Source organism: Mus caroli, unplaced genomic scaffold (assembly GCF_978045245.1).
Source record: "Mus caroli unplaced genomic scaffold, Mus_caroli_1 scaffold_14, whole genome shotgun sequence".
NCBI lineage: Eukaryota > Metazoa > Chordata > Mammalia > Rodentia > Muridae > Mus > Mus caroli.
The window spans coordinates 21,973,448-22,045,536 of record NW_028227269.1 but is presented as its reverse complement, the minus strand read 5'-3'; the positions used below and the strand labels follow the sequence as shown (position 1 = coordinate 22,045,536).

At 44.4% G+C, this 72,089-nt stretch overlaps 1 protein-coding gene and 1 pseudogene across 2 annotated transcripts; both read left to right on the top strand.

The window, feature by feature from the left end:
* The first annotated feature begins 16,875 nt into the window (after positions 1 to 16,875).
* LOC147001203 (uncharacterized) lies at positions 16,876 to 40,265 on the top strand. Its single transcript, XM_085830253.1, is given in 5 exon segments — positions 16,876 to 17,286; positions 36,093 to 36,219; positions 36,422 to 36,482; positions 37,779 to 39,153; positions 39,155 to 40,265. Coding segments are annotated over 5 exon segments (1,767 nt in total). The 5' UTR covers positions 16,876 to 17,160; the 3' UTR covers positions 39,233 to 40,265.
* Positions 40,266 to 58,803: 18,538 nt separating this feature from the next.
* Positions 58,804 to 61,674, top strand: LOC147001202 (hippocalcin-like protein 1; annotated as a pseudogene). Its single transcript, XR_015045200.1, has 3 exons — positions 58,804 to 59,176; positions 60,559 to 60,664; positions 61,577 to 61,674. The product of XR_015045200.1 is annotated as a hippocalcin-like protein 1 (transcript).
* The last annotated feature ends 10,415 nt before the right edge of the window (positions 61,675 to 72,089 follow it).

Genomic DNA, 72,089 nt, shown 5'->3' with positions numbered 1-72,089 from the left:
TTCTCCCAGGTTTGCGTTCCCCCTCTCACCCATGAATAACTGAGTCACGAGGGACAGGATAAGTGGCGCCCGAAGTGAAGGTGGGGTCTGGATCGTATTTCCTTCAGTGGAGGTCCCAGAGAAGTTTATCTAGTCCCCAAGAAAATAGAAGTAGTGAAGGACCGCTTCCACCACTCACAGGAGTAAGAAGTCCTTGGTGAGTTGAATCATCTCCATTTCAGGAAATGGGAAATAAGCTATCTAAAGAGGCAGCCTTTATAAGTGGCTTAAAGATAGCTCTCAGGGAAAGAGGAGTTAGAGTTAAAAAGAAAGATTTGATAAACTTATTTATTTTCATAGACCAGGCATGTCCATGGTTTATTATAGATGGGGCAGAGATACACTGTAAAAAAATGGCAAAAGATAGGTAGAGATTTAAATGATAAACTAGCTAATGAGTGTCCCAATGTGGTTCCTGCAACCGTCTTTTCTTATTGAGGAGTAACTATCAGAAGCTGCCACTGTGTCTCCTCTCCCTTCTCTGGCAGAATTCCCAGAAGAAGGAGATAAAGAATTAGAGTCTGAACATGAGAGAGAGAGAGAAAATAAGTTTCAGAAAAGCAGTTATCCCCTGTTTGGTTCCTTTTAGCTATTTCAGAGTTCTCCTAGGGACAGAAGGAAAACGGGAGACGTCCTGCTTCCTCTCTGGCTCCTATGGAGGTATTCTTAGTTCTGGTTAGGATATCTGGGTACCTTTGAGACATTAAGTTCTATTCACTCTCTGTCTATTGTCTGTCCTTGGTGTACCATTTGTCCATATGTCTTTCTATTTATGTTTGTTTTTGTTTTGTTGTTTGAATGATTGTTGTTCTGTGTTTCATGTTGAAAAATATAAATGGTTAAAACTTTATCTGCTGACTGTCCATCCTTTGATTTAGTTCAACTTGTTTAAAAAAGCAGTCTCAATTTGCACAGCAGAAACTGATAAGTTATGCTGCAGTGTGGCTGGGAGTCAAGTACAGCTGGAAAAGCCCTGCTGGGAGCCGATTGCAAAAGGAGCTCTTAAAGGGGCAGGCAGCCTTTTGCTTGTAACAGAAAGTTAGCTTAAAATTGGTAACTCAGGGTTGGAGTCATTCTAAACAACATGCAGCATGAACGAACCCAGGAAAACAGGTCTTTAAAGATACTTCAAAATAGGGATAATCTTTGGCCCAGAACTCTGGCAGAGTGCTCAGATTGAGAAAAGGTTGCATTTGGGTTGATGCTGATCTCAGAGGCGATCAGCCTCAGGAGGCTTGTGTGGCACTTCTTTAGTTTTGCAAACCATGACTAGGGAAACCTCAGACTCTCCCTCCCTTCCTTTTAGCTAAAAGAGCCTTGTTGCAGACCTAGCCAGATGTTGTTCTAAATAAAGTTTAAATTCAAAGTTTATAAAAGTCAATCAAGCTGTGGAATTTATCAAGACATTGTGATTTGACTTGCCTACTTTATATAAAGTTAAAGTGTACAGAGTTTGCTTATAAGTATATGTATATTGTTTCCTAAGTGAAAAGTATTTTAGTTACTTATGCTTTTAAGGGGAAATTAACTTTAAATCCTTGCTCTCACACAATGAGCTTTTAACTTCTGGGGGGTAGCTGTTACTCCAGATAAGATTCAGAGGCGATATCTTTTAATACTTAGGATTTTTAGCTATATTACAAAATCGTGGTACAGGAAAGCTAAGAAGAAAAAAATTGATTTGCTTCAAAATTTTATTTTCAAAAGCTTCCAGGAGATGTTAATTGGCTAAGACCTCACTTTGAGGCCTTAAAGCGACTTAAACGTTTGTTAGGTGTTATCTAGTGGGATTCAAAATTACTGGCGAGAAACAAGAAGGTTTCACAGAAAGCAGAAGAAACTTCTGTGATCAATTGTTATCAATTATAATCAATGGTAATTAAATATTACCTGCTCATTTTATTTATGTGCCCACAACCAATCTTTGGCAAGAGAAAACATTGTTGTAAAATCATCCTTCTTCATTTCAAAGTAAAGTTTTAACAACCTATAAAGCCACGGTGGTGATAATAAAGAATTGTAAGATAAATTCATATATTTTTGAAAAACTATAAGAAAAATTGTGTCTTAAGAACCTGACTAAGTGTCTGTTCCTTGTTCCAAATAGCCATTAATTTGGTTATTACAGAATATTGATGTTTGATCTATTGCATACCATCATATTAAACAAAATTGATAATCATTATCCTAAGATAGTTAAAAATTGTTTTTATGCATGCTTCTATATCTTCTATAAATTCATGCATGCATGGATGCATGCATCCCATTTACTGTGTTTAAAAACAGCCCTTCTATGGGAGAAAAGTATATGTGAATTGGATCACACACTTATTCTTCTGAGTTTCCTCCTGTTTCAGCACAGATAATTAAATTGTGTGCTGTAGATGGTGTTGTAAAATGTTGAACAATCAAACTTTAAGTTGTATATTAATAGTCAATATTATATCTCAGAGCTTACAATTGCTTAAAAATTGTTCATCCCTCAGACGCTATTAATTCTCAAGCTTGCAATTGCTTATGAAACTTATAAGAAAAAATACTGTTCCTTTAAGAAGACTGTTTTTGGTCAGTTAAGAAATTGTCCTGGGTTGCCTGGAAAAGACCCCCAGGATTTGCTTTTGTGTTATAGAGGTTTACATAAAGCTTTAACTGATAAAGATTACAGATAGCTCCTGAAAGAATACAAACTCAAGATCCTTATAATTATTTGGGTTTTAGACTTACTGAACAAGCTGTTTTTCGCTAGAAGTTAGTTATTCGCAGAGACAACTTAAGGACTTTCTCTTATTTCTGATTAATAAGTAAATAAATTTTACACATGTGACTATAATAACTTTTCAAGCATTCTAGTTTCAATCTCTCTTCAAGAGAAACAATTGAAAGTGTAATTAGTCACTGCCCATGTTATATTAAAACTGACTATAAGTCAAGTGTTTGAGATGTTTTGTCAACAATTTAATAATTCTCAAAGACAAGGTATTGTGGAACTTTAAAAACTCTATCTTCTTAAAAACAAAAAGGGGAGAAATTATACCCCCCCGTGCACATTATTTAAATCATACTTTTATTTTTAAGAATTTTGAAATTTGAATGTCTAAGAACTTAATAAATGCCTCCTAGTATCCTAAAACTAGACATAATTATGTCTAGGAGAGATGAAAAGGATGCACTTATTGACCCATGGCATGAACCTGAATAGAAAGTTAATATGGGGAAAGGGGGGTGGTGTTTCTGTTTTTTTTTTCCACAGAATGCTACAGAAGCATGCTAGCTTCCAGAATGATTCGTGTGACAGACTGACCTGTGAGTTCATGAGTGCCCTGACAGTGATGACAAGAAAACTGTGTTGAGTGTCCAGAGAAAGAGTAATCAGGGAGAGCATCTACTTGCAAACAAGATGAAGAAACTTCCCATCTCTGCCATGGGCAAGGAGAGCCAACCTTCTGTCAATTTGAGGACAAATATAAATGATGACCCCTGAGGCAGAGGGACTGCTACAGTGTATTTAACAAGATCTCATCAGATACACTGTTTTTGGCCATTCAGACTAACTCCCCTATAGCTGTGAAAGCTTTTGTACCTTACCTATATGCTATATTGTTAGATAATTTTAAGAGTTAAGATCACCAATCTTGACAAGTCTTTTCATATTCACTGTAATTGTTGTCAATTAACTAATTGTGTAGATCCTAATTTAGATAAGGAATCTGTTGTTATGATTTCATTATAGAGACCTGCTTATGTTTTGTGGCCTGTTAGAATTAGGAAATGATCCTTGGTTTAAAAATCTGGGAATGATAACTTGGAAAATGTCAAATGAGCAATTTTAAGATTTACTGCTTTAATTGCAATTTTAACTTCAATATCTACTACAGCTTTAAATCAACAGCTGCATACTGTTCATTTTGTTAATTATATGCGTAAGAATATTAGTAACTTATTGTAGATAAAAAATTGGAGGCAAAGGTTAATGTCTTAGAAGTAATGGTCTCAACAATAAGGCAGGATATAACAAATATTAAGGCTACAAAGACAGAAATTTCAGATATTAAAAGAATGTTGTTTTTATTCTGATATGACTGGCTTAGTTCAAGATAGCATAGACAGTTAGAACTAGTTTAGAAGAGCGAAAACGTAACAGAGAGAAACAAGAATATTGGTATCAAAATTGGTTTTCTACTTTATGCAAGCCAGTTGCAGTTCACTACCATCAACTGGATATCAAAGACTCAGACGAAGATGATCTTCCTCCCACCAGTGAAGAAAAAGCAACTACTGGTCTCCGGTTTTCCACCCTTGCTGCTAATTCAGGGTCCCCTTGGTTCCTCAGGCCATGGATACAATAGGGATGAAGAAGGGTGACCTCCAGTTCCTAATATAGCCTAAGAGCCACAAATTTTGGTGTTACAATTGGCATAATTCTTGTAGAGGCCTTGCTGAATCTGAGGTTGACAATTCTCCTTTGGGAGCTGCACAGGACTCAGAACTGTACATGCTGGTTCGTGATAATATGAATTCAGTATGGGTACCAGCGTGGGTATGAGGCTAAGCACTGCAGGGGAAGGTTCAATTTGACCGTTTCTGAGTTCCCTGAGAGACACACCCCGTTTGCACGGAGGTTGGTATCTAGTTCCAGTTACAAATAAAGAATCTTTCTAAGGCTCTGCCTCCCCTCCCCAAACGATACCAAGAGCCATAAGTGTGGGTCGTGAGCACCCATGGGAGGAATCGGGTCAATGCTCCCCCAGCAATGGTTAATGCCCACTCATCCAAGGATGAGAAGATCATTTGATCACCTCAGTTAAGTGTGGCCTTATTACATTTAATTGAAAAGGGGGAGATGTTGGAGACCATACCGTGAGAAAGCGAGCTTTTCACAGTCGCCTACCCTGACAAGACAAATGGCCTTGTGCTAAGGAGACAGTCATCACTCCCTTCTCCTTGTTCCCTTCCTAGCACCTGAGGCTGTAAAAGCTGAATTATAGTCCCCTCTTCCTTATCTCTTCCTGATTCTCATGACATCCAAGGACATGAGTTACACACTGAGCCCAGCCTGACAACCAAGGCTGTTAAGGAGGGTCTATGTTCTGGAGATAAGATGCAGAGTGCCCACCGCCTGGCACCTGACTTCGGCACTTGTATCCTCCGATGCCCACTTCTTTGTTCTTTGTTAATTCCCCCTCAACCCCTCCCTATTCCCCTCGATGTATGCTTTAAAACACTGCGTTTCAGCCTAACAAACTGAGACCTTAATAGGACCCTCTACTTGGTCTCCAGCTCCTTTTTCTCTTCCTCCCATTTTCTCCCAGGTTTGCAATCCCCCTCGCACCCAGGAATAACTGAGTCCCGAGGGACGGGATGTCTGGGCAGGTGGTCTTGGAATGTAGAAGTAGGCCGAGCAACTCATGAGGAACAAGCCAGTACATAGCCCTTCTCACTGGCCTGTGCTTCAGTACCTGCCCTGAGTTCCTGCCCCTACTTTCTTTTATAAGGAACAGTGATGTGAAAGCGAAAGATGGAATTAACCCTTTCCTTTTCTTCCCAATTTGCTTTTGTTCTTTGGTTTGTTCGGGGTTGTTTTGTTTGTTTTTCGAGACAGAGACCAGTTTCTCCATGTAGGCCCAGCTGTCCCAGAACTCCCTCTGTAAACAAAGCTGACCTCAAACCCAGAAATCTGCCTGCCACTGACTCCCATGTGCTGGATGAAAGGTGTGTACCATCACCAGCTTTGGTCATGGTGTTTTGTCTCAGCAACAGGAACCCTAAATAAGACACAGGGTTTGTTGCATGCTAAATAGTCTACTGTTTCCACTGAACTTTACTTTGAATTTTCAGTCATTCTTAAATTTTTTAAGCTATACCCAAACCCATTTGATTTACAATTTTGATTGTGATAATATTTGTAGATGGATATACACACGTATTCATATATGTGTATATGTATATCTCCAGATATGTATTCTCTAGCTACCCAAATCATATACTTTATATAACCCATAGGCAAGTTTGTAGGGAATTGTCTTAATTAGTGAGTAATTAATTAGTGATTTATTAATTATTAGTGATTAACATGCAGTTGACTGTGCCAGCTATTTTCAGCAAAGCTTTTAGAAAATCTAAGATTGGTCTTGGAGGAGACACATGATGAGAATTAAGAATCCAATGAAAAGTGAGTGCATGGTCAGGAGGGGCTCTTCCAGAGCTCTGATGGTCTCTTAAAACCCAGCATCCATCAAAAAACTTGCATTCTGGGGCCTCTAGCTCATCACAATGCCCAACTTCATAGCTTGCTTGCTTAGCAGCAGGCAAGAAGGCCACCACTGCCTGGAGCCCCCTTTATCTGTAGTCCACTGTGGCTCCCACCTTTACTTCCTTGATGTGTGCTGCCAAAACACACCCATGTATAATTTGATAACGAACCCTGTCATTTTGTACAAATAACATAAGCTAATTAATTTAAAAGGTGGATGTAATCCGACGTTCTATTACTAATAACTGCTTTACCATCTGTTTTGGCTCCATACTTAACCCATGAAATCATTTCTTTAAAAGCAGTAAAGGAATATTTGTGTGTGTGTGTGTGTGTGTGTGTGTGTGTGTGTGTGTGGCGTGTGGTGTATGCATGTGTGTATCTATAGTACTGTCAACATTGGATTATTGGATATCCCCTTTCATTGCTCCCCTGCCTCTTGTCTTGTTAATCTTAGACAGGCTCTCTTGCTCAACCTGATGCTCACCAATTGGCTACAGTGCTGGGCAGTGTGTCCCTGGGATTCTCCTGCCTCTGTCTATCAACAGCGGGATGAAAAGCTGCCAGACCCAGTTTGTACCCGAGTGTTAGGGTTCCCCATGCTGGAGCAGTGACCACTTTACCTGCTGAGCCATCTCCCCAGAGTCACGTCTCCTTTATTTTTAATGTGAAAGGACAGTTGTGTTAGTTGCAGACATGAAAAACCACACTCTAGAAGGTTCTAGGGCCCTGTGCAATCAGTGCCTGCCAATGTCTGCAGCACTGGCTTTCTTTTCCTTTGAGGGCAGGGCTCTAACCCAGGTAAGGCCTTCTTTCTCACAGCCTACAAGTTCCCACCTCAGGGCCTTGGCTCTCTACATTCCTTTGGAGGACTCTCCCCAGCCCCTTAGGCTCAGCTGTTTCTTCTCTTCATCTCAGACTTACCTCGAAAGTTGCTTCCTCTAGGAAGCCTTTTCTGACTGCCACTGTTGATGTCCTGCCCCTGCCTCAGTTATTATTACGTCACCTCATTTTGTTTCTCTCAATAGGACTCACAGGAGGACTGGAGATGTAACTCAGTGGTAGAGTCCTTCTCCAGCATGCACAAAACTCTGAGTTTTAACTCCAACCACCCCCACCCCCTGTACTGACCCCAGAACAAAATAAACGGTGCATAGAATGTATTCCCACATATGAGAGGTAGAGGCAGGAGGCTCAGAAGTTCAAGGTTATCATAAGCTATGTATCAATTTAGAGGAAAACCTGGGAGACACATGAGCCTAAACACACACACACACACACACACATACACCTTCAAAATGACACATTCATATGATAGAGACCCAAACATCTGATTTTTCTTAGATTAAATCCCAATAGTACAATAGAGTTCCCACACTTTGAAATAGTAGCCTTCTGACAAGATGAGAAAACAAAGTCCTTGTTTTTGGTGTATCCCTATGTAAGCTAGAAAAACATCTCTCAAAGGTTAAGTGCAAACGAGTTAGCTCGAGGTCTCCCTAAGTCTTGGCAGGAGTGAGTTCTGCATTTCTACCAGGCTCCCAGGCTGCTGCTGCTCTCCAGACAACAGTTGTCACACCACAGATTGAGGCAGGAGTTCCTTTATTCATATGGAACTGTGTTCATGGCTGTCGGACTCAATATTTGGCCAAAAACCAATCACTTCATATATCAGTGAGGATGGAGACAGGCAGAGAAATGGGTGGTAGGCGTCTCACTGTGCACCAAGATCTATTAGTATTATTCTTATTAATAATAGTTCTTTTTTCTACAGTCCAGTCATTATCCCCCTCCTGGTCTAACCTCCGGCAGTTTCTCATCCCTTTCCTCTTCCCAGTCTCCAAGACGATGTCCCTCCCCTCTACCCCCATGCACCAAGACCTTAGTGCTGTGCTCTGCTCTGTTTCTTTTCTGCTGCCTCACAGATTCTGTCTAAAGCTTCAAGGAAGGAGAGTAGCTAAGACCACCAATTTTGCCCAGACAGGCTGAGAAAAATTGTAGTGAGCTGGACTCTCAGGCTCAGGTTTTGGGTTGATTCTGAAAGATGACCAAGACACTTCCCAAGCAGTCAAGAAAAAGAAAGTGTTCCAGGCCAAGGATTTGGTGCGAGGGTATGAAGGTGTGTGAAGATGAGGAAGCTCACGACAAAGTTCCAGGGTCAAAAGCTAGCTAGCCTGTCCTACAGGAAGCCAATGAGGAGCAGAGCTGCTCTCAGTGGGGAAACACAGAGGGGCACTCTGAGCTGCAGGGAAGGGCAGCTTGAAGTCTCAAGGATGTGGCTGATACTCTCTGCTGAGCAGGTCTAGTGTACTGCAGATGCTTTAGTGTGGGGCTCTTGGGTGAGTGCTGCAACTTCTCAACTCTCTACGGGTGAATGATTGGTGTGGTCGAGAAAGTTTCTCAGACTGGGCATGGTGGCACATGCCTTTAAACCCAGCACTCGGGAGGCAGAGGCAGGTGGATTTCTGTGTTCGAGGCCAGCCTGGTCTACAGAGTGAGTTCCAGGACAGCCAGGGGTATACAGAAAAACCCTGTCTCAAAAACAAAAAAACAAAAAAACAAAAAAACAATCAAAAAAAACCAAACGAAAGTAAGAAAGAAAGAAAGAAAGAAAGAAAGAAAGAAAGAAAGAAAGGAAGACAGACAGACAGACAGACAGACAGACAGACAGAAAGAAAGAAAGAAAGAAAGAAAGAAAGAAAGAAAGAAAGGAAGGAAGAAAGAAAGATAAAGTAAGTAAGTTTCTCAGGGGAAGAGAGGTAAAGTCGGGTGACCTCTGAGGATCCAGTGACAGGTTGGAGTGTGAGTAATGGTGTGGAGTTGTGGTTCTAGATTCTCTCTGGCCTCGCCTTTATGGGGGTGTGCTTGATCATCCTTGGGGTGTCCATTGCATACATCCACAATTTCACCAACAGGGGCAAGGAAACAGCTGCTCAAGTTCAGCCCCAAGGGCCTGGAGAACATTGACTAAGGAAGTGTTTTCCTGGCTGATGAGAAAAATCACTCAGCTGTGGTCATCTGTTCCTGTTAGAAGGATATGCATCATATTATATACTATGTGCATGTTATGAAATGCATAATAAAAAATGTTTCCCAGTCACTCATGGCTGAGTCCCACAGAACCTGTCAAAGTTATTCTTAGTGGAAGGCCCCTACACATGCAGGCAGGGTTTGGAGGTCCTTAGAGGTCAGAGGGTAGCTGGGAGAAGGGTTGGGGGAAGGGCTAGAGTAGAATCAAGAGCTTCACTTTTATTTCATAGACAATAGGAAAACACAGGAGAAATGGCTGCCCCATCTAAAGGAGAGGGAGGGAAACCTATGAATTCATCCACACGCTGAAGGAAGAGGGATTTTTTGTTTGTTTGTTTTGTTGTCTAGAAATAGGATCTCACTATGTCTGGCTTCTAATCGGCTCTGCTGCCTGGAATTTGTAGCTTCAAATTCCTAAGCTTCCAACTCAGCCTCACTGGTGCTGGGATCACAGGCATGCACCACCACACCCAGCTATGAAGAGAGTGCTGTGATCTAAGAAAAAAATAAAGTATGCAAGCACTCTTTAAAAGCTTTAGCAAAAGCTATCTGCATATGGAGTGCTAATTAAACTCTTATTTCTTTTGGTTTGTTTTGCTTTCCCATGAAAACAAACCCCGCCCTTTTCTGGCACTTGTTTGTATTATTCTAAGTGCTTGAAAACAACAAATGGCATCCCCTTAATTGCTGAAAGACAAATAATATTTTTAACACTCATTGCATTTGCTTGCATTTCAGCATATCAGGGCTTTAATCCTATATGCATTTAATTCCAGGAGCATGAATCAGAGTTGGGAGGGCCACTGTTCTGCCCGTTGGCAGGAAAGATAGAAATGTATTCAAAGTGGGCTAGTAAATACTGAAAGGCTAGTCTCTGAAAATAGATGTGTGTGTATATCCATAAATACACTTATTTTATGTTTGCTGACTTACAGACTGGACAGAACACAGCCTGCAAAGGATTCAGAGATATCCGCTACTCTATAGTGAAGCCCATGTAGCTAATTGATTCTCATACATGCTCCCATTGATTTTGCCAAGTGGTTACATCAATACCCAGTGTGCAGTTTAAACATGCCTGGACAAAATAAGACGTAGAAGAAATGCTTATTATCCAGCTCAGTCACAAAGAAGTAGCTGCTGTCATTGACAGATGAGTCTCTTTCCGACATCAATGTCAGTTGGCATTTGTTTATGTTAATGAGCAAGCAAGGCTGGTAAAGATGTCTGGTGTAACTTCATCTGCCCATGACACCTGTGGCCTCCTCGCTATAACAGCGAGGATTGGCAGCGTTTTTCCACAAACATCTTTGCTACTCACAATGCGGTGGCTCAGATGTGCCTGCGTGTGAATATAATCCTCAACAAAGTCCCACCACTCCCCTGCCTTGTTTGGCTTAGACAATCAGTTAAGCAAGAGGTCCAGACAGGATCAGCGGCTGCCCATTTCTCTGGTGTAAATACTCCTACGAAGCAATTTCAAGCTGCCAGACTATGGAACTGGGAAGAGATGCACAGTGACATACCACCATGTAGTATTTCTACCACATACACAAGTTCCCAAACCCAGCTTTCCTGACTGTGTGGCACAGCTCACCTGAGTAGCCCCCACAGACTCCAGTTTAAGGCTCCTTTATCTAGGACTGTCTACTTTATTTCAGCACGGAGAGTCTACAGACTTTATTAAAATGACAAAATGAACAGTCTTTGTGTTCTGTTCTGTAAAATAAGCTGAGGATAGATCTGCTTGTCATTCATTTTCTAAAGTCAGCCATAAAGGTGACCCAGAAAACACACATTTTCAAATGTTGAGGCCTAAACTGGGCATGGTGGCACTTACTTTTAATCCCAGAACTCAGGAAAGTAGAGGCAGGCAAATCTCTGTGAGTTTGAAGCCGGCCTTGTCTACAAGAAAATTCCAGGCTATCCAGGCTACAAAGTAGATCCTGTCTCAAAAAATAAGAACAAATACAAGTGTCTGGGCCCAATGATGAGCTTCCTAAGGTATTTTTTTCTTTTCAGAAACAAACACAAAACATGGATAATGGGATCGTGAACACTAGAGCAGAGACTCATGGTGTAGACATGAGCACATCTAGGACATATAGCTCAGTGGAAGAACACCTTTTAAAGGGGGGATGATTCAGAGGTTGAAAGCAGGTTCAACTCCCAGCACAGAAGTTTACAATCATCTGTCATTCCAGTTCCAGGGGATGTGATGCCCTCTCTGGTCTCTGAGAGCACTGCATGCATGTGGTGCACAGACATACATGAAAGCAAAACAGCCACATAAAAAATGACAAGAACTTTAAAATGTGTGTGTATGTGTGCATTATATGTGTACACTTGTACATGTGTGTGCATGTGTATGTGTGCACTTGTACATGTGTGTGCATGCCTGTGAGTGTGTTTTAAAGATAGGGGTGGGGTGGAGAAATGATGACTTGGCATTTAAAAGTACTTGTTGCTCCTCCCAGCACTCACATGGTTGCTTACAACTATCTGGCCAGGCAGTGGTGGCACACCACTGGGACACTTGGGAGGCAGGGGCAGGGGCATTTCTGAGATTGAGGCCAGCCTGGTCTATAGAGTGAGTTCCAGAACAGCCAGGGCTATACAGAGAAACCCCGTCTCGGAAAAAAAAAAAAACAAAAACAAAACAACTATCTGTAACCCCAGTTCAAGGGGATCTGACACCCTCTCTGGTCTTTGGGCACACCAGCAAAAGATTGACCCCCAGATCTAAATTTCCATCTCTGTTATAATTGTGTGCTGCCAAATCCTTCCCTGCCTCTGTCCCCAAAGCACAAACCATGAGGTGAGTGACCCATACATGTGGCTGTCTCTCACCTTGGGGTGTAAATGGCTTGCTTTCACAACATTATCTGGGGGCAAGTACTCTATGAGGTGGAGGTGAAAGTCCCAGTGACATTTCCCTGTTCACATCACGGGTACTTGTGGGTGTCCCTATTTTATTGCATAGTTTACCACAAAGTTCCTTTAAGACTCAGATCTGTTCATTCCAAGAGTAATCATTTACAAGTTAACTGCAAGCAAACTGGAAATGTCTGTGTTAAACAAGCCAAGCCTCCAGAAAATTCCGGAGCTGAGAACATTACCTTTTCCCTTGGCTGGACAGTGAGAAATCTCAGGTTCTTGGGAATTACTAGAGGCAGAACATTCCTCTGGAAAATGGGCTATTAGCCAGTCTTATGGGCACCAGGCATGAGCTTTTCTATCCTCCTTCCTTTGGTTTCCTTTGCTGAATTGAGTAAAGGATGAAGCTTATGTTGCCTACAGGATTGGAGGTTTCTGTCTTTTGGTCTTGCTGGTTTGGGGCCTGTAATTGAGGCAAGACATCGTGGTGGAAGAATGCAGGGTAGGGGAGATGCTCACAGCATGACAGAGGGGAATCAGAGAGAGGAGAGAAGCCAGACTTCCAGTATTTTCTTCCCTGAAAGGATCTAGTAACACTTGCTGAACAAAGGCCTGTCTGCTAGCTTCCATTATCTCCCAGAAGCACTGTTCAGAGGATGCTGATGATGTCATGAGAGGTCTACAAGTTGTTATCTAGACCTTTTTAGCTCTTCAAAGTCTCAAAAAGAATCCACTTGTCTGAGAGAGGGTCTCACTGTGCAGCCCAGGTTAGCCACAGCCTAAGAGAGAACTGCCTGTTTCTTTCTTCAGAGTGCTGGGATTAAAGGTATGGCCATCACACCTGGCAAAGGTCTAGTTGTTAAAAATAACTCTCAGTGGTAAAACTGATCTGAAGTGTGGGGCGTGGTGGTGCACGCCTTTAATCCCAGCACTCGAGAGGCAGGGGCAGGCAGATTTCTGAGTTCGAGGCCAGCCTGGTCTACAAAGTGAGTTTCAGGACAGCCAGGGTACACAGAGAAATCCTGTCTACAAAAAAACAAAAACAAAACAAAATAAACTGATCTGAAATGAACTTGTATGAATTTATGCATAGTTCATGCTTATCCCAACTTCTGGGATAACAAACCGTTACTCTCCCTGCTACTGCTCTGATGTGGTTTATCCCCTAATGGTCCTCGTATTGTAGTCTTGGCCTTGGTGTCATGGTGGGATCAGCTGGGGACTAGAAGGAGTTAGGGCACTGAGGGTACTATCCTTGGAAGCAATTAAGGGAGTTTTCTTGGGAACCTCCATTAGTTCTCATTAAAGCGAGTTCTAAAGTAGGAAGTTTGATGTCTGTTTTTCTGGCTTCCAGCCTGTGATCAATCTTACAAGTAAATAATGTCAACATTATGCTACCACCTACGTGAAGCTACATGGAAGGGGTGCTTGATCTTAGACTGTACACCTCTTTCCTAGTTTGTTTTCTGTGCTGTAATAAAACACTGATTAAAACTCGAGGAAGAAAAGGGTTTATCTGGGCTACAGGTTCTAGACCATCATTCAGGAAAGCCAAGACAGGAACTGGAGGCAGGAGCTGAAGCAGAGACCGTGGAGGAATGATGCTTACTGGCTTGCCTTCCTTGATCTACTTAGCCTCTTTCTTACACAGGCCATGCTTACCTGCCTAGGAATCATGCCACCCACAGTGGACTGGGCCATCTACATCAATTAATAATCATGAAAATGTCATACAGACATGTCTGAATCCCAATCTGATGGAAACAATTCCTTGACTGAGATTCCCCTTCCAGTTATATCTAGGTTTGTGTCCAGTTGACAAAACTAAACAGGGCAGCTTCCAAAACCACTAGCTAACTTCCTCCCCTCTCCCCTATCCTTGCTTTTCTTATTTTCTCCCGGTGTATAGATGAACCCACAGGCTCCATATACTCCAGACAAGCACTAACAATGTACCATTTGGGCAACATCCTAGCCAACCTCCTCTTCTTCAAAAATTTCAACCTCTGGTATATTATAGCCACAGAAACAGACCAGTACACTCAAGGGAAAAAATAATAAGACTATAGTCTTTTATATGAAAAATATAGGCTCAAATATATATGGATTCATAAATTCTCAGGCTTTAAAACTAACATAGGTTTACGTGGTATGTATTTTGAACCAAGCCCCTAGTGAGGTCTACAAGAATAGTGTATGATCAAAGGCATTTATATTTTACAGCAAAACATAAATGTTTGTATGGTATGGGATAAGTGAAATTGTATAATGCCTCAAATCAGTTTTAGGACAATATTATCCTTGAGAATTATTATATCTTTTTTGAGTCAGGGTTTCTCTGTATAGAGCCCTGGCTATCCTGAAACTCACTTTGTAGACTTGGCTGTCCTTAAACTTATAGAGATCCACCTGTCTCTGACTCCTGAGTGCTGGGGTTAAAGGGATTTGACACCATGCCCAACAAGAATTATTTTTAGAAATAGATATTTCAGGTTTTTTTTTAAAATAAAGTTAGTGGTGTCCGTGTCTCTAATGGTAATACCAGCATCTTCTTTTCTCAATGCATTAAAAATATGTAAATGAGGGCTGGGGTAGTAACTCTGTGTTCGAGCACTTGCCTATAGGTTCAAGGCCTTGGATTCAATCCTCAGTACCACATACAAAGGAGTGGGTAGTGTTCTCTTGATTCCTGTTCAACATTTAAACTTTAAATTATGTTCATGTCTTTGTGTGTGTGTGTGTGTTCCTTTGTTTGTGTCTCTGTGTGTGTGTCTCTGTGTGTGCCTCTGTGTGTGTGTATCTGTGTGTCTATGTGTCTCTCTGTGTGTGTTAGACACATTGATTAGTTTGACTGGTACTATATTATGTCAAGGAAAAACACTACTTTCTTTTAACTTCCCAAGGCATCACAGAGACGATGTCTCCAAAAATAAAACCTTGAAAAGTCACAGGGAATATTCTTCAATTTCAGAGAAGAACAAAAGCACTCATGGGTGGGAAGAGAGGCAGAGGGATCAGAAAATTGCCTTGTGAAGGAGAGCCTGTACTATAACACAATACCCTCGAGTTATACATGCTGAGATAGGTGTGTCCCTGAGACACTAAATGGAAGGATGTTCACAGGCAGTGCTGGTAAAATACCAGAAGCCATACATAATGTCTGACCTCAGCTGCTACCTCATACAGCATATTTGTACATGGGAGCCTTAAAAAGATGGACTGGTCTACTGTCCTATGGCAGCAGGAGACCACTTTTATTTCCCATTTTGGACTTATAATGTTCCTCACATTCCCTTCTTTTCAGACCCACAAAAGGTTTTTGTAAAGTTTCTCTAGGCTGTATTGTTGGCAGCAGCAGTAACCATGCCTCTTGTCTTGGGGAGTTAGAGGGAGTGATTTTTGACTAGTGTCTTCAGAACCTCTGAGTTTTTAAAATACAACTGAGGCTCTGATCTGATAAATGGTTGCTCTATGATGTGTTCTGACATGGGGTCTGGTTTTGGGGATCTGTTACTTTGGCACTATTCTTTTTTGCCTCTTAGTGTACTATATCTCAGCCTTATTTGAAATACAGAAGTCTAATTGAAGAATAGTCCTAGGAAGATATATAAAATGATTTGTTTTATAATTCATCCCCCATGTCCAGTTTGGTTAGCTTGTTATGCAATATAAGTGAAATATCAGGTTTTTTTTTCTCCTGTGCCCTTTTTTATCATTAAAATGAACACAAAATGTGACAAAAACCATAAAATAAAATACAGCTGAGAATTCCTGAATGAGATATAGATGAAAATGTCCTAATTCAGATGATTTATTGGCCCAATTGTGTCTGTGATCAGTCAGCTGTGGGTAGGAGTTCTCTCTGAGAACCATCTCTACCTCTGGTTCTCTTGGGTATCCCCCATTTCCCACAGCACATCAGTGCATTCTATGATTTTCTCAGGGTGAAGCCTGGCCTAGCACCCTAAAACTGTCTTCAGGTAACTGGGAGTGTCCCTAATTGTACAAGCTTAGGAAATAGGATGCTTAATAGGGGTTGGAGTATTCTTCCAAGTCAAAGGTCATGGGTTTGAATTCCCATTAGGCTCGTACTATGGTCAACTCCCTATGCAAAACACCTGCCTTTACCCTTTACCCCTGGCTTCTTAAGGCTGTGAGAAGGAGCACAGACAGAACATGGTCCCTGTCATTGCATCCCCAACTAACTGTCCCTACATCTTGTCCTGCTAAAGTGCCCTGGAGGATTTCACTGTCTTGTAGGGGGCGAGCTACCCACACTGTCTCACTGGCACTTTCCTGAGGTTCTGGTTGGGAATTCAGGGGGTTCTGAGGCTAACGGTGGGATTGGGGAGCAAAAGGGTGGGCTCCCTTCCAGTTGGGAAGCCAGTATCCACGGTTCCACTCTACGCCCTCTGGGCAATGTTGCTAGAGGTCATGGAGGGTGCGGGGTGGGAGTTGTGCACCCGCCCTGGAACCCCAGCACGCCCAGAAGGCAGAAGCAAAGCAGCAGCCCACAGCCGCTGACAGGCCCTGATCGCACTTAGCCCTCCTTGCCAAGGCCTCTGCTTCCTGGCGGCGCGGTAGCGGCGGGCGCCCCGATTGGCGGCCAAGCCTGCGCCCCGCCCCGCCGGGCAGGCCTCCGCGCCCTCCCCAGCCGGGCCCTCCCCTTCCGCGGGATGCGTCCCGGACAGAGGCTTGGTGGCGCTTCCTTCCCGCTGACTGTGCTACCCCGCGTTTGGGCTCCTTTGGGAGGACTCGGAAGCTGCGGCTCCCGGAGCACAGCGGGCAGAGCTGCGGGCTGCACGCGCCCCTGCTGCCACCGGGCCTCCCGCGGTGGCTCCCGCGCCCCGCGGCGACTTCCGCACCCACGCTTCCCTTTGTTCAAGTCCCCGAGCGGCGGCGGGGTCGGAGCCCGCGCCCTGGGCGACTGAGGCGGCCGCAGTCCGCGCCCCGGCGCCCTGGCGATGCCGGACCAGATCTCCGTGTCGGAATTCGTGGCCGAGACCCAGGAGGACTACAAGGCGCCCACGGCCTCTAGCTTCACCACGCGCACGGCCCAGTGCGGGAACACCGTGGCGGCCATCGAGGAGGTGAGCGGTAGCGTCGCCCGCGCCAGGCGGGAGGCAAGGGTCGCGGGGATCTCGCTGCGTCCTGGGGACCCGCTAGGCTTCCGCGCCTGGTGCCCGATACCCAGTGCTCTCCGCCTGCGCCAACACCCGGGAAAAGGTTCTGGTCCCCCAAAGCCGGACGCAGCCGGACCAGCAGTGCCCGACACAGAAGCCCTTTGTTCCCTGCTCTAGGGAGAGGCTGCTTGGCCACCTTGGGCCTTTTTTTGGGAACGCTTCTGTCTGTTCCCATTTCCCTCGCAGGGTTTCAGGTTCTTTGCTCCCATCCTCGGAGAGGTCAATTTCGGCTGCAGAGTCTGTGGCAGCTTCAAGCCGGGGAACCCTGCGAGCTCTGCGGCCCCCGAGTGATGGCTCTCCCTGCGTGGTCCTCTCCAACTTGTTCCGGAAGTAGCCCGGCGGGGGCAGCTGTGGCTTCTGAGCCAATATGTAGAGCAGATTCAGGGACCCCTTATCTCAATTCCCACTACGTGCCACAGAGCAGCGCTGTGGGATGTGGAGAATGGTCTCTTTGAGGTCCAAAAGGTCTTTGGTGGCCGCTTCTGGGCTACCTGTGTAGTGCCTGTTGACAGTATGATCAGCTCCTGTGCCCTTAACCTGGAAAGGGTCTGCATAGTCATTGTATTGAGTGGCTAAGCAGAGAGCTCTCCAGATCCTGGGGAAGAGGGATTGCGAGAAGGAAGCAGTTTGGGTTGAAAATTGAAGCAGGCTTGGAAGAGGCTGTGTGAGTCCAGAGACCACGGCTGTCCATAGCTTGGGAAAGCCTCACTTACATCATTTTCTTTACCTCCCCAACAGAATTTAGAGTTTCGTGTTTTCAGCTCTGTGTTTCCAACTGGACTCACAAAAGGTAGCTGGAGAACGAGACACACGTGTGTAGCAGAAGTGAACCGATGACTACATTTCTTTTGCTTAGAATTTTAAGATCAAGGTAGACATTTTAAAATACTCTTGCCAGAGGTTGGTGTTTGGAGAGCTTTTAAATTAAGCTATATCATTACATCCTTTCCCGTTGGTTGAACAAAGCATTCGCTATTAGGCTTTGGCTGGGCTGAGAGTGGGGTGGGGGACTAGACTATTATTCTTTCGTGTAAAATATTTGTCTTTGGAGATCTACACAGTCAGGAGTAGACTCAATGGAAAATACTAGGTTCAGCATCCTGCTCTTGGAAGTGAGGTAGGGTATCCGTTCTTCTCCTTCACCCTAGTCCCCTTTCTTTTCTCTCTTCCATCTTCCCAAAGATCTGCTTGTAAATCTTTTGTAGCAAAGTCAGTGAGAGCAGATTGCTTTAGTCCACTTTTGTCAGCCTGGCCTTTAGGTGCCACTGATGCCTTTAATGAGACAGGTGGGGGATGAGGGGGATGAGAGCCCCTCCCCCATGAGGGTCCTTGAAAAGCACTAGGAAGATAGTCACAGTGTTTTGAAAATACATCATTAATGCTTATGATATTAATTACATCCAAAAAGGTAGGATTCCCTCTGTGGAAAGGACACTTGTGTGTGATGTCCTTAAAAGACAGCCCATGTTTATAAAGCTAGGACACTTCTCTCATTGTATTGAATCAGTTAGGTATCAGTAATACTGGCAGATGTTGGAAAGCCTGGCAAATAGGAGTTGCAATTAAAGTAGGCATGGCCTCTCACTGATTAATTTTAGTTTATTTTGGATGAACCCAAAGCTGCTTTTCCATGCAGTGCAGGAGATTACCCAAGAGCTCAGTTACTGAGTAGATTAAAGAGAGACTGGATTTGGTTTTTCTATCAAATTGCGGCTGGCTTCACTCAGCCTCCAAAGCAGAAAATGGATTTGATTTGGAAACAGGGAAAACCTGAACTCTTTGCAGGCTTATCTCATTTTAAGTGAGGCCAGCATCCACTCTAAGATAATAGTGTGTATGAACTGATTTGAAGGGTGAAAGGACTCAGTGTGGATTACTTAAAATAATACTTTCTTTCTCCTCCTACATTATTTAATGTTTACTTCCAAAACAAAAAGTTGTTCTTTGTCTAGTGTAATAACACACCATGTTTACAATACTTAGACTTTAAGCAAATGTTTTTTTATGGTCAGATGAGACATTAGGGTAGGTTTTGTGATACAAAAAGTTATGCATTTCATAGAAATACAACTAAAAAAATAAGTCCCTGGTCTTCTACTTAAATGAGTTATGGAATAGGTAAACTTATCTAATTAACTTTGGCAAACCTGATTGCTCCCAATGGAGACTATGTTTAGCTGTTGTCATTTTCTGACTGAAATCGGCTTTCTTGACTGCACACCTGTAGCTAGAATGTCAGTAGTTAGCCAGTGCCTGACCTGTATTACAGGTATCAAACTGTTGTGTTTAATCTCTATCCCTGCTGTGCAGATAAGGAATTTGAGGCTAGGAGATTAGTTCAGGTTATAGACACAGCAAGTGGAGTTTAAACTTGGCTGGATGCTGCTTTCTCAAACTGCATGGCTTTGTGTAATGCTTAGTGATGGTGCATTCTCAAAACTGCCCATAGCTAGATCAGCCACCTCCAAGTCAGGCTCCCTCACTTTCCATTTGTATGAATTGGGATGAGACCCTAACCGCCCATTTATACTTTTACCGTTTTCCGTCCAGTTCACAGTCTAGATAATCATGTCTATTTCTGAAGGTTCTGGTACAGTACCCAGTAGACTTAGTAAATGGTAGCTGCTTTACCAGATTTCACTGTAGTTACTGTATAGACCCTGGAATGAGAATGGAGCAGGGGAGAAGAAAATGGATGAAGGTGTGCATATAAATGGAAATTGTTGTCCCTCCCCCTAGGTGTGCCTGTGTGTGGATGGGTTTGTGTGTGTGTGTGTGTGTGTGTGTGTGTGTGTGTGTGTGATGTTCTCCTGTGCTGACCGAGGCCAGAGGCTGAACTTGCAAAGCTTTCCTGAATCAGTTCCCCACAGCCTGTCTCTGCTTCCCCTGAATCCTGGGGATCCCCATGCAGGTTCACAGGCTTGTGCAGCAAGCACCTGACACCCTAAGCTGCCTTCCCAGCCCCCATGCATTCTCTCTAAGGAACTTATTGTCTTGGTAACAGGTGAGAGTGTAGGTGGTTTGAAACTTTTCACTTCCTGATGACTTTCTCTGGGTGACTTACTTTGCACAGTTTGCAAAGTGCAGAAGCGCAACTGGTGTCAGCTTTGTGCTTTGGAAATAAGGGAGAAAATAAGTAGTTGTGGCATAAATCTGAAAACTGAACCCCGCCATCCCCCACCCTCTTCCCAGCTTTGATTTTTATATCTTAGTTTATTTAAGCCTTTGGTTACTTCAAAATACTCTGGAAATAGAGAAACATTGTGTGCATTCTTGGGACACTCCTGTTGTTTGTTAGGGCTTCTTCATAGCTCCATTCATTCCTACCCTGTTTATTTGGCATTGATGTAGTTTTAAAAAAAAATTTGATATTGACTCTTAAGTATCAAAATTTAACTTTTTCCTTCCATGGCCATGAGTCTCTTATTCTGTTGTTCTTGGTTACCTTGGAAATCGCTTTGCTGTTTTAACTGCAAAAGGAGAATGAACATCTGGACTGTACAGACTCCCAGGGGGATGTTGTTCATGGGGCCAGGCTCCGCCCAGCATTTCCAGTGGGAACTGGCCTTGCATTTGATTCTGAGTTGTAGTCCTTTGTGACTTGTTTGTAAACCAGCGCCTTCAGAATCCCAGGCTAACAGATTTTGAATCTATGGTCAGAAGGATGCCCCCTTTTTCTCAGTGTATCCTTGGAAGGGAGTAGGTTAACAGGCAATCATTTTATGCTGCCCTGAAATCTGAATTGGTGTCTCTGGAACGTTTTGAATCAGTTAGGGTGGAATTGGTTTCCCTCCAGCTGAACTCAATTTCTCTTTTATGATTAGTAGTGCAGTTACTATGATACCACTCCTTGTGCATCCCAGCTCTTGCTGTGGTTCATTTGGGACCTGCTGCTGTGTGTTAGGTGAAGGGATTAGACATCTCTTCTCTTTGAAAGAATCTGTGGTTCCGTGGGGAGAAACCGACTCTCCAGGCAGATCAGTGACGTGAGGCCATGTCTGTGAGAGCATCTATGGCGATGATATACAGAACAGGAAGACTGGGACTGCTTACATGTGATCAGAGCATCTATGGTGATGATATTGAGAACAGGAAGACTGGGACTGCTTACATGTGATCAGAGAATCTATGGCCATGATATAGAGAACAGGAAGACTGGAACTGCTTACATATGATCAGGGATGTGGATGAAAGGGCCTTGAATGGAAGCCTGGTGTAAGAGGCTCCAAGGTGGTTTAATCCAGTCTTCCATATCTGTGTCCCTACCTTAGGGAAATATTTATCCACTCTTGGGCTGGTGATCAACTAGGCCTTTGGTGGAATTTTCCTATCCATCCAGACTGCAGAAGGCTCCTTAGGCCAAGAATTTACAGAGGCCTTTCATGGTGGGGAATTGCACTTTTGGCTTTTGGTCAGCATTGTAGCCCAAGAATGAAGTCAGCTCTTTGCTAACATTACTCTGTCTCAGATGCTTGGTGGCGACATGGGTTAGTGGCCACTCTGTTGTGTGATGTAGATTCAGGACTTTGTTCTCCATACTTGCAGGAAGTCCTGTTGATGAGCACAGTTTTAGGTCCTTGCAACTCCAAAATGCTTCACCTGACAGCACCAGTCAGTGTGGTGTGGAACTTGCAGAGCCTCAGGTTCCATGGCAGAGCTGTGGAAATAATGTGTGCATTTTAACAGCACTCTCAGGAGCAGTGTGTGCACCAGGGTTTGAAAGTACTGTTGTAGGCTGCCCTGAGTCCTGGCTGTGTTCAGAGTTGCCGCGTGGGGGAGGGGGTGTCTGTGGACTGGAAGAACCTGGTTCTGTCTCCTAAATTCTGATTTCATATGATTTGGGTGAGGCCTGGAGCTTTTATATTTGTAAAAGGCTCCTCCCTAGTTGATAATCACTGATAGACAGGTGATTATGTCATGTTGTGTGCCAGGAAGTGATAAGTCAAGGTTATGCATAACTTGGGGAAAGGATGTGGTTTTGGAAGGGAGGAAACTGAAGTCTCTGGAGAGGTGACCTTTGAGCAGTCTGAAATGTAGAGGCTGCCTGCTTGCAAAGACCTGGGGAAAGAGGAGTCCTGGAAAAGGCCTGAGGTGTGAGTATCAGGGCAGAGAGAAGGCCTGTGATCAGAGGTGAGGGAGAGCAGAGGGGCCTGTGTGGAGGGGTGGCTTAGGTCCAGATAGCACTGGGCTTTACCTTGGGGAGAGAATTTGCACTTTGGCTGTGGAATGGTGCGAAGCTGTTAGAGGGTGTGGGGCTCAGACTCCTATGGTCTGATTTCCTCTTTAGGATTTACTTTTTATTGATTTGTATCTGTGTGTGACACTCAGAATGCAGATGTCCTTAGAGCTTATGCAGCCAGAGTAGTAGGCAGCTGTGAATTTCTTGGTTGTGGGTGCTGGGAATGAAACTTGGAACCTCCAGAAGAGCAGGAAGTTCTCTTACAATAAACCATTTCTCCAGCCACTGCTTCACAGTTTAAAGACATTTCTTTTTTTTTTTTTTTTTTTTTTTTTTTTTGGTTTTTCGAGACAGGGTTTCTCTGTGTAGCCCTGGCTGTCCTGGCACTCACTTTGTAGACCAGGCTGGCCTCGAACTCAGAAATCCGCCTGCCTCTGCCTCCCGAGTGCTGGGATTAAAGGCGTGCACCACTACGCCCGGCTTAAAGACATTTCAGTGCTTGTTCCTAGTCCCAGGAGAAAGGTGGGGAGACCAGCAAGGGAGTAGGGGTTCATTTGGGTGCTACGGTGGTGGCAGTGCTGAAGTGTCCTTTGAACTGGGTGTCATTCCCTGGTACTTGAAGCATGGGTCTCCTATCATCCCCAAGGTAAAAGTGGCACTGTCCAGCATGCCTTAGTGGTAGAGACCAGGTCTACTGTAAAGATTGACTGGCTGGAGGACTTGTATTGAAAGCAGTCTTTTTTGTTTTTGTTTTTTGTTTGTTTGTTTGTTTTTGGTTTTGGGTGTTTTTTTTTGGGGGGGGTTCAAGACAGGTTTTCTCTGTATAGCCCTGGGGGTCCTGGAACTCACTTAGTAGACCAGTCTGGCCTCGAACCCAGGAATCCACCTGGGTCTACCTCCTGAGTGCTGGTATTAAAGATGTGTACCACCACACCTGGCTATAACTAGCATTTTTATGAACTTTAATTCTATGTTAAGAAAATGTGCTTTTGCCAGTTGGTTGCCTAATACCAAATGGTCAGCACCGAAGCCAGACATATAAATAATTTTATACAGATTGTGCAGGCTGTGTTTACATATTTAGGGAATATACATGTATGTATAAAATAACAAATGAAAAGAGAGGTTATGAATTTGAAAGAGAGGAAGCAGGGATATGTGGGTTGGTTTGGAGAATAGAAACGATGAGATTATATTACAATTTCAAAAATAAAGAAAAGTAATTGTAAAGTAAGAAAGCATTAAATGGGCTTATTTAAGTTTATTTCTTTTTGGGAGAGGTCATATAGGCACCATGGAGTCATGTGACTCTGGGTTTCAGCAGGTGACAAAACAGGAGTTTTGACCACTCTGGTTGGTTCTTCAATGTCCTTTCACTGTACAGAGGTGGTTTTCCTTAGTGCAAGCTAGTGTCCATTGAGTCTGTGCAGGCAAGCTTCCATTGTTGTTAACTTAGAGGAGCCAAGACTGACAACTCCAGAGATATCAAGTGCTAACCCCTGGGGAGGCATTAGAGGCCCTTTTTTAGAGGCTTTTCTTTTCTTGTTTTACTTTTTAGTCAGGGCTTCAGGGTTGCCTTGAACTCTATGTACCAAATATACCTTTGGATTTCAGATCCTCCTGCCTCTGCCTCCACCTTTGAAGGCTGCAATTACAGCATGTGTTATCATGTTTGTTTTATGTGGTGCCAGGGATCAAACCCTGAGCCTCTTGAATGCCAGGCAAACATTCTACCAACTGAGCTGCCTCTGTAACCTCTAGAGGCGTTTACTGAGAGGCCTTCACTGCCACAGAGTGAGTTGTCTAATAATATACCTGGTCCCTTAGGGCTGTGGGTTCCAAAAAACCATCTGGGTTGTGTACATAAAGGCCTCATAGTGAATGACTCAGGCTGGGTCTTCGAGGCCAGGAGATCTGTGTGTGGTGGCTGCTCTTCTTAGAGGGGCACAAGCTAAACCATGCCAATTAAGGTAACTGTTAGGGACAGACCTTCCACCTAGGGCTGTCCTAATCATCAGGATCCATTCTTCTCAGATCAAAGAAAAAGTCTCCAAAACTAATGCCCACAGGAACATGGCAGAAGAGGGGGTACAAAGAGCATCAGAGGACACATTTGGTAAAACACTTGCTTTCTGGATATAATGTGACCATTGCATCCTGGGCAGTGCCATTCCATTTATATGCACAAGATTCAGCCTAACAGATATTGAGTAATATTCCATCAGGCAGCACTAAGTGACCTTAGTAACGATGGTGATGGTGATGAAGAAGGAGAAGGAGGAGGAAGATGAGGAAGAAGAGAAGAGGAAGAAGAAGAGGAGGAGGGGATGGAGAGGGAGGAGAAATGGGGGAACTAGGAGGAAAAAGAAGACACAATGGAGACATGAAGGTGCAAGTGTCAGAGAGGATGTAGGTAGAGGTAGGAATGAGAGATAGAAACAATCAAGATATACTGTGTGTGAAAGACCCACAACATGAGGACTCCCCCACGTTCTGACTCAGGAGAGGCGACACCCCAAATCACACAAGAAACAGTCTTGCTGCAACTGCAAGAGGATTTTTATTCGAGAGCGTTCTCGGGCCCATGGTCATACACCACGCAGGGGTAGAGGACCATGGCGCCCTGAGTAGCTGAGTAAGGGGGTATTTAAAGGAAGAAACCACAATTCATGGAGGTGGGGAGGGCGTTGTTGGAAAATACCAAAAATACCAGTTAAGAGTCACAAGGAAGTATAAAGTCACAAGTGTCAGGTTATCTCTCAAGACAGTTTCTAAGAGCCCCTAACAATCTAAGAGCCCCTAAAGATAGCACATTTGCATTGCAGGTTCCAGTAATGGTCAGGGTGCCATTCTTTGAATTGAACCCAGGAAGAGGGTAGGTGGAGGAATGTCGCTATCTGTTTTATGACCAGCACCTGGAGCACTAAGCCACAAAGGCTACACTCCCAAGCCTGGGCCCAAAAGCCTCGATTTTGTTTTTACTTTGCTATACTTTTTTAATACTTCTTCATTTGCACATATGAAATTGTCAAAGAATAAATTAATAACAAATAAATAATAAACCTTCCAGTTCAGCTCACCCCTGCTTCCTGACCATTGTCTTGCCTCTAACAACCCTAACACTAAGAACCCTAATCCTAACCGTAACCCTCTAATAGGCTAACCCTAAGTCTAACCCTGCTTACTGTGAGGGAAATGTGTTCATTATACCTTTTGAAGTGAGAAACCATTTCTTATTCTTGATCTTTTGAGATCATCAGATCCACTTTCAGTCTAGGCAATAGATTCTTTTGGCATCCTACATACATAAAAGACAATGAACAGGGTTGTTCTTTCATTTTTTATACTTGCCCTATTTTTGTATTTTAGAAAAGGTGATTTGCTAGTTTGATTTTTAAAATTGGCATTGGAAAGTACTTATTTCTTCAGAATTCTGGTACATAGTGAATATCAGCTGTAATATCCTGCAACATGAGATAACCTGTCCGTGATTTTTCTAAGTTCCCTTGGCCAAGAACCTTTCTATTATAGACATTAGAGAGACATTCTATTAAATTTCCTTTCTGTATCCACAGAGAAATTCATTCTGATTTGAGATATGTTTATCTAGAGAACCTGTCCTAATACAACTGTGGCTTTTCTCTACTTTGCCACTGATGCTGATGTGCTGGCTAACAAGAGGGCTCAACAGTGTTTCCCTTACGTTTGTGGCTTTCCTCCCAGGGTTGGTTGGTTCCTATCATCTGGGAAAGGGAGCTGCAGTCTCCCTGAGCCCAGCACTGAGCCACAAACAAAACTCTTGTTTCCTAAAATCCCTCTTTAATGTTCATTGCCTGGGCACCCTCTCACTCAGATTGATAACCCCACTGCACCTTGGGTAATGGGCTATGCATGCTCTTCCCCTGGATTTCAGGAAGAAGAAGGCAAGTGATGTGAGGCAAGCTCAGGCAAGGTCTGAAGTCAGGTCCTGGTAATGGAGGATCATTACTGCAAGCTCAGGCAAGGTCTGAAGTCAGGTCCTGGTAATGGAGGATCATTACTCACAGTGGGCAGGAGCAGGCAGCTGGCTAGCCTGAGCTGGAATGTGTTGGCAACTAAAAGGGGGAAGAAAGGAAAGGGGGGGGGGAGGCCCACGCTCTGCCAGAGTTCCACCTATGCTCTGGACAGAGATGTGGGAGAGCTGCCATTCACTTTCAACTCAGCCCTGGGTGTGCATCTAAGCCTTTGACCCACTCTTTGGGTCTGAACAAGGGGCAGCCCAACCTGGGAGCCCCAGGGCTACTTTTCTAAAGCACTGGAGTTATGGGAGAGAGGGATGAGGGATGAGAGGTTCCCACACCTGTGAGAGTGAGCACAGTGGATCTGCAGTGGAGCACATGAAGGCCTTCCATCTGGAGAGTAGAAAGGGCTCATTACAAGAAAGCCTATCCCATCCTCCAAGGGCAGTGGGCCTTGATTAACAGAGACATTCTATAGTTTTAGAGCTTTATTATAGAAAGGCAGGGAGAAGGAGAGAAGGTAGAAGAGAGAGAGAGAGAGAGGCCCCCCTAGAAGGCTAGAAGGGGGAAGGCTAGATAGAAAGAGAGTAAGAGGGAGAGAGGAGAGGAGAGGAGAGGAGAGGTCAAAGAGAAAGGAAAGAGGAGAGAGGAGTGCAAGAAGTGAGAGGTAAGAGAACAAAGGAGTGAGAGCAAGAGAGATAGGCGGGGCTGAACAGCCCTTTTTATGGTCTTTACTGTTGCTAGGTAACTGGGGAGGAGTTTAGCCTGAAGGTCAGAAGCTTGGGACTTTGCCTACTTGACTTTTAGCCAGGCTTCTCTTGTGGTGGCTGGGGTGGGGGTGGGGGACAGTAACTTAGGCAGGAGCCTGAGTTCCAGAAGCATGAGGGAATTGATGCCTTCCTTGTCAAGTAAGTGAATTATCACTGTCCCGGGGTTCAGACCTCAGCTCAACTGGAGACCAACCTGTCTGTGCATAGCCCAATGCCCCACATGAATGTTGAGTTCTCCCCCAGAGCTGGGAGGGGTGAGAGTCCTCTTGGGGGACTGGCTCAAATGCTAATGTAGTGCAAACCACACTTGAGATCTGGAAAAGGTGTGGCCATGGACATGAAGCACACTTTAACCTTGAGGAAGGGTGAGACCCACTGGCCAATCAAGATCTCCACAGGCAGACCTGCCAGTCAGTCAGGAGGCGGGATCTTCCGGGTGCCTTTCCCCAGGTTCACTGTGGCTGTGCAGGCTTGAATGGTTCTCTGTGTCCTGCTCTGAGCTCTGCTGTTGGGTGCTGTGAGAGGACCTCAGGGAAGCTCTGAATTCCAGGCATGGTGAGCACAGGGTTACTGCCCACAGAGGGTAGGGGCAGGGTGCTGAGCAGTGGAAGCTGGGGTGGTGAGTCCTCTCTGGGGCTGGATGGGAAGTATAAGTCATATGTGAGCACCTGTGAGGTCTCTCGTGTTGCTTCTCACTTGCTCCATCAGGGGTGACCTCTGAATAACTTCCCCATCATTGCCCAAATCCTTTGGACCTTAGTTAGGCTGGCTTGTGAAAACAAGGGTGGTTTCTTTGAGTCTGTAGCACACATGTCTAAACCCCTTTGTCTTTTAGTATACATTAAGAAGACAGGTAAAAATCTAATAGGTCTGATTTCATACATTATACTTGTTTTTGTTTTGTTTAGGTTTTGTTAATTTTTTTTCTGTTGCAGTTTTTTCATATTTTTTACATCATATGTTTAGTGAGTTGAATATTATTTGGGAAAGGGACTTTAATAATTTCAGAATTTTTTTGTGGTTTTATTGAAAAATGATAAACCTCTGAGTTGATATTCTTCTATTCCAATCGTTTGTAATTTTCGCCATCACATATTTTGTAGAAGTCCTAGTTGTTTATTGCCATGAAACTTTTAGAATCCACATTTTTTGACTGAGATATCAATTTTTTCTCTTCCTCTCGAATCCCTGAGATTCTGTCTTCCTTTCCTGTTCTGTGGGTGAAACTTGCCTCTGTAGTTGTCAGGTAATCTCATGTCCTGCTCTTAGGGACTTAGCAACTGCTTATGTCATTTCCTGCCTCCATCCCCTGTGTCTGTTGTCAGGCGTGCTTTATATACATGGACCACCAGCTATAGCAGATCTCTATTTTTGTTCCCTGTCCCTGTTCTCTGCACATGCACACTCTCTGTCATCTCTCCCCTCATGGCTCTCTTTCTCCTCCCTGTCTGTGTGTCTGTCTGCAGGTCCTCTTGTGTATTTCTATCCCTTCCCCAGGTTCTCACTCCTCTCCCTTCCCCCAAACAACCTCTTTTGCACTTTATCTGTTGCATGCTTTAATTTCTCAGACCTGCTGTGATGGAATAGCTTGGATTTCTTGGTTGCAATTGTTCCTGGCTGTTACTCTCTATGTTGCTATGCTGGTGTGTAGCCATCTCTGTTTGGGTGATTATTGACCTAGGTACTGGCCTCTGGGTTTGTCTTTTTGGGTGGGAGTTTTGTTCCTGGGTTACTGTTTGATACATGGATTTGAAGAGAGTGTTCACTGACAGTTTCCTAGTTTACTGACCTATTTGGTGAGTATGGTCAACAGGGGATGCTTTGTGATATTAAAAGCTGGGAGAAGCAATAGGCAGGAACAGAAGATCTTAGTAATCCACAAGGAGACATAGTCAGGAGAGAGATCAAGCAGCCCATGGTGTTTAATACAATGTTGGAACAACTGGGAAAATTGAATCTGGGGTAAAAAATCAATCATGAAGTTGATCTATGGAAGCTTACCTTGTGTCCTTTCAGGCATGGAATGTGGTTGAACAGGGAGTATCTGCCCAAGTGGGGGCTGAGACACAGGGATGAGGCAGGAATGGATGGACAGGTGGGGATTGTCTATGGTGTCTATAGGAGTCTTGCACAGGAGGAGAGGAAAATTACACTGCTACTCTTTTCCAGTGTTAAGGGTAGCTGATATTAGGGTCTGCAGTAACAGATAGTGTGGTAGGTCTTTGGACAAAGTCTAGTCTACAGACAGGCATGGTTGTGGTTAACCAGGAGTTTCTGTCGATAATCAGGGGCTCGGCAACAGAGATGAGTTTGTAAATCCCAAACAGTTTGCTTTTTGAGAATGTACATTTGTACATTCCAGCAAAAATCCCATGACAAAATCCCCTTATCAACAGCCAGTTAAGGTACATCAGCAGGGTCAAGCTACCTAGAGATAACTAAGACCTCCTATAGAAAACAAAAACAAAAACAGCTTACCCATCATGGCTGTCAGATTTTTTTGCCCCCCTTGCTTGGTTCCTGCACATTATGTCAGACATACAGTTTTCAAAATATTACAATGCTGATTTGTATGCAAACTCCCCACTCTTGTTGTAACTACAATAAATACTCAAAACCTCTAGACTTGATCTCTCAGTTTGTACCTAATGGGAGTTTGACTGCTGAGAGTCCTTGTTACTGAGCTCATAAAAAAGACCTCTGTTTATTTGCATTGCAATAGGCTCTGTGCTGGTCATTGCAGTTTCTGTGAGTTAGGCATAAAACCTTGATGCTTTGACTGGAACCCCAAGACCCTCAGGACTCCCATCGGAAGGGTTGAGAGACCGCTGTTAGGATGTGTCATTGCTGTTCTTTGTATCAGTGACCTGTCTGTCAGAAATGTGTCTGTGTACCTTGGTTTTTTGATTTTTCTTGAGTACTTGTGGAGTGAGATGAACATAGTGAATGTGGAACTCCAGTGAAGTGGAAATGCTGGAGAGTCCTAGCTACAAAGGGCTAGGAAGATGTTCCAGGCCCTGGAACAGGGGTTGTATGCCCCTGGTCTTAATTTCTGGGAAGTTACAGTAGTCTTGGAACCCTGCTCCATGGCTCACAGCTGCCATTCTGTCTTCATTTTCTCCTCTGTACAAGTGGTGGAATCTGCTGCTTAGCCTTCACTGCCCCCTTGTGGCCCTCTATTATGTGTGTGCCACTTTAGTATTCTCTTACTGAGAGAGGAAGTGAGACTGATTCCATCCCAATTGATATAGTTACTCACCTTCCACCTTGGGTTAAATCCCTCTAATCAAGAGGACCTGTACCCATTAAATTGCCCCTGACAGAGAGCTCTTTATGACAGCATTCAGGGCAAAATCAGACTCTGCAAAACAGGGTGGAAAGGACAAAGACCTCATTTTGCCCCCTTCTAAACAACCCTGTTCTCAGTCTCTATGTGACTCTGTAGTTTTGAACTTGGAGCTGTCAGTGTATGGGAGGTTGTTTTTCATCCCTTCCAGCAAAGTTAGCATATTTTCCTTAGACCAGCAATCTTATTTCCAGGTCTGTGGGCAATCTGCTCCTCTATTCACCTTCCAGCTGTTTGGCCACCTCTTTGGTCTCCCTGGCCTGGGAATCCAGGGTTAAGGACACCTTACCACAGGGCAGTGCAGCCTCCCTTCTCCCCATTCCATCGTATCCTTCCATGCTCTGAGCCAGTAACCCTTCCCATTTTATCCTGGCTCAGACACTACTCCAACTCCCTGATGTGGTGGCAGGGGTCCTGTAATTGATATGGTTAGATCTTTGGTTTTGGAGTTTTACAACTTTCTCATTTATTATTGTCTCTGTGTCATAGTTGTTTTAACTCAACATTTCAGACTACAGTCATCTGAAGGAGCCTCAGTTGCAGGTGTGCCCTCATCAGAATGGCTGGTTTCTATGTCTCTGAGAGATAGTGTTGATAATTAATATAGGAAGACTCTTCCATGAAGAGTGGCAATATTGGGAAGCAAGTGGACATGGGTTGGATGAGAGAGCTAGGTGAGCATTGTAGCCTCCTGTGGCCATGTGAACTGGGTTCCCCTGAAAGGCAGCCCGGGGCTGAAAGAGATCAGAGGGCAACAAAAGAATGAGGCCAAGACAAACCTTTCTGTTCAAAGCCTCTGAAGTTTACTGAGAGTCCCTGCTTATAAAGAGGGTAGGCCCATCATCTGCCAGCCCATTCTTTGTGCCTGGAGCCAGCCCATAGGCGATCTATAGGGCTTGTCTCCAGATAGTCTCCAGGACCTTTCAGCAGGAAGCAGAGTATTGGAGAAGAGCAAATAGAGCCATCAAGGTCAGAAGTCTCTACCCTAGGTGTACTGGCTAGTTTTATGTGTCAACTTGACCAGCTGGAGTTATCACAGAAAAAGGAGCTTCAGTTGAGGAAATGCCTCCATGAGATCCAACTGTAAGGCATTTTCCCCATTAGTGATCAAGGGGGAAAGGCCCCTTGTGGGTGGGACCATCTCTGGGCTGGTAGTCTTGGTTCTGTAAGAGAGGAGGCTGAGCAAGCCAGGGGAGGCAAGCCAGTAATGAACATCCCTCCATGGCCTCTGCATCAGCTCCTGCTTTCTGACCTGCTTGAGTTCCAGTCCTGACTTCCTTGGTGATGAACCAGTATTGAAGTGTAAGGCGAATAAACCCTTTCCTCCCCAACTTGCTTCTTGGTCATGATTTTTGTTTAGGAATAGAAACCCTGACTAAGACACTAGGTAATCTCCTTCTTAATGGCAGCAAGGTCAAAGTCTAGCTCAGCCTGCTTCAAGGCTGAGGGAGGCTACAGAGCATGAGAGAGTGACCAAGCAAGAAAGCAAGGCAGGAAGTAGTGTTTGTCAAATATTTTTGCCTTCATTTTCTAGCTTCAGTTTCTAGTCTGAGCTCTTTCTAGTCAGAGATCTGACAGAACCGTGTAAAACAAACATTTATTACCTGAGATGCTTCTGCTCAGAGGAAACCATCACAGCAGCAGAGCTGCAAGGTAGAACAACAACAATAACAGCAACAACAGCAATTGTTTCAAAAGCTGATTTTGCTGCTGGACAGAATCTCTGGTCTCTTTTGAAGGAATATGGAAAATATCAGAAATTGAGATGGCAAAAGTCATAGAAAGCTGTACATGGAGCTTAATCGGTTCTTCCTGTAGGGTCTGGAAGATTGGAGTGTTGACAGTAATGCAGCCACACGAAGTTGAGATCATACTATTTCAGTGGAAAATAGACTGAAAACTTTAGGAAGAAGTCATTTGTGTGATATTTTAGCAAAAAAAAAAAAAAAAATTTTTGTACTTGGCTTATTCCCTGAAATATTGAGTATTGAGTAAAATTATTGCTTGATTTGTATATTTTTATTCTATTGATATGTTTTTGTTCAATCTTCCTATTTCTTTACTCAATTTACATTCTAATCGGTACAACCACCCCATTCCACCTTCCACAGTCCCTCATCACTGACTCCCTTTTATCTCCCCATGGAGGGTGGGAACCTCTTGAGTATCCCCCAACTATGGCATGTCAAGTCTCTGCAGGGTTAGACACATCCTTTCCCACTGAGGTCAGACAAAGCAGCCCAGTTAGGGAAACAGTTTGGACAGACAGGAACAGCTTAAGGGACATGCCCTGCTCTGGATGTTGGGGACCCCATGAAGACTGAGCAGCATATCCACTACATATATGGCGGGGGCCTCCATCCCAGCCTGTGTGTGCTCTTTGGTTGGTGGCTCCATCTCTGAGAGTCTCCTAGGTTCTGGGTTATTTGACTCTGAGGGTCTTCTCATGGACTTCCTATTCCTTCAGAGGCCGTCAATTCTTTCCCTAACTCTTTTAAAATACTCCCTGAGCCCTGTCCAATGTTAGGCTGTGGGTCTCTGCATATGTTTCAGTCAGATGCTGGATGGAGACACTCAGAGGGCAATGATGCTAAGCTACTATCTGCAAGTATAACAAATTATCCTCAGTAATGCCAGCCTTGGTGCTTGCCCAAGAGATGGGTTACCAGTTGGGTCGGGTATAGTTTGGCCATTCCCTCAGTCTCTGTTTCAACTTTGTGCCTGCCTTACTTGCAGACAGAACAAATTTTGGGAGAAAAGGTTTTTGGTTTTTTTGGTGTACTGAACACTTCACTGGTGGTTCTGCCTGACTACAAGATGTCACCTCTTCATGGTCCATAACTCAATGCTATCTATCTCAGCTAAGATCACTTCCCTAGCCGCATTTGTGCCCTCCCAATCATAGTCTCAGGCACATTCTACAGATGTTCCCACCCTAGCCCTGCTCCCTCCCAGCAAGTGCTGATTTTATTTCATTTTCTTGGCTCTCTGTCCTTCCCTTGTCTCTTACCACACCTGTTCCTAACACTCCCCTTCTACTTTCTTAACTACTGTCCCATCCAGTTTTCTCCCTTCCATCTGCCTCTTCTGTCTCTTTCATACCCCGTTCTGAGTGAGATTCAACCATGCTCATTTGTGCCTTGTCTCGTTTAGTGTCTTTCTGTCTATGAAGTGCAGTGTGGATATTCTGTAGTTATTGTTATTATTCACTTGTAAGTGAGTACGTACATGCATGTCCTTTTGTGCCTGAGTTACCGCATTCCAGATATTAGTTTCTAATTGTACCCATTTCTCTGCAAAATTCATGATGTCCTTGTTTTTTATACCTAAATAGCATCCCATTTTGTAAATGAAACATGTTTTTTGTGTCCACATTTCAGTTGAGGAACATCTGCATTCTGTCCTGTTTCTAACTGTTATACATAAAGTGGCTGTGAACTTAGTGGAGCAAATGCCCTTGTGGGTATATGCCTATGAAGGTACCCTGAGTGTAGCACTTCCTCCTGCTTGCTGTGTTTTAAATTAATGGAAGGAGTATTCACAGTATTTCCTCATCCCAGGATGGAACCTTAAAGAAAACCTGCTGCAAATGTGATCCAAGGGAGGCAGGGTCCATTAATTTAGAAGCCAAACTTCACAGGATCATCCACATTGTGCCGCTTCTAGAAACTGAAAGATGAAAATACCATGGTCATAGATTGTTTCTCTATGGTTTCAGTTTAGCACCACTCCAGCTATCTTTTGACAAAGTCAGGATCCCAGGGAAGACTCTGTGAGAGTTCCTTGCATTTAAGTGGTGAGGTTGATGCTTGAGTTGCATTTTGTGACCACAGGTTGTGGAGAAAACTAACACATTGAGGAATCTGCCATGGAGAGATGCTTACAGGGAGATGAAGTACCCAAACTGAGAGATGTATAAGAAGTTACAGGAAGAGCACCATCTATGCCTTTAGGAATTGAAGTCCAATGTGTTTGAGACAAAGCTATAGGATTTGGTGTTTGCCCTGCTGTTTTTCTTGCCTTTGTCCAATCTTTTCTCTCTATGTGCACATTCCTATCGATTGGAATGGGAGTGGGTATTCAGTGCCATTTTATGTTGGAAAGATATAACTTGCTTTCTGATTTTACAAGATGTGGCTGTCAAGATATTGTCTTGAGTATCAGCAGAGACTTTAGACATTTCAACCATGCAGGAGCCTTTCTAGATTCATCTTGGGGAAGATGAAAGTGTATACACACTCAAAATTTTCCTTTTTCTTTCTTTCATTTTTTGTTTATCCTATAATTTAGATATTCATTATCACCCTGATCACTGTCACTCTAGGTCCCTGCCCACCCAGACTCCCTCCTTCCATTCTCCTCTGTTTCTCCTTTGAGTGGGGTTGGGTCCCCCTGTGTACCCCATGGGCACATAGATTATACTCTGTTTTTTAGAATGGCATATGCTCGTGACATCAATACTGCCTGAGGCTTCAGAGTCATTGGATTCTGAGTGTTGATATTTCCCCAAACTTTTGTGTTTGTTTTGAAATTTTTAAATAAATAGGAGTGTTTTGCCTGTGTGCATGAATATGAATATCATGTGTGCCTCATCCTTGGTGTTGTTGGAAGGTGGGCTCAGAACTCCTGTTCATAAAGCCATGGGTCACGTAAATGCTAGTAATTGACCACCGTTATCTGGAAGACCAGCAAGAGCTTTCCATGGCTGAATTAGCGCTCTCTCCTGCCTCATGTTACTTTTTATGTTCAACACTTATATTACTAATATTTTCATCTGTCCATTAAATGTGCCTTGATTGCTAATAAAGTTTTACTAATGTTGCAGTTTAAAGCGGTACACTTCCTGTTTCTGCTAGATGAGTACAGAAGTGCAGGGAATGTATACTTCTTTGTAGGAACTGTAGTAAACAACTGAGTTCTTTCTATCATTTTGGTCTCTGTGGTTGATTTTTGCAGTGGAGTAAGGGTCTTAATATGTAAACTTTGCTGTCCTGGAATGTGTTACATAGAACAGACAGGGATCCACCTCAGTGACGTATACCTACCCGTGACTCTGGGATTAAAGACATGAACAAATACACCCTGCTTGTCCATGATTTTTCTTGTTAGTGATTTTTCTTACAATTTCTGGGATGTGTCCTCAGTACTGTTGATCTGTTTCACCCTACATCTCCCTCTCAATTGGAATTCCTCTCAAAAGACTTTACCCTATTCATTTAAAATGTTCATAAGCAACACAGGTGAACCTTCAACTCAATTTCCTTTAAAATGTTATGGTACTTAGATTATAACTTCTGTGTCAAGAAGTCAGTGGAGGAAGCACCAGAATTACATGAATATATGGTCAAGGAAGCGTACATTTACTTTACAATGATGTCAGTACCATGCTTTGTGATGTACACATGTATGGGATATTTTAGGATGCAGTGACTTATGATGATGTGCACGTGAACTTCACTGGGGAAGAGTGGAATTTGCTGGATCCTTCCCAGAAGAGTCTCTACAAAGATGTGATGCTGGAGACCTACTGGAACCTCACTGTTATAGGTATGACTGTGAATTTTCTTTTGCTTTTCAAAATAGTGGGAAGACATGTCTCTTGGTGAGTGATGATGCTCTGTTATTTCAATTGAGAACAAGGAAGACTGAGCTGAATAAATAGTGTCCAGTGATGTGAAAATTCACAGTACCTTGAATTTTGCCTTATTTCCAATACTATATCATTCATTTTTCTGGTACTGTCTTTTAGGCTACACTTGGGAAAACCATCATATTGAAAGACATTGTCAAAGTTCAAGAAGAAATGAAAGGTAATTTTCATGTGCAAGCTGATGCAATTATGCCTCTGAGGAAATTTTACTATTTTATGGAAGCTCTAAAGAAAATCAGCAGTGTAAAATGTCAATGCTTCACGTGTAACTATAATTATAATATTCTTTTTTTTAAAGATTTATTTATTTATTATATGTAAGTACACTGTAGCTGTCCTCAGATACTCCAGAAGAGGACATGTGGTTGCCAGGATTTGAACTCAGGACCTTCGGAAGAGCAGTTTGTGCTCTTAACCACTGAGCCATCTCGCCACCCTAATTATAATATTCTTAAAAAAATGTTCTGCCTCGATGTAGTTATCTGATTTATCTATCAATGCATTCCTCAAGAGAAGGAAACATTGCCTTAAGAGATACCGTTATTCAATTTTTACCTCTATTAGACCTATACTGATCTGACAATGTGTATAGACTTATAAGACTTAGATATTGCACATCGAATAGTGATAAATATATATCCAAAACCTTCAGATAAGCAAATAATCCATGGGAAAGTTGGTGATACTCATATTCTTATACTAAAATTGATCATTTGTTTAGGGTACAGTTTATGAGAGTCAAGAGTGTTGTCATAGGAGAAACCTTAATTCATGTATTACATGTCTATGAGGAACAAAAAGTCAAACAGTGTGAATGCAATGTGGAAACCTTTCATCTGTTATTTTTCTTTTAATGTATATATCATGTGTCACAATGGATGAAAGCCATGTGAGCATAGGGATATTGAAAGAAGCAATGTACTGCTTTCTATCCCAGAGCAGTGAGAAAATATGTCAGATTCTGCCTTTGGTAGACATTGTGAATATGAGAAACGTTTGCAATCAATTGGTTTTCTAATTTTACTGGGAACTTCTCCAAGCTCACACTGTACAAAATCTTTATGGGTACTAGGAATTTGGAAATTCTGTTGTTTGTCCTGGTTCACATTCAAATGTGATACAATTCATGCTACAGGGAAAAATTATGAAAGCAATTAGTGTTATAAAGCTCTGGGTTGTTCCATTTTCCTCATATACATGAAATACATCATATAAATATCCCATATAAAACGGATGTTATAAATGTCAGCCATGTAATAACCATCACAGATATCTCGAAAGATGCAAAACAACCCATAATGAGAGAGAACACCATGAACATATAAAGTGATTTAACCAGATGATCTGGTACATCTTTATCAATAGACCAATTTGTAAACTTTATTCATCTTGATGAAATGATTGAACAAGGAAATTAATGTAGTAAACATATCACATGTGCCAATTTTCATTGCAGGTATGTAAGTAATCATAGTGGAGAGAAACTCTATGAATGTAATGAACGTTCTAAAGCCTTTTCATGTCCCAGTCATCTCCAATGTCATATAAGAAGACAAATTGGAGAAAAAACACATGAACATAATCAATGTGGTAAAGCCTTTCCAACACCCAGTCATCTTCAATATCACAAAAGAACCCATACTGGAGAGAAACCATATGAATATCATCAATGTAGTCAAGCCTTTAAAAAATCCAGACATCTTCAACGTCATAAAAGAACACATACTGGAGAGAAATCTTATGAATGTAATCAATGTGGTAAAGCGTTTGCACACCTCAGTAATTTATATCGTCATAAAAGAACACATACTGGAGAGAAACCCTATGAATGTCATCAATGTGGTAAAGCCTTTTCATGTCACAGTCATCTCCAATCTCATAAAAGAACACATACTGGAGAGAAATCTTATGAATGTAATCAATGTGGTAAAGCGTTTGCACACCTCAGTAATTTATATCGTCATAAAAGAACACATACTGGAGAGAAACCCTATGAATGTCATCAATGTGGTAAAGCCTTTTCATGTCACAGTCATCTCCAATCTCATAAAAGAACACATACTGGAGAGAAACCCTATGAATGTCATCAATGTGGTAAAGCCTTTTCATGGCACAGTAATCTCCAATGTCATAAAAGAACACATACTGGAGAGAAACCCTATGAATGTAATCAATGTGGGAAAACCTTTGCAAGACTCTGTAATCTCCAATGTCATAAAAGAACACATACTGGAGAGAAACCCTATGAATGTAATCAATGTGGTAAAGCCTTTGCAGTTCACAATGTTCTCCAATCTCATCAAAGAACACATACTGGAGAGAAACCCTATAAATGTAATCAATGTGGTAAAGCCTTTTCACAATACAGTCCTCTCCAATGTCATAAAAGAACACATACTGGAGAGAAACCCTATGAATGTCATCAATGTGGTAAAGCCTTTTCATGTCACAGTCATCTCCAATCTCATAAAAGAACACATACTGGAGAGAAACCCTATGAATGTAATCAGTGTGGTAAAACCTTTTCACATTTCAGTACTCTCCAATGTCATAAAAGAACACATACTGGAGAGAAACCCTATGAATGTAATCAATGTGGTAAAGCCTTTTCACAAAACAGTCATCTCCAATGTCATAAAAGAAAACATACTGGAGAGAAACCCTATGAATGTAATCAATGTGGTAAAACCTTTGCACGTCACAGTTATCTCCAATGTCATAAAAGAACACATACTGGAGAGAAACCCTATGAATGTAATCATTGTGGTAAAGCCTTTGCAGGTCACAGTTGTCTCCAATATCATAAAAGAACCCATAATGGAGAGAAACCTTCGAAACCTAATCAATGTGATAAAAGACTTTTCACAAAGTTATTGTCTCTATAATCATAAAAGAACCCATATTAGATAGAAACCTCATGAATGTCGTCAGTGTGCTAAAACCTGTGCATATCCCACTTGTCTTCAAAATGTAAAAAAATTCCACACTGGAAAAAAATCTTATGAATGTAATCAATGTGGTAAAGACTTTTTACAACTCTATAGTCTCAATTATTTTTAAAGAAGACATAGAAGACAGAAACCTTAGGAAGGTAATCGGTGGTGTAAAGCATTTGATGTCACGGTCATCTACGATGACATAAAAGATCACATACAAGTGAGAATCCACGTGAATGTTATGAACGTAGTAAAACCTTTGCATGTCAGAGTACTTTAGGCATACACAAGACAAACCACACTGCAGAGAAACCCCAATTTAAATGTTTGCTTTTCTGAGAGTTGGTTTGGTCATGAGATCTGTTCCTAGCCATTGAAAGGCTGAGGGAGAAACCCTCTGAGTATATTTAATATGGGAAAGCCTTTGCACAATTTTGTAGTCATCTTCATCATGGAAGAATTTGAACTGGGTAGAAACATTGTGAATCTATTTAGTATGGTGAAGCTTTTTATTGAGCTTCTTTTTATGTATATTCTTCTTTTTATGAGACTGTTCATACTGGAGACAGATGCTATGAATGTCAGCAGTGTGGTAAAGCCTTTACATTGTTGGGTCCACTGAGGTTCAACACAACTCACACTCCAGGACAATGCAAAGGATAAGAATTTATTGGGCTGGTGGTGGTGGTGCACTCCTTTAATCCTAGCACTCGGGAGACAGATGCAGGCAGATTACTGAGTTTGAGGCCCAACTAGTCTAGTGTGTGTTTCAGGACAGCCAGGGATACACAGTGGAACCCTGTTTGGGAAAACAAAAAAAGGAAAAACAAAAAGAATTTATTGGGATTAAGTCACTACTGATCAGTGAGAGACACAAAAGTATACTCAGAAGTTTATCTTCAAAACCTCACCTCCCACACCCCAACCTGAGACAGAAAGTTGTATAGCTTTCAAACACAAACACCTCAAAGTCCTGGGCCAACTTACAGCTACATTTTGTCCCAAATCAAAACTTATTTTTATTGAATGAGTCAATAAATGGTGATTGCTAACTCCTTGTATTTTGTTGTTGTTGTTGTTGTTGCAGCTGTTGGTGGTGTTGGTGTTGGGCTGTGTGTGTGCTTTCCCTTCTTTTGTAGACAGTAAGAGATTATTTACTACCCGTGTTTTCATGTGTATCCTTAACTTCCTCAGGTTAGATTCTACCTCTATCTCTTTGTGTAGGTCTGTATGTTTAGAGAGAGGTTGTTTAAATTTGAGTTTATTGTGTACTATCTTAATTTTTTTCCATTTACAGTGTAGTCATTTTATTACATATTAAAATCCAGGCATCTGTTGTTTCTGCGGCACATGTGTACAAACCCTTCTGGCATCTACAGACTCCAAGGAGAAGACATCTGTGATCTTAATAGATCTTCCTTTATGTTTTTCCTGGCTTTTTACCTTTGCAGCTTTTAGTATTCTTTCCTTGAACTCTATGTTTTGATTATTACACAGGGAAGAGACTTTATTCTTTTGGTCCCTTCTGTTTGGTGTTTTGTTGATTCTTGTGCTTTCTTTAGGTTAGGAAGTTTTTCTTCTATGATTTGGTTGTCAATACTTTCTGAGACTTTGAGCGAGGATTCTCCTTCCTCTCTCCCTAAGTATTCTTATGTTTAGTCCTTTTACAGTGTCCTGGATTTCCATGATATTTTATATCAGGAAGATTTAGACTTAACATTTTCACTGTCTGATTTACCCATTCCTTCTATTGCTTATTCAATGATTGAGATATTTCTTCCATGTCTGTGTTCTGTGGGTGATCCTTGCCTCTGTAGTTCCTTTTTGCAGTCCTAAATTTTTATTCCCACCATTTCCTAAGTTTTAGTTTTCTTTTTTGCTTCAATTTGCACTTTTATGTATTGAATAGTTTTTTTCCCTTCACCCATTGGTGTGTTCTTTCTTGGCTTTATTTCTAGGAATTTTGGCTTCCTTTATTTTCGGTTTGTGTTTTCCTGGCCTTCTTTGTGGCATTCATTGATTTCCTCCAATTTTTTTCTGTTTTCCTGGATTTCTCTAAGTGATTTGGTCATTTCCTCGTTAAGGAACTCTGTCATCTCCATACATTTGGGGTTATAGTGTTTTTCTGGTAATGTAGCTTTGTTGGAATATTTAAGACCTTCTTTGACAGTATAAATGAGCTCAGAGTCATTAACCAGAGAGTGATAAATGTTGGTCCTTATTACATTATCGAGTACCAACGTCATGGAATGGAATGGCTCTATCTGAGCTAAGTATTCAGCTTAGATTTAACCTGATGTGTGATTGATTCCAAGGTTGTTCTTTCTCCTTACACTGGACAGGTAGCCAAGTGAGGCACTTTTTGATAGAGTTACTTTTTGTGAGACACCTGTTTTTATCACTAATCTTGTAGTCACCATTAATTAAAAAAAAAAAAAAAAAGACCTGATGGTGACAGGGTGACTGACTTTGTAATTTTCCAGCATGTATTTATTCATGTCTTGTGCATGAAGTCAGACCAGATTGGTAGATATGTAAATTGGGGACTTTAGCTTGGTCCAAGCAATATTGAGTTTCTTACTTTGGAGATATGTCCAATGCTCTTTCAGGGTTTAGTCAGCTCAGATGATTGTGACACCGGCCATTGGCTGTAGTTGTGTGTCATGTGACAGATCACAGCAACTGATATTGCACACAGGAGCCAGGTCAAAGAGTAATGTATTAATGCCATTTTTTTTCCTGCCATATAATTTCTCTCTCTCTCTCTCTCTCTCTCTCTCTCTCTCTCTCTCTCTCTATATATATATATATATATATATATATATATATATAAAACTTTTCATTTTTCTTTCTTTAATTAATTTTATTTATTTAAGTACATTCTGCTCCTGTCCCATTGTGGACAGAGAGACAAGGCAGTCCTCTGCTACACATGTGCCTGGGGCAATAGGCCAGTCTCTGGATGCTCCTTGGTTTTTGGCTGGGAGGTCTGAAGTGTCCGGGTTAGCTCACAGTTTTGCTCTTCTTATTGGGTTGCCATCTTCTTCACCCCCTTAAGTCAGTACAGTGACCTGTCCTTATGTAACATTTCAACCTACAACCATATATCGGTATATCGATCTACATATTTCTATATCTGTTCATCTCTATATCTATATATCATCTATATATCTTTAATCTATATATCTATATATCTATATATCACCTGTTAATCTATACATATACATATCTATATGTATATATCTATGCATCTATATATCTATCCATATATCAATGAATATATCAATATATTATCTATAAATCTATATATCTATAAATCTTTATATAAAATCTATGTATCTAAAATTTATATATATACATAGTATTCTTATTATTTCATATTAGATTATTATCATTTCTTTTTCTCTTCGTATTATTATTATTATTTCATACCTCTATAATTTATGTGGTGGTAAGAAATCCGCAAGTAATATTTACCACATTAAGTTGGCTGTAAAAACAGCTTGTGCCCAATGACTGAAATGCAATTGAAAGTAAGATGTGGTTTTACACACTTGTAACCTCAGACCCTAACAGACAAAACAGAAACATAGCCAACCCTCATTTTCTTGTGATACAGGAAGAAAGTCCTCTTGGGTCTCTGCTAATAAGGTCACACACACACATACTACATACGTACATTAACACATACACACACACACACACACACACCACACACATAAACATACACGCACCACACATACACCAAGCACACACACATAAACACCATATACACACGCCCCCACAAAAACCTGCACACGCACATATACCACATACTTACATTCACACACACACACACATACACCACACAGACACATGCACACACACCATGTACAGTAACATACATACACACACCACACATACCCCCACACAGTCACATACATACCACATACATACATTCACACATATACACATACTCCACACATACACATGTACACACCACATACTTATATTCACACACACACCACACAGCACATGTACACGCACACCTCCCTTTTTGATTCTGATTCATTTTGCTTAACAATGATTCCTAGTTTCTTCTGTTTCTGTGTAAGTATCATGATTTCACTTTTCTTCCTGACTGCATGAAATCGTGTCGTGTGTACACCTTGTGATCAATTTGGTTAACAAGAATGAATGCATAAAGCAGGGCCTGGGCTGAGGAATTTGCATTGTGGATGTTCCACTTAGCCAAGAGTGACAAGGCATGTCCCAGAGTCTCTTCTCCCTCAGCCCCTTGGAGCATGGCACTTGACCAAGGTTGTGGGGAAGGCAGGATGAGGAAATCAGTAGCTGATATTGTTTGTGTACTTACTTGCCTGGTGACTTCTGCTCCAACCACCAGGTTGTGTGTCTGACCTTCCACAGGTTCCACCATCTGCCTGCACTTTGACCCCATGAGTGTCAAATCAAAACTCCTGGAACCTATTGAATCTGGGGGCTTTGAAACACTTTGAGAAAATATGGACAAGGTGGAGCATGGGGTATCTGAGGTCAGTGAAGCTGGTCTGTATACATTGTAGAAGACATGCATCTGTGAACCCAGAACATGCAGCTCAAAGCATGAATGCTGTGTAGGCTGTAGACCGAGTGAGGGCAATGATTGTCCATGCTACAGATGCCCCATTCTGGTGGAGGGTGTTGACCAGATGGGCCCAGGGAATGTCTCTGTGCCTGTCTCTCAATTTTTCTATGAATCTAAAACTGCCCTAAAATAAAGTCAGTTAAAAATACATATGGGGCCCAAGGAGCTGAAGGGGTTTGAAGCCCCATAGGAGAAACAACATGAACCAACCAGTACCCCCAGAGCTCCCTGGGACTAAACCACCAACCAAAAAGAATCCCATGGCTCCAGCTGCATATGTAGCAGAGGATGGCCTAGTCAGTCATCAATGGAAGAAAGGCCCTTGGTCCTGTGATGGTGCTATGCCCTAGTATAAGAGAATGCCTGGGCCAGGAAGTAGGAGTGTGTAGGTTGGGGAGCATAGGAATGGGGGAAGTGATAGGTGATTTCCACAGGGGAAACAGGAAAGGGGATAATATTTGAAATGTAAATAATGAAAATATCTAATAAAAAATACATATGGGGACTGGCATGGTGGCTCCGTGCTTAAGAGTTCTTACTGTTCTTTTTTTTTATTATTACGTATTTTCCTCAATTACATTTCCAATGCTATCCCAAAAGTCCCCCATACCCCCCCCCCACTTCCCTACCCACCCATTCCCATTCTTTTGGCCCTGGTATTCCCCTGTATTGGGGCATATAAAGTTTGCAAGTCCAATGGGCCTCTCTTTCCAGTGATGGCCCACTAGGCCATCTTTTGATACATATGCAGCTAGAGACAAGAGCTCCGGGGTACTGGTTAGTTCATCATGTTGTTCCCCCTATAGGGTTGCAGATCCTTTTAACTCCTTGGGTACTTTCTCTAGCTTCTCCATTGGGAGCCCTGTGATCCATCCAATAGCTGACTGTGAGCATCCACTTCTGTGTTTGCTAGGCCCCGGCATAGTTTCACAAGAGACAGCTATATCTGGGTCCTTTCAGCAAAATCTTGCTAGTGTATGCAATGGTGTCAGCGTTTGGAAGCTGATTATGGGATGGATCCCTGGATATGGCAGTCTCTAGATGGTCCATCCTTTCATTACAGCTCTAAACTTTGTCTCTGTAACTCCTTCCATGGGTGTTTTGTTCCCAATTCTAAGAAGGGGCACAGTGTCCACACTTTGGTCTTCATTCTTCTTGTGTTTCATGCGTTTAGCAAATTGTATCTTATATCTTGGGTATCCTAAGTTTTGGGCTAATAACCACTTATCAGTGAATACATATTGTGTGAGTTCCTTTGTGATTGTGTTACCTCACTCAAGATGATGCCTTCCAGGTCCATCCATTTGGCTAGGAATTTCATAAACTCATTCTTTTTAATAGCTGAGTAGTACTCCATTGTGTAAATGTACCATATTTTCTGTATCCATTCCTCTGTTGATGGGCATCTGGGTTCTTTACAGCTCATGGCTATTATAATTAAGGCTGGTATGAACATAGTGGAGCATGTATCCTTATTACATATTGGAGCATCTTCTGGATATACACCTCAGGTGGACTCCAGAAAATCAAGTAACCCCATTAAAATATGGGGCTCAGAACTGAACAAAGAATTCTCACCTGAGGAATACCGAATGGCAGAGAAGCACCTGAGTTCTTACTGTTCTTTGAGCAGAACCTAGTTCATTTCCTCCCGTGTTGAGAGGCTCACACTCACTGGTAACTCCAGCTCTGGGGGATCGAGTGTCCTCTTCAGGCCTCCATGGGCACCTGCACTAGGGTGCATATTCCCACCCTAATGTGCACATATCTGTTAGGGAAGTGCATGGCTTTTCTAGTTCAGATCTTGAATTTTTGGTCTGAGTCTGAATTTAGGGGTAGTTCTTTGTAAAGCACTGAGTATTGAGTGCCTGCTTTGTTTATAGCTCCTGGCTAGGCAGTGATGCGAGGTAATGAATGAAGTGATGCCCTCTTGACTTCATGGTGTCCAGTCTACCTGGCTGGGTGGAAGGAGGGAAGACACACAGTCCCCACCCCTACCCCCAGTCTGCAGAGCAAGGGAAGTCCTAGGTCCTCCTGCTCTTTAGAACAAACTCTGGGCCAAACCAGTGCTTGGTTCAGTAAGAACATTGCAAGTATGATCATTGCTGTGAATGGAGAGACTCTGCACCATAAGGGGAAACTGAGACAGTGCTGTAGCCTAGGAAGAGAAGTTGTGCTCAGGTGACAGGACTTTCAGGTCCCATACTGACTTCCACTTAGCTCTTGAGTCAATTACTAGCCTCCCTGTGAGCCCCATTTTCCCTCTCAAGGAAATGGAGGTAACACAGGGCCTCCCTCCTTGGTCTGTCCTGAGGATCTCAGGGGACAATGACAGCTTTGAGTGAGGTACAAGACTATTTAGGAACTGTCCCATAATACTGTTCACTGGGAAGAGGCCTCCAGTCCCCATGTGGGGAGCAGACAGGGATGTAAGAGATGGCCTTCAGAGCTGGCTCTACAGGGGGCTAAGTTATATTCATGATGCTGATTGTGTGTATCTTTGCCCAGATTGGTGATGGCTTGTGGGCTGTCTGTGTTGGGATATATTTTTACTCCATGTGTACATTTCTATGTGCCATTTTCTGAGCCAGGGAAGCATGTCTGGACAATATGGGCTTTGAGGAAAAGGTCTGGCTGGGATCAGCCCCAGTAAGGTCCAGAGCAGGACCTTGGGTGCTCCTTTGAGCCTTTCCAAGCCCAGCCAGGATGCTCCATCAACCATCCTAATGACCAGAAGGGAAAAGGTCCAGGAGCAACACACAGCGGCATCTGGATAGCCCAGTCACCAGTTGAGTTATAATTAATATTCTGAGTCCAGAGAGCCATGGCTATGACCGTCACCCACACTGGCTTTGTGACAATGTTATTGCAGCTGAGGGTGACCAGTATCTCACCAGGCTTCTGTTAATGGGGGATCATAGGAATTATATGCACACACACACAAACACATAGAACATGCATACACAAATGCACACATGGTACATACGTGCATACACATGTAAACACACACACAATCAGCTTTGTTTGGGTACTTGGGACAAGGGAAGGGATGTTGTGAGCTCACCCAGGTGCCAGTGCCCTATGTGACCTGTGGTCTTCTTTTCCACGGGCGTGGTCTAGTAGCTTGTCGAGCCTGTGCATCATCCCCCAGTGTTTCTGATCCCTGCTCTGCCTTGGCCTCCACTTGGCCCTAGATAAGTCACCCCAAGGCCAATAGGCCTGCAGAGCATTAGAGCTATGGATGAGAGGGGTGCCATTCGTAGAGACTGTGGGGACAGCCAATTCAGTGATCTCAGAGGACAGGTCAGGAAACTGAGGCTGAAAGGTAAGAAGAACCCTGTAAGTACCAGGATGAACCAGGCCTACTTAACCATGAGGCCAGCATCACCACCATTGTTTCAGAGTTTGTGCATGTTTCATGGTTCTTTCTAATCCCAATGGCTGCTCCTTCAAGAGGTCTGCAAGATTGAGAGGCAAATGTCAAGCAGTACTTCTGTCCCTGGCTTCTGGTAAATGCAGCTAATTCCCTTGAGACTTAGACCAGCAGTTCCCAGCCGACCTGGGAGTGGACACAAGCCATCACCAATCTGGGCAAAGATACACACAATCAGCATCATGAATATAACTTAGCCCCCTGTAGAGCCACCTCTGAAGGCCATCTCTTACATCCCTGTCTGCTCCCCACATGGGGACTGGAGGCCTCTTCCCAGTGAACAGTATTATGGGACAGTTCCTAAATAGTCTTGTACCTCACTCAAAGCTGTCATTGTCCCCTGAGATCCTCAGGACAGACCAAGGAGGGAGGCCCTGTGTTACCTCACTCCTACCCCCAGCCCCAGACACCCAAGCTCCTACAGCATTCATAGAGGGAATTTCATGGCACAGGGTGTCCTCAGGACTTCCTGTAGGTAGAGTTCCTTTCTGGCCTTCATCTTCTGGAGGGAGAGGATATCTCCTGCTGCAATTTTCTTCACTTCCCCACATTCCATAGACACGCTCTCCAGGTTGTCAGTGAGTCTGAAGGAGATACCCAGAAAGAGTCCCCTGTCTTCGGAAAGAGGGTCTTTGGGTCCCCTCAATCGAAAATAGACACAATGTTATATGGTGTGCACTTCTGGTGCTAAAGAGAGCAGTTCCTGAGTCTATATGACTGAATGTCACCTGCATACATGCCTCCAGCCCCAGGGTCCTCAACTCCAGATGCCATCCATGCACAAGTGCATGGTAGGGTCCAGCCAAGCCTGGAAACTTATGTCTGGAATCTGAAGCAGACAAAGAGGTCAGAGGAGTACAAGTTCTAGCCTATAGTGTCTCTTCTCATCCTGAGGCCCTTGGATACTTTGGTGTACACCCAGTGACTCCTTTGTAGCCAAACACCTCGCCACTGAATGAGGAGAGTCTGGGTCAGATAGTTCCTAATTTATGTCAGAACTTTGCTATGGTGTCAGAAGTCAGAGGATGATCAGTAGAAAGATCCCTCTGAAGATGGGCACCTCCTACATTCCCTCCCATCTGCCTGTGGATGAATGCGTGTACAAGTCTGCACACAGACTTGCTGATAGCTGTCTACCTTGGCAGGCCGTATGGCTGTGCTCAGCATGTATTGAGAATATACTCAATACATGTAGACCTGGCTCTGCACTTACAAACAACTACTACTGTTTCAGAGGACCTGAATTCAGTTCATAGCACCCACATCTGGCTCTGTGAGCCACCAGGAACTTCAGTTGCAGAGCCCTGACTTCTCTCCTCTAAGCATAGATACACACAGACATACATGTGAATAGAAATTTAAAAAATCTTTTTTAAAACGAAAAAGATAGCTGGGCAGTGGCAGCACACAACTTCAATCACAGTATTCATGAAGCAGAGGTAGGTGGGTCTCTGTGAGTTTGAGGCCAGCCTTGTCTACAGAGTGAGTTCCAGGATAGCCAGGGCTACACAGAGAAACCCTGTCTTGGGAGAAGTGCAGAGTAAAGAAAAGCAAAAAGAAGGAAAAAACATTCTCTTGTCAACCTCTATATCCTGCATGGGAAAGCATGCATGTGTGTATGTGTATAAGGGTGCATGTGTGTGTGCATGAGGGTGCATGTGTGTGTGCATGAGGGTGTGTGTGATGGTTTGTATATGCTTGGAGCAGGGATTGGCACTATTAGAAGGTGTGGCACTTTTGGAGTAAGTGTGGCCTTGTGGGAGTAGGCATGTCACTGTGGGTGTGGGCTTTAAGACCCTCATCCTAGCTGCCTGGAAGGCAGTATTCTGCTACTTTCAGATGAAGACGTAGAACTCTCAGTTCCTCTTGTGCCATGCCTGCCTGGATGATGCCATGTTCCCTCCTTGATGATAATGGACTAAACCTCTGAACCTGTATGCCAGCCCCAGTGAAATGCTGTCCTTTGTAAGAGTTGCCATGGTTGGTCATGGTATCTGTTCACAGCAGTTAAACTCTAATATAGTGTTTAACACATACACATGCACACACACACACACATGCACACACATACACATGCACACACACAGGAAAAGGGAGTTCAGTGTCTGATCTGAGGAAGTGCTCTGAACAAAGCAGGACCAGAGTCTGAAGGTAGATGAGAATTGATGCTAATTCTAGAGGCCTCTTCCAAGAGAAAGCACATATACCCGAGGACTCAACCTCTCTGAAACAGACAGCAAGAAAGGCAGAGAGGTGGAGGATCTGCAGGTGCAGAAACCCTGGGGTTGAAACAGACTTACCAGGGCCCAAAGAGGGGAAAAGCAATGATGATGACAGTAATGATGTCCCAAAAGTGTAAGTCTTTACAAAAGGTCAGAAATGCCATTCAGGATGTTGGGGAGAGTGACCATGGAGTCTGGGAAATCCGCCCCCAAGGAGTGGTGGGATGTTTGTGTCTGAGCAGCCTGCAGGGTGTGAGTAGGAGCTTCCTGGGTGACTGGAGTGGGTGTGACCCAGATGAGCCTAGCTTGGTGAAGAGAGTCACCCACAAGGCTCCTTTCCTGTTACAGTAGCAGTTTCTGTTAAGAAAAAAATTCTTGGGGATTTCCTGTTCTTTTCTCCACCTCCTCTTTTCCCCAACTCTTGTGGGCCATCTCGGTCTTGGGAAAGAGCAGAGGGAGAGGTCTGACAGTGCGGGGTGGGGCTTTCCTTGCAGCCTTGCCAGCTGCCCCTCTTTCTCCTTTTACATTGCACTTTTACCTTGTTTCTTAAGTTTTATGCATATGGATTAGTTTGTGTGTGGTGGGCAAGTGATCCAGTGAATATAGGTCAGAGGACACAACCTCTGGGATTCAGTTCTCTCCTCCTACCACGTTCTCAGGCATAAACTCAAGTCATCAGGCTTGGTGCCTGGTGCCTTTTCCCAGGGAGTTATTTCAATGGCTCTGCTGCCTTTTTTTAAAACAGTCATTTAGGCTCTGGGGAATTGGGAGTGTGCGCTCCTGGAATGTGGCTTGGGAGTCAGGATGGTTTTGCAGTGACTAGTACTGTGACATGGGATCTATGGTTCAGATGGCAGGCTGAGGTTGCAGTAACACTCTAGTCTCCCTCCCATAGATCTCACTGCGTGACTGGCTGTTGTCCCACTCAGAAGAGGAGGGTACCTCTCTCACTGTAGCCTCTGCCTCCCTGGCTGGACTCAGGCTTCTGGTCCCTTATAGCTGGCTTCTCCAGAGAGGTCCAAGGTAGCCCTTGCAGGATAGGTCTGTGGACCTGAGGAGGACTGTGGGATGGCAACACATTATCTCTCACTCCTGGTATCAGTGAGTAAAGTGATCACCGGATGTCTTAGGATGCTAATTGCTGTGAATTGGATCCCTGTGTGGTGGCATCAGCTCCAGAGTCCTAGGTACTGCTCAACGCTGTCCAAGAAATATGATGACATTCATATATAATATGAGATTTTCCTACAACCACATGGATTGAGGAAAGAGAAACGGGGTGAACAATGTCCACAGCCTGTTGAATTTAACCCATTGTATTTCAAGCGGGCCCAATAACTGTCTATTTTACCCTAAGGACTTACTTAGTTTGGACTAGTGGTTCTCAAATTCTAATGCTGTGACCCTTTAATACAGTTCCTCATGTCATGATCACCCCACCCAAAAAATTATTTTTATTGCTACTTCATAATTGTAAATTTTATCGTTACAAATCGTAATATAGATATGTGTTTTCTGATAGTTTTAGGCAACCCCTATGAAGAGTACTGCAATCCCCAAGGAGTTGGGACCCACCCATTGATAATCTCTGGTTTAGACCTACTATGCTTTCTTGCCTAGTTTAGAAATTGAAAGGGGTGTCTACAGAGGGCAAGGGAATCCGCCAGCCTGTGCCCTCTCGTGTCCGTTCAGCCTCAGTGCAGCTTGTGTGGCTCCAGGTGCATCCTGTAGCTGATGGCCATTCTGTAGAGGGCTGCACTGAAGTGGAGGCTAAGGCTGTTTTAGTTTCACCTACAGCAGGATGGAGGAGGACGAGGGGGAGGAGGAAGTCGAGGATAAGGAGGAAGAGGACGAGGAACAATATTCTGCTGGTCACCTTAAGAAAGAGCAGTCGAGGCTGATTTCCCCCTGCCACCTTCTGGTCCACCTGACATGGAACAGGCTCTCCATCAGCCAAGTCCAGATGGTCTGTTGAAGTTCAAATTCACAGAGGATGCACCCAGTCTCTCCTGAGTCCAGAACTTCCTAGGGATTTGGTACCCACGTCTCCCACCACCTTCCCTCCAGGGTCTATGTCTATCAGTGCTTGAGGTTTGGCATTCTGACTGATGAGATTGCTGCGTGGTGGGATGAACTGTACCAAGCATGTTCCTAGCCAGCACTGAGCTGTGGTTAATGGGACACTGGAGCTCCCAAGGGCCTTTCCCAGCTACAGCACAACTGTGCTGTTAGCAAAGCTTTTTACTTGCAGTACCAACCTCAGGTTAAATACTTTCACAGAGCTCCCTCCCCAGCTACTTGTTTGTTCTTTCTTTACTTTACAATTCAGTGTGTTAAGGACAATAAGAGCATAACAGACCCTGGGAGAAGGGGTAGGGGCTGTTAGCTCCCTCCCCCAATTCCCATTACTGTGAAGTCACATATCCTTGATGCTCCAAGGCTGTTATCTGTCAGATCAAAGCCCTGCTAGAATATGAAGTGAGAGGTTGCCATGTGAAACCAAGAGACCCTCATTCCTCCCCACTAAAAAGATGAAAATAGGGTTGTCTGATCAATGAAGCCTGGGTTAGTCTGATGGCCGGAGCTAGGTAGGTATTTTTCTTCAGGGGAGCAGGCACAGTGATTTTTCTGCCCCTGCATAAGCGTTCTTTTTTTGTCAAGCATTTTCCCAAACAGCTAAACATCATGTTGGCTGGCTTGGTTGCTTAATGAATGACAGAGGGGTCAAGGGGTGTGTACCACTGAGCCCATCACACATCTTTGCTGCTGTCTCAGTGCCTTCTGAAGAGCTAAAATGAGATCTCTCATATTAAATATTTTATCCAGTTCTCTGTTAGACATCTACGGGCGAGTCCCAGGAAGCATCTATGAGGCCGCCAGCACTTGTGGTCTCCACTTAGCAGTTTCATGAATGTCAGCATTAAGCCACTTTATTGGCCAGGAGCTTCTTTGGGTACCAGCTAAACACACCTTGGAAACTCACTGCCTCTCAGGATGTTAGCAGGGAAGGGGCCCAGGGTAGATCAAAACCCAAAGGAAAGAGCACAGCTCTAACCTAGGTCTTTTCTTTCTCAATGGGATTCATTCTGCTAACTCCTAGCTGAGCCACGTGAGACCGCTTACCACTCCCTGGAGGCTCTGTCTTCTTCCAACATCCCCTCCGGGCCTTCAGTTTTGACTCTAAGTTCCATCTTCTTGGCCAGAGCACCTAGTTCTCCTGCCTAGGAATGTGCCATTGTAGTGCAGAGCACTCAAGAGTAGGGACCACAATCCATCATGACTCAAGCATCTATACTTCAAGAACCCAAGAGACTGGAAAACACTGGGGCAGTTCCTGACTGCCTGCTCAAGTATGGGCTTCTCTGGTGATCCACTCTCCCAGGTGACGGAGTGTATCTGTCAAAAAGGAGGCTAAGGTGGGGGTGGGGGGTTTCTGCTGCTGGGAGCCTGCTTTCTTGTCCTCCCTCAGGGTTCTTTGGCTAGATTGCTCTATGACTGTTGGTTCTCTGTCCCAAGCATCTGTACTGAATCCTTGTCCCCTTTGGAGAGGAAGGGGGGTCACTGTCACTGACTACACTGGCTGAGAGTTCCTATGGCTCAGGGATAACTGCTGGATATTCAAGAGTCTCAGCAGCACTTAGCATTGTAAAGGTGTGTTTTCCTATCTGGGTGTAGTGGAACATGGCAGAGCAGGAGGACTATGCTCCACAGAGTCCCTCCAGGACTGAGGCTTCTTTACATAGAGCCCTTCTTTACTGGAGTTTCCGAAAAGGGTCAATCCTACCCCCTCTTCTTCATTATCTCATACTGCTTATGCCATTGGTCCCAGGTGCTTAAGATGGCCAGATACATTCCCATTGTCACCACCCTTTCTTTGAATGACATTGCATGCAGGAACAGATCTTCAAGCCATTGCTCCTCAGAACCAGGTCCCGAGGCTCAGACCCTTCCTTTTCCCTTTTCTACATCCCATGAACCCTCAACGCCTCAGGGATAGCCCTGAAACATGGGTTGAAGGTTCCCGGGTGGTCTCCATCCTCCTGATGCTTACGCCTTGTTCTTTGCATCCAAAGAGGGTCACGTGGATCTGCTTGGAGGCTATGTCAAAGTTCTTCCTGCCTCCAAATTAGTATTAGTATATCCTGGGAACAAGGGTGTGTGTGTGTGTGCACGCGCACGCGTGTGTACTATCAACACAGTAGCAAGAATTTCATAAACGAATGCAAAGCATTCATTTTGACTAGCAGCTTGATACCAGGGAGGAGGCAAAGTTTGGGCAGCTGCACAGCCCTGTGTTCTGGAGCTCCCTCCTCTGAAATATTTGGTAAGGAGCTGGGAAATGAATCCTCTCCTCCAACACCTGCAAGGATGTCTGCACTGCAGCCTCCTCCCGGCAGATATCTGCAGAGCAGGTACAAGGAGTTTGGCATTCTAGTAGCATCTGTTAGATGACAAATCACAGACACAGCAGTGATGTGTGTTCAATGAGGTGAGTGGATGCTGCGTTCATGAGCTGGAAACCAAGGGTCTGTGGCAAGGCTGTGGGGTGCAGGGCTGTTGATCATGAAGAGGAGCCACAAGCACAAGCCACAAGCTATGGTGGCAATGCAGCTGTTTCCACATTGCCCTCTCTGGGACTGTCATATCAGCACAATTCCATAGCCAGGTATCCTGGAGTCAGGTCCTGGCTCACTTAGGAGAGGTTCTGCAGCTCTCTGATGGTCAGTTCTCTGGTTAGCAAGATGTATCTGATGGGTGACATTTCTAAGTGGACCCCAGGCCAGAGACACATTGTAAGATTCCCTGTGTGAATGGTTCAGTTTTGAGGGCCTTGGAGCTACATGGCTTCACCGGGTCTAGGTCTTTTCTCTCCAATACTAGTATTTGAGCAGGGGACCCCACACCTCCCATCTTGGTCCAGCCTGGCTTCTCTACCTTTTACTTGCTACCACCCCAAACTCTACCCTCATTTCTGGGGTCTCCTGCTCACCTTGTTTCACAGTTTTTTCTCCTGCCTGAGGGCCTCCTAAGGGCCTTCCTCTGACAGTAACATCCTAGTAGCCACCTCCTGGCTCAGCTCATTGTCCCTTCCTCTAGGTACTCCAGTTCCCTTCTCCCTCCCCTGCCCTCCTTTTCCCTCTCCCTTTCTTCCTTCCTTCCTTCCTTCCTTCCTTCCTTCCTTCCTTCCTTCCTTCCTCCCTTCTTCCTTCCTTCTTCATTGCCACCTTCCTCCTTCCTTCCTCCTTCCTTCCTCCTTCCTTCCTTCCTTCCTTTCTCCCTTTTTCCCCTCTTCCTTCCTCCTTCCTTCCTTCCTTCCTTCCTTCCTTCCTTCCTTCCTTCCTTCCTTCCTTCCTTCCTTCCCCATGAATATTCCTGGATTATCCCCAGATATCTCTTTTTGCACCTCTTGTCCTGCGCCACTAAGGGATTCTTTGGACCAACCATCACCAGGTGTACCACCCTCCCACTGTTGGCTACCCTATTCTTACCTCCACTTCTGTGTTCCCAGGAACACAGTGTGCTTCAATTTTACATATGTCTGGTTAATTGAGTTTCCAAAATGAATTACCTACAATAAAACTAGGGCATTTCTATCCCTTCCCAAAGAGTCATGATATGCTCCTACTCTGTGTTGGGGTGTGGATTAGAGCCCTGGGTAGTGGGCTCCATGGAGAGCAGCTAGCTCTTCATCTGTATGTTTATCCTAGGCCTGTGGTGACCCCTCAGCCACCAGTAGTCACATTTGTCCTCTTACGGCAGACTCTCTGTGGCTGGAGAAGTTGATTTTGTGGGCTTCTGTTCAGAGCTGGATGTAGCTAACTTCTGGGGGTACTTCCGGCCAGCACTGGCCATCCTGTCAAGCTTAATGTCCAGTGAGCAAGAGAGAGGTTGGCTGACTCGTGGTTGAAGCCCAGGCTGTAGGTGATAAGGAAAGAGGACACTAAACCTTGGTAGAACCAAGGCTGTGAGGTAGGAAGTGAGTGTAGCAAGAAAACAGAGTTTCTGGCAGTCAGCCATCACTGGGGGACGTAAGAGAGCCTGCGCCCTTCTATGCAGGTCCTCCAGGACCTTAGTTCTGTGTTTCAGTTATTTTTTTGTTTTTGAGACAGGGTCCTCTCACTGTAAACCAGGCTCGCATGGAGCTCAAAGTTTTCTGGCTGCATCTGCCTTTTGACTGCTGGGATTAGAGCTGTGTGCCAGCACCAAGGCTCTGTCTCTATTTCTTGTTCCTGAAGCCCCTCCCAGACAGGGCTTAGCCTATAGTGTTCTATCAACTCAGAGGTTCTTAGACATGCCACCGGTCAAGAGATAGAGGCTGGGACACTGTGATTTGGGGATGCTTCTTCTTTGAGTAGAAAATAAAATCTAAGGGGACTGGGATCCTGGAGAGAGGGCTCTTGCTGTTCTTGCAGAGGACCCCAGTTCAGTCCTGTTCCCTACAACCACATGGTGGCTCACAACTTCTGTAACTCCAGTTCCAGGGATCTGACATACTATTCAGGCCTCTGCAGGTACGAGGCAATCTCACAATGTATTATATAAGAAGAAAAACATTTGTTACATACTATATAAATAAATATTCTTAACGTTTGAAAGAGAAAAAAAGAAAAGAACACATGGACACATTTTGACAACTTAAAACTGCAAATGACCTTAAATCCCAGCACTTGGGAGGCAGAGTCAGGGGGATTTCCGAGTTCGAGGCCAGCTTGGTCTACAAAGTGAGTTCCAGGACAGCCAGGGTTATACAGAGAAACCCTGTCTCAAAAACCAAAAAAATAAAAAAATAAAAACAACAACAACAACAACAAAAAAAAAAACAAAATAAAAACCCTGCAAATGAGCCAGGCATTGTGGCTCACACCTGTGACGGCTAGACAGGGGAGGCAGGAAGGTAAGGGTGAGGTTTGTCCTCAGCTACATAGTAAGTTTGAAGCCAGCCTGAGCTACATGAGACCCTATCTCAGAAAACAAATAAATAAAATTACAAAGGAAAACAAGACAAAAGGTCTTACAAGGTCCATCCAGCCTATTCCCCACTTCAGTCAACTTTACCTTTCCAGTAAGTTCTTCCACAGGAGGCCTCCACTCACAAACCCATCTGACCAGTTCTCACAGATGGCAGCAATGGCCACATGCCCTTGTGCATAATCTTCTTCCATTTGTAGTTATCTCTCTGTCTCTCTGTATTTCTCTGTCTCTCTTTCTCTGTCTGTCTCTGTCTCTCTTTCTCTCTGTCTGTCTCTCTGTGTGTTTGTGTGTGGGGGGGGGTGTTGGTGGTGTTTGTGTGTATGTCTCTGAGAGAGAGCCAGGGTTTTTCTGTGTAGTCCTGGCTATCCTATAACTTGCTCTGTAGTCCAAGGTAGCCTTCCTTGAGCTCCTATCTATCTGCACTGTCACTGAGTGCTGGGGTTAAAGGCATGCACCACTACTGGCCTTCCTGTTCTCTTTCTTCTAATATAACTTTGTTAGACAGGTTCTCATGTAGCTCAGGCTGGCCATGAACTTGTTATATAGTCATAGATGACCTTGAACTCCTGATCCTGCTGCCCCCACCCTCCAGTTCTGGAATTACAGATGTGTGGCACACGGCTACCTGACTTGATTATTTCTGATCAAGACACTGGACATTTGAGTTGGTTGTTTGTAAAGGGGAGGACGTGTTTAGATAAGTAAATGTGTGCTTTGCAAGGCAATATCAAGCTGCCACATGTCTGTGTTGAACAAGGAACTTTAAATATCTCCTAGTCATCTAGATAAGTAAATAAAATATGTACATAGAACGCTAACAGCCTGGGAAAGAGGTGAAGAAGACAAGGGCGGTAGCAGGTAATACTGAGTGCATGTCTCATCTTCCTTAACAGGACCTAGCACCTAGAGCTTAGAATTCATAAGCCTCTGAGAAGTTCAGAGTGGTTTCCTTTGGGACTTGGGTAGAGGAGACTCACCCACACTAGTTCTTCTTCACCTTTCAAAAATAACTGAGCTATGCAGGTGTGTTACTGTGAAAGAAAGAAACCAAAATTGAGGTAGGGAAGTGAATGAGCATTAATGTCCAGTGGCCAATCACTGAAGGATCTCACACTTGGACCTTGTGGGAGACTGCAGTGGGGTGTGCTGGCCAGTGAAGCACAGTCCTGAATTTCCATTGGGGCTGTTTCAGCTGTTAACATTCACATCGACATTCACAGACCAATTGATGCCAATTCTAGATCTCCCTGGCAGAACAGTATCTCATAGGCATAATAAAGAGTGGGGACTCCCATAAGGTCCCCAGGTGTCTCTTCTAGGGTTAAAACAGCATGACATGTGCTGGTAACTTCTCCCAGTATTATATGTAGGGGGACAGGGAGGTCTTGGGGGGGTCTAAAAGCCCCCTGTCAACATGCTTCAAAGCTTTAATACCTGGGTCCCCATGAAATCCTACTTACCCAGATTAACCCAGAAATCTGGGTAAGAATAGGGTTTTTAAATGTAATTTATAAAATTAGGGTTGCTGATAAATGAAGTTGAACTTTGAAGGGCCAAAGCCATGTTCCTGTTCTCTGGTATCATCCCTGAGTCCACTCAGGATGGGTGTCAACCTAGTTCTAAATTTACCCTAGCTGTGTTAGGTAGGAATGTGAACCACTAACATCTGCCTATGCAGGCGGGATTTATTTACTATGCAGCATCAGCAAATGTATCTGTGACCAGGAAACAAACACACTGGGTCCCCCACGAGAAAAAGAACGAGCTGTTCAAAGTGAAGAGTCAGGATTGGGTCCACGAGACCCCTTTTCCCCAAGCTGATGAGCTGAGGGTTTTGTCTCAATCCTGCCTTTTGTTTAACCCTCACAGGACATTTGACAAAGCTTCATTCCACTGATTTTAGGTTGTCTCTCCCTGTCCTCTTATACCATGATTCTGCATGCATGCTCCAAGTAGACTGTATTTATCCATAAAGAGATATTCTTGCTATCTTTCCTAGAGTGTTCTGGGTTTTGCCATGTTATATAGAACCATAGCAAAATTACAGTTATGAAGTAGCAACAAAAATGACTTTATAGCTGGGGGTTCACCACAACATGAAGAACTGTATTAAGGGGTTGCAGCTTTAGGAAGGCTGAGAACCACTGCTGTTATGGATGTCACTGGACATACAGAGGATATTGCTTAGCCAGCATGGTGCTAGGTTGTGATAGGAAGTCAGACTTGGGGTTTCAGGTATCCACAGCTCACCTTGTGTCTTGGCCTTGCAGGTTTAGTCTCCACTGCCAGCTGCCATGGGCAAGCAGAACATCAAGCTGGGTTCTGAGGTGCTGCAGGAACTGCGGAAACACAGGGATTTCACCGACCATGAGCTTCAGGAGTGGTACAAGAGCTTCCTCAATGACTGTCCCACTGGCCACCTAACTGTGGACAATTTCAAGATAGGCCAACTTTTTCCCCTACAGAGAAGCCTCTAAGTTCGCTGAACATGTTTTCCACACCTTTGACACCAACAGTGACAGCACCATCGACTTCTGAGTGTTCATCATTGCTCTGAGCCTGACCTCTCGGGGCAAGCTGGAATAGAAGCTCAAGTGGGCCCTCAGCATGTCTGACCTAGACAGCAATGGCTACATCAGCAGCAGTGAAATGGTGGAGATAGTGCAGGTACCTACACTTGACAGGGCCTGGCACATGGGGAGTGCAGGGATCCAGGACCGGCATCCTTGGCCCCATACACCAGGTCATTCCTTTGCCCACTTGCTACCTGGGTATACTAAAGGAATGCATGTCTTTGCAGAGAGTAAAGATAAAAACCAAGCATCTATCAATTGCATGCTGAACATCAGGCTCCAGCTGAGCTCATCCATCAGGTTTATTCACACAATTCTATAAAGTGGGTGTTTTTTTTTTTAACCTCTAATGAGATCTGAGGCTCAGATAGGAGATTAAGAATTGTCAAAGCAAGAACTGGGAAAATGACTCAGTGGGGAAGAAGACTTGATACCCAGCATGAGGACCTGAGTTCTGATCCCAACACCCACGGTAAAGGCAGGAGTGGCTGAGCATGCCCGAAACCCTAGAACTAGGGGATAAGTGAGTCCCAGAATCTTGCTGAGCAGGCAACCTAGATAAAATGGTAAGCCCCAGATGGGTTCAGTGAGAGGGTAAAGGGAATATTGTGAACACCGGTATTCCTGTTTGGCCTCTGCACGGGTGGGTGTTCATCTGCATACACATTAGTTGTCTATAGGGCTTCCTATAGAAATCACAATGACACAGTAAAGGATGAGTCAGCAGTCAGTTCTTCACAGGAGCGATGCTTATGTGCACCCTGCATCTTCCTGCCCCATGCTCTAAACCATCTCTGTATTTGGTCCAGTGGGCTGACTCTGTGGGTAAATGTGCTTGCTACCAAGCCTGGCAGCCTGGGTTTGATCCCTAAGACCCACATGGTAGGAAAAGAGAACCAGCTTCCACAAGTTGTCCACTGAATTCCACATGAGATCACCTCCCCCAAATAAATAATTACATACATCCATAAAATAAATTAATAAAGTAGTTATATACAGTGCCTAATACAATGGCTATAGATGTTAATAAAATTTGTATTATTTGGGAAATAACAGGAAACTGTCTGTGTACCTCCAGTTTCATTTTCTAGACTATTTCCCACCCGTAGTTTGTTGGATCTGCAGATTCAGGACCCATGGGTGGGCAGGGCTCAATGTATTTCCCCTAAGACCTTCCCTCCAGGATTTCCCAGCTCCCCACCAAAGATCCTCCTTTCAGAGAGACGCTTTGCCCCACAACCTCCCCTCTACTCCGAACCAAGGAGCCCTCCATTCTTCCATGCCCCAGCTGTATCCTGTGCTCTTGAACGTCACTTAAACTTTCCTGGCTCCTTTTTCCCAGCTCCTTGTCTGTGAAACTTGTTCTGATGAGAGAAGGGTCCTGACTCTGCCCTGTCCATGCTTCTTGGTTAGCTGAGAGAAGACCATAACCCACCCTCCATCCTCCAGAGCACACTCACAGATGCCCCTTTGCAGGCCATCTACAAGATGGTGTCCTCCATGATGAAGATGCCTGGGGACGAGTCCATGCCCGAGAAGCAAACAGACAAGATCTTCAGGCACATGGACACTAACAATGATGGTAGGAAACATGGCAGGAGTGAGCAGGTCGGGTGGGAAGAGGGTATTGGGAGAGGGGGTGGGGTGGGGAGAGGGGAGTAGATGAGCCTGTGAAACTGTTGATGGCACAGAGGTGTTTGGGATATACCCTCTGCCCTATATAGGCTTGCCCTTTTCTAGCCCACTTGATTCAGCTCTGATTGAGGGAGGGAGACTAGAATTTAGGGTCAGGTACCCCTAGCTTGCATCCTGTACCCTTCCTAGGACTCTATAACCATGGGCATGTCAGTAGACCCTCTGACCTTCAGGCTTCATCTGCGTTGTCTGAGTTAGGGTTTCCATTGCTGTGATGACACACCATGGCCACAAGCAACTTGGGGAGGAAAGGGTTTATTCACTCACAGTTTCCATATAACTGTTCATCATCAAAAGCAGTGAGGGCAGGACTCAAACATGGCAGGAATCTGAAGGCAGGAGCTGATATAGAGACCATGAAAGGGTTGCTACTTCCTGACTTGCTCCCCATGGCTTGCTCAGCCTTCTTTCTTATAGAACTCAGGATCACTAGCCCAGAGTTGTACCACCTACACTGGGCTGGGCTCTGCTCCATCAATCACTAGTTAAGAAAATACCCTCTGGTCAGGCATGGTGGCACATGTCTTTAATCGGAGCTCATAGGAGACAGGAGGCTCTCTGTGAGTTCAGGGCTAACCTGGTCTAAAAAGTGAGTTCTAGAACAGCCAGGGCTGTACACAGAGGAAACCCTGTTTCAATAAGCAAAACAAAAGGGAGGAAAGGAGGGAGAGAAGGAGGGAGGTAGAGAGACAGGGAGAGAGAGAGAGAGAGAAGAGACTGGACATTGTCCATTTTCCAGAGGTTTCCAGACTTATCCAGAGCACTGGCTAATCCTAAGTCTCCCTCTTCCATTCCTCAGGCAAAATGTCCCTGGAAGAATTCAACAAAGGTGCCAAGAGCGACCCATCCATTGTCCGGTTGCTGCAGTGTGATCCCAGCAGTGCTAGCCAGTTCTGAGGGGAATGGGCTTTACACAGTTGTGAGAAACACAGGCTTGACCTGCCATCTTCAGCTTTGTTTGCAAAAGTGGATTTCTCCATGATTTCTCCTGCTCTCTAGGGACCTGGGTCCAGGCAGCACATCACACTCACCTGGTCTGGCTGGATGCAGCTCCCTCCTCTATCTGACCCAATATATGTCCCTCCCCATCCAGTCCAGGCTGGTTCCTTCCAAGGTTTCAAGTGTTCTCAGCTGTAGGGCTCCTTCCCTGCCCACAGAGGGCCTGGAGGCCCTTAAGGACACCAGACAGGACATTTCAGTATCTCCGAGACCAGCTGATTTATTCGATGATCCCAGCTGACTTTGTGAGGATGAAGAACATGGAGAGCAGACAGGCAAGCCCTTCCTGTGCGTGGCTCCACCTCCCTTGTTTATTTTCTCTGACCAAAGCTGCTTGCATGTATATACCGTGGTATCCTTACTGTTAATATATACATTTTGTATAAAGTGAGAAGGTTCAGCCCCTGTATTTAAAGCCTCTGACTACCTTTATAGCATGGTCCCCTGTGACCTGTGATACTCCCCACCCCAAAGTCTGGCTGTGCTGTGGTATTTATGTATTCATTTGCCTAATTACACAGGAGATACATGCATGCCCAAGACTGTGGACATCTGCCCTCCGTCCTGCAAACACAGGTGTTCCTGTGTGTTATGTCCTTGCTTTCCATTGGCCTGGCATATTAAAATGATCAAATAAACCAAGGTCTGTGAGTTTCCTGTGATTCCCCAAGCACCCTGTTTATGGTTCACTCTCCAGTGAGTGTGGGGATGAAGCAGATAAGTGGTAGACATGGGAAAAGTCCTTGAATGTCTGGAACAGCCGAGAATTTGTCAGAGAGGAGTACATGCCAGCCTTTCCCCACTCAGTGGGCTTCACACACAGCAAGGCCATTGGCCCTCCTGCTTTAAGCCACAGAACCTGTAGTCTGAGCCCCAGACCATCTGATGATGTTCAGGAAGCACCCACTGAGCACCTGTCCTGGGTGAGCACTGGAGACTCTGAGATTGGCCAGACATTGTCTTTGCTCCCACCTCACCTCAAGGAGAAAGGTGCTGTTGGCTAGAAGGTGTTTTAGATATTGGACAGAAGCAGTACCTCAGGGCCAAATATGTGTCTTGGCTAATGTCACCCACCAATCTTGCAAGCCATCCAGCAGTTCACTTGGAGGGGGTACACCTGAGTGGTAGGCCGGCACTTAAAGAAAGGGAAACTAGGTGGATGAGAGAGAAATGGAGCCAAGACAATGTTCTGATCAAGGATCAAATGTTTAATGACAAATGCACTTATAAAGGAGGGCGTAGGCCCATTCCCACCCATTCATTCTTGGAGCCTGAAACCAGCTGCAGGTGATTATGTGCAGGATAGGGCATAGTCTCTGGAATAGCTCCTGGGCCTCTCAGCAGGTAGCAGTATCTTGAAGAGGATCAGCAACAGTGGCTAAACAATTGAGTGATCTAGGGAGGAAGGCTCCACCCTAGGTAATCTCCTTAGTGGCAGCAAGGTCAAGGTCTGGCTCAGCCAGCTTCAGGCTAAGGGAAGGTTACACAGTAAGTTCAGGATCACTTATTCAAATAATGGAGAATAAGAAGATGGATGGATGTGTCTACCCAGTTATGAAGACTTCTCTTTTTCTCTTTCTCTTTCTCTTTCTCTTTCTCTTTCTCTTTCTCTTTCTCTTTCTCTCTCTCTCTCTCTTTCTCTTTCTCTTTCTCTTTCTCTCTCTTTCTCTCTCTTTCTCTTTCTCTTTCTCCCTCTCCCTCTCCCTCTCCCTCCCCCCCCCCTTCCCCTCCCCCTCCCCCTCCCCCTCCCCCTCACCCTCTCCCTCTCCCTCTCCCTCTCCCTCTCCCTCTCCCTCTCTCTCTCTCTCTGCCAACATGTGATTCCTGGGATTGTAACTCAGGACCTTAGGTAGAGCAGTCAGTGCTCTTAATAACTGAGCCATCTCTCCAGCCTTGGGAGTCTTCTCAAATGGAGAACTCAATGTCACACAAGATGTGAGAGTACAGTGAGGGGCAGAAATAAGAGCACAGAAAGGGGCGACTGAGGCAGATAAGTCATGAGTTCTGGGACAACCTGGACTCCATAGCAGAATTAATGTCAGAGGACCAAAGGACAAAGAAAACTCTATTGTGCTCAGGGCTGCATGGAAAAGGAATGGAGGTCAGAGAGCCACAGTCCAGAGATGCAATTACACTGCACAAGTACTTAGAACTGACTGTTCCCTATGTTTGTCTCCAGACTTGAAAGGCAACTCGGTTAACAACAGTGTTCATGTTCAAGGTGTGGTTGATCCATTATTCCTGCACTAGCTGTCAGAGCATGGCAGCTAAGGCCAGGACTATACAAGTCTTCCATTCAAAGTTTCAGCTGATACCTGCTAGTGGAGATGAAAGACCCACAGCGTGAGGATTCCCCCAAGTTCTGACTCAGGAGAGGCGACACCCCAAAATCACCCACAAGAAATGTTCTTGCTGCAAACAGCAAGAGGATTTTTTTCAAGAGTGCTCTTGGGCCCACGGTCATACACCACGCAGGGGTAGAGGACCGTGGTGCGCCAAGTCGCTGGGTAAGGGGGTATTTAAAGGAAGAAACCACAACTCAAGTGGGGAGGGCATTGTTGGAAAATACCAAAGATACCAGTTAAGAGTCACAAGGAAGTGCAAAGTCACAAGTGTCACAAGGAATACCTGGTAATTGTTCAGGTTATCTCTTAAGACAGTTTCTAAGAGCCCCTAACATTAGCACATTCTTTGAATTAACACTCTTTGAACCCAGGAAGCAGGTGGGTGGAGAGATGTCACTATCTGTTTTATGATTAACATACCTTGGAGCATTGAGTCACAAAGGTCACATTCCCAATCCTGGGCCTAAAGGCCTAGAATTTTGTTATTACGTTTTACTTTTTCAGAGATCTCCCAGGCCCAGAAAGAGAGACGTTGCAGATAGTCCTGAGGTAGCCTCCAAGTTCTGAATGGAACCCTGCTCAGGTCTCTGTGGGACCTGGAAGAGAGATGCCCAGTCTGACCTGGAATGTTCATACAGGTTGCCTGAAGCTGGTAAGGGGAGTTATGGAGCTTAGGCTGCAAGCAGGGACACCTGGGGAAGAACAAGAAGCATAAAATAGAGGTAAGATGATCAGTAGGAAGGGAGGGGAGGAAAGGGGAGGGAAAGTGGAGGGGAGGGGTGGGAAAGGGGAGGAAGAGGGGAGGGGAAGGAGAGGGGAAGGGATGAGAGGAGATGGGAGGAGAGACAACTGTCTGGGCCTTGCTGGTATTTGTTTACAAGCTATGAGATGAGCCAGGGTGCAGGTCAGTTAGAGGTCAGAGGGAGGAAGGAAGGAGACTAGATTGACATTGGAGCTTTCTCCCTCAGCCACACAGACATGACTGGCAAACGCTCACTAGAGCATTCTTTGTCACAAGAACTGAACATCAATTCTGAGAGATGCAGTCAATCAATTTTGGGGTATGGAATGCAGTATGCAGAATGTGTGATACACAGACATAGTTACATATAGTCATAAGACTTAAGATATATCTAAATAGCGACCTGAAAAGGCTTGGCATGCTTCTGTATATAAGAATAAGGCGGCCGGGCGTGGTGGCGCACGCCTTTAATCCCAGCACTCGGGAGGCAGAGGCAGGTGGATTTCTGAGTTCGAGGCCAGCCTGGTCTACAACGTGAGTGCCAGGACAGCCAGGGCTACACAGAGAAACCCTGTCTCGAAAAACCAAAAAAAAAAAAAAAAAAAAAAAAGAATAAGGCACCAGGCAATGGTAGATCATGGCTTTCATCCCAACATGAGGCAGCAATAGCTGAATCTCTGAGTTTGAGGCCAGCCTGGTGGACAGAGTGAGTTCCCAAACAGACAAGGCTACCCAGAGAAACCCTATCTTTCTTAAATAAATAAATAAATAAATAAATAAATAAATAAATAAATAAATAAATAAAATAAAATAAAATAAAGGAGAGAGATGAGAGGCAACCTCCTTAGGGGTCTTCAAGGGTTCCAACCTCAAGCTAAGGGTTACTTCTAAGATCTGGTGATAAAACAGGCCCCTGAGTTGGTCTCTATCAACTTATTGCCCACTCATTATGAGGAGGGAGGCTACCTGCCACTGTTAGTAGCCCTATAAAGAGGCCCAAGTAGCAACAGCCCACAAGAACCAGGGCCTGCCAGGTGACACCTGAAAACACACAAAGAGAAAGCTGCCCTGGCCACAGCCCAGATTTTGACCCAGCCGAACTACTCCTGCGTTCCTGAGCGACAGGAATGCTGGGAGAGCAAACACTAACAGTTTAAGGGTAACCTTGGGAGGAGGTCCACTATCTGAAGGCACATCGGTGGGGACCCATGGGGAATGGGACTGCTTCCTGAGAAGTCCTGGGCTGCTGACAGTCACTAAGAGCTCTTCAACAGTTACAGACAATATTTAAAACAAAAATAAGACAGGCTGGAGTGATGGCTCGGTGATTCAGAGCACTGGCTGCTCTTGCAGACAACCCCATTTGGTTCCCAGCACTCACACAGCATCTCACAACTGTCAGTTTCTCCAGTGCCTCCCTCTTCTGGTTTTCAGAGATACTGCACTCATGTGGCACACCTACATATATGCAGACCAATGCTTATACACATAAAATTAAACAACCCCTTAAAAAAAAAAAGCAGAGGCCAGGCACAGTGGCATATACTTTTAATCCCAGCACACAAAGATACAGCCTGATCGACAGCCTGTATCTACATAGCGAGTTCTAGGACAGCCAAAGTTACATTATAGTGAGACCTGGTCTGCGTTGAGAGAGAGAGAGAGAGAGATAGAAGGGAGAGGGGAGAGGAGGGAGGGAGGGAACATTGGGCTGAAGTAAAGAAATGGCCCACTCATCCCATCCTATTTCCCACCATGCCAACTGATGGTCTCCAACACAGACTGGCCAGCAAGTAACAGAGGGAGAATCAATCCCAAGAGTTTCTCAAGACACACTGAGATAGGTGCTCAGTGCTCTCACCTTCTGTCTGTCTGTCTGTCTGTCTGTCTGTCTGTCTGTCTGTCTCTGCCTCTCACATTCACACACACACACACACACACACACACACACACACACACACACACACACGAGCCCATCTCACTGCCACCTCTGCCCACTCGCCTACTCCAGAGTTGATAGTGAGGTGGGCCTGCCTGTCTGAGAACTGGGATCAGCAGAAGAGGCACAACAATGGACTGTCTATGGGTTATGTGTGAGAAAAGATAAACTTTTGGTCTCAGAAAGGATGGCATTGCTAGGAGTACCGGGGTGGAATGGGCTCCCATCCTGGCAGGGACTATGAGGAAGTCACCTCCCTCAGGGTGGGGAGAGGGCCCTTAGGGAGCTCACCTGGGACTGCAGTTGTCCCTCTGCTGTGTGCTCTGAGGCCAGTTTGGAACCTAGGAGTCTAACCCACAGTTCACCTGCTTTAAAAGGTCTGTGATTTGTATGGGATATCCTTTCTCACAGCAAAATATAGACCTAATACATCAATGTAAGTTAAACCTTCTCTTTACCAAGGGAGGAACTTAGAAGGGCCACACTGTTCCTGCACTTCTACTCCATCCCAGACACCCTTGCCCCATTTTGGTCCTTAGAGCCAGACCTTTAATGAGTCCCATGTAGAAGGGTCTGTAGCAGTGATACTACAGAAGACTATCCTATGTGACAAATGTTTCCTCTTTGTGTTTCCTCATGAGCTTTAAATAGACAGGCAGTCCCAGTGAAACTCTCCATGCCACCAAGACTGTGCTGTCCCCTGTCTCCAGTAGACAGACTGGTGAATCACACAGAACTATGAAGACTGTCCCCTTGGCCAGCATCTCCATGCCTCCTACTGGCCCCTGTAGCTTAGGGTTTCATCAGTAACAAGAGTGTGTTTTAATGAGTAGATTCCCCACAGCAGTTCATCAATTAGTTTAAAATTGTACCCGACCCAGCCCACACACACCTTGTGAGCTTGGGCTGAGGCCACTTCTCCAGAAAGAACATTGGCTGCCCTCCCAAGTCTGTCTCCTCTGCTGGCCTGCGACTTGTCAAAGGGTAGAGGGAAACAGCATCTAAAGTTAGGAAGAAGAAATGCCTTTCATGTCACTGACCTTCATTCTTTCCATATATTTGTTTTTATAGCAACAAACCAAATGTTTTAAAAACAGAAATCAGAATGGATATGAAGCAATTTCATCACCTGTCTTCCACAGCGCAATTGGCGCCTCCATATTAAGTCCTGAGTGTCCTGTCCTTCCTCCTTTGGGGGCTTCTGTTGGACACAGTTTTCTCTTTTGAGCTACTCACTTGCAGCTGAGAAAGCACCTTTCTTCCCTAGTAGCAAGACCTAGAAGTGGGGTATTCCAAGACAGCAACATGTCCTTATTGCCATGATCAGAAAAGATTCAGGACCTCTTCAACTAAACAAAGTGGCACAGACCTAGGAAATTCCCAGCTTCCACTTTCCCCAAAAAGCGAGCTCAGTGACATTTCCCAAGTGAGGAGGCAGGAGAGGAGGTGATATCAGTCTAGACTAGACTGATGAATAGGCTATCTCAGCACACTCATGGCAGCATGTGTGGATACTGACATGTGGGGCTGCTTCTTGACATTGCCCCAGAAGATACAAGCCCCACAGAGCCTCATCCAAGAGCCTGAGTACAACTAAGTATTAACTACCTCTCTCTTCCTTACTCACAGATACAGCTCAGTCATGGGCAGAACAGACATGCTCATGAGAATTCAGGAGGGAAAACTGTTAGCAATGAGATGGGTCCTATCTTCATGAGGGAGCTGGTTACAAAATTCAGGCAAGGCAACCTCTGAAAAACAAACATGTCATGCTTATGCAACAAGGAGAGACCTGGCCCTGATAGAGCCAAAGAGGATGTTTGGAGTAGGAGAGGGACAGAGAAGATAATAAAGAGACTTGTAGATGGGTATGCATAGGAACACCAGCAGCAAATACATCTTCCAACAACTGATACACCTTCCAGCAGCAGATACATCTTCCAGCAACTGATATATCTTCCAGCAGCAGATACATCTTCCAGAAGTTGATATATCTTCCAGCAGCAGATACATCTTCCAGCAGCAGATACATCTTCCAGCAGCAGATACATCTTCCAGTATATGAAACATCTTCCAGCAGCAGATACATCTTCCAGTATCTGAAACATCTTCTAGCAGCAGATACATCTTCCAGCAGCAGATACATCTTCCAGCAGCAGATACATCTTCCAGTATCTGAAACATCTTCCAGCAGCAGACATATCTTCTAGCAACTGATACATCTTCCAGCAGCAGATACATCTTCCAGCAGCAGATACATCTTCCAGTATCTGAAACATCTTCCAGCAGCAGATATATCTTCTAGCAACTGATACATCTTCCAGCAGCAGATACATCTTCCAGTATCTGAAGCATCTTCCAGCAGCAGATACATCTTCCAGCAGCAGATACATCTTCCAGCAGCAGATATATCTTCTAGCAACTGATACATCTTCCAGCATCAGATACATCTTCGAGTATCTGAAACATCTTCCAGCAGCAGATACATCTTCCAGCTGCAGGTACATCTTCCAGCAGCAGATATATCTTCTAGCAACTGATACATTTTCCAGCAGCAGATACATCTTCTAGCAAATGATACATCTTCCAGCAGTTAATACATCTTTCAGCAGCCAGGGATTTCAGAAAGAGGTGAGGGCAAAGAACAAGAACCCGTGCCTACAGTTCGTGAGGTACAGACATCCTTGGGGCTTTTGAGGCTGCAGGTGACTCTCAGAAACCATGTGTCACTAACCCAGGTGGAGATGGAAGTTGTTGGGTAGAAATTTAGAAGTCCTCATTTGCAATAGAAGTGTCTGCCTTCTCACCACCCCTTAGCAGCCCAAGAAAGTTCTTCAGGCTCCAGCTTAGCAAGGCTTAAGCAACTGCTACTAATATGAAGAGGTTTATTTTTAAATCAAATTCTCCCTTGTAGTTACAAAAATAAATCATATTCGGGGTGGCATGTAGCAAATTTGGTTGAGGGCTTGCCTAACTTTCATGACACCCTGGGTGGGGTACTCAGTGCTACATAAAACTAGGCATGGTTGCACACATCTATAGTCCCAGAACTCAGAGGTGGAGGCAAGAGGATAATAAATTTAAGGTCATCGTCATCCTCTGAACAGCAAGCATGAAGTTTGGGTCCACTTTGGGCTATATACACCCTATCCTGGAAATAAACAAACAATCAAATAAATGACACTTGTAAAATTTAAAATAAGCCAGGCAGTAGTGGGGCACACCTTTAATCCCAGCACTTGGGAGGTGGATTTCTGAGTTGGAGGCCAGCCTGGTATTCAGAGTAAGTTCCAGGATAGCCAGGGCTACTCAGAGAAACCCTTTCTCAACCCTCCCCCCACAATTCTCAAGATGGTTCCAGGAGCCACCCATTGCCTTTTAATAATCATATACCTCTCTCTCTCTCTCTCTCTCTCTCTCTCTCTCTCTCTCTCTCTCTCTCTCTGTCTCTCTCTTTCTTCCTCTCTTCCTTTTTGGGATATTTTTTCACTCCATAGAATTCCCTAGAATTGGCTAAGCTGCATTCCACAGCACCAGTGCATGGCAGCTGGGTTACCAAGTCACTATTGAAGGACATCTGGTCAGCCCTTATGGCCATTATACACAATCATTGTGAACACTTACAAAATGGTGTATCTGTGAACATGAGTTTCCATGCATGTGGGATAACTGCCCGGGAGCATGATGGTTGGACTTCACAGCAATTGTATGCTCAGCTCAATTGTTTGTTTTAAAATTTTATTCATTTACTTCTTACATAGGTGGAGTGTATGAATGTGGAGGTCAGAAGACAAATTGAAGGAGTCAGTTTTGCTACATTGATCCTGGGTTTTAGCCTCAGGTTATCAAGCATCATTACCCACTTAGCCATCTTACCAGCCTGTGTGCTGTTGGGCATTGGGCTATACACTGACAGTCTGGTCTCCAGGCAAGCTGAGGTGTAACCCCGGGACCCAGTGGTGATAATTGACTTACATGGGACAGAAGTTCTCTCGTGTCTCCTGGAACTCTGGCTCCTGTCAAAGTTACGGCCCCCACAGCCCTCAAAAGAGAAGCATGGCTTTAGTCAAATAGCCAATGCCCCAAGCTTCTGACCTTCAGGTTAAACTCCTCCCCAGTTACCTAGCAACAGTAAAGATAACAGCATACCATAAGAGGGGCTGTTTGGCCCCTCCTCATTCTCTTGCTCTCTTGCTCTTACTCCCCTTACACTTACTCTCTCCTCTCCTCTCCTCTCCTCTCCTCTCCTCTCCTCTCCTCTCCTCTCCTCTCCTCTCCTCTCCTCTCCTCTCCTCTCCTCTCCTCTCCTCTCCTCTCCTCTCCTCTCCTCTCCTCTCTTCTCTTCAGACATTTGGTGTATGTGCTTGGCTGAGGAGCCAATTGGGCGAAGCTACCATCTGTGGGATTATGACTGAACGCCTCTAAGTCAGAATCCCGCCCAGGCAGAACGATAAGGCAGTGCCGAGGGAGCCTCGGTTGGCCCCAGATAGCCGGGTCCCCGTCCGTCCCCGCTCGGCGGGGTCCCCATTTCGTCCCCGCGGCGGCGCGGGGTCTCCACCCGCCGGGCGTCAACATAGATTTTCACACTCAGACACATGACTCCCAGCCCTGATGTGAGCTAAGATCAGTTAAGTAGAATCCTGAAGAATATTCATGAGGCCTGGCAAGATGGCTTTAGTGGGCAAAGGAGCTTATTACCAAGCTTAATTGATCCTGTGGACAAATGTGCAGGAAGGAAAGAACGGACTCTAGCAAGTTGTCCTCTGACCATGCACACCACCCATGTATACAAATACATAAACAAAATGTTAAAAAAAAAAAAAGACATAACCGTGGGCAGGTTCCAGGTCCCAAGGTTCTGGTCCAATCCCCACATGCTGGGAATGTTTAAATCATCTGGGTAATTCTAGTATGGCTTCAAGGATGAAAATCAACTTCACAATCTGAATGAAAAATTAAATAGTATAGGGGGCCTAATGACTCCTAAAGCATTGGGAAGGTTTTTATTGTAGCTATAAGGAAGAAAGAAGACAGAGGAAAGAGGACAGAGTGAACTTGCCGACAGACTAAACCATGTGAGGAGAGAGAGAGAGAGAGAGAGAGAGAGAGAGAGAGAGAGAGAGAGAGAGAGAGAGAGAGAGAGAATCACTGACCAAGAGAGGTGGCCAGGGCCAAGAGAACAGCATAAACCAAATGGCTGAGTTATACAGGAATCAGGCTTGGGGAAGGGATTCTAAGGTCTAGCTTCCAGGAAAGAGAAGTTTAGGGTAGGGGATGAGATGAGAAG